Raw genomic sequence first — 52823 nt, forward strand, 5'->3', positions numbered from 1 at the left:
TGGGCATGTCAGAGTAGTCATGATCAATCCTCTTTGAGTGATTTGACAATGGTCTCTAAGGTGTTGTTACGTTCACTGTTCGCACCAGTGGCGGCTGGTGAGCTGTGAAAGTGGTGGTGCTGCGGACGGGCGCAGCCCGGCCGCGTCGTCGCCGTAGGCGAACATAACAGCTGGGGGGCCTCCCCCAGAAAATTTTGAAAAATGACACTTAATTTGGTGCATTCTGTGCGCATCTTCAGCTCTAAATTGTAATGAAAAGTTAAGATAAGTTAAGAGATAAGTTAAGTAATGAAAAGTTAAGTTGTCCGCCCCGATAGCTCAATTGGTTAGCGCGTCACTTCTGGAACGAAGAAGCTTCAAGATCAATAGCGGCGTTGGTTCGACTCTCGGGGTGTGCGCTTGAGCAACGCACGTTAAGGACTGCTCTCCATTCAGCGGCATCTAATGGATGGAATAGTTCCCCGGCAACAAGACTTCAACAATCGGAAACTTCACTCTGTCAATCTCGGTGACCGGGCTTGCGTCAGTGATTCAAAGCCTCTACAACAGTGGCGTATCCTGGTTGGTTGAGCAAGGGAAGCAATAAAACTCGTGGGGGATCAGAGCGTGCCGAAGGCACGTGTTTTCTAGGGGGGTCCGGGGGCATGCCCCCCCCGGAAAATTTTTTGCAAAATTACACTCAAATAATGGATTATAGTGCTTTCTGGAAACACTTTTAGGGTAAAATTTGTATGAAATTTATAAGCAGATAAACAGCTACTGTATTAACTTATTAATGGTAGCTCTTACGCACGAACGGGCTAAAAATACGGCTAAAATTGGAAAACACCAAAAACTCAGCTACAGTTACCTACTGCTGTACGGTAGTAGCTTGAGCCAGAATTCATTTCAGTCAAGTTTAGCCTCGACCTCACATATCCTGTCTTATGCCAAAGTTTATCCAGCCAGGATAGCAGTGTAAAGCCAACGTTTGGCTCAAACTTTTGCTTACTAGGCCGATATTATAACCATAACAGCGCTTTAAATTTTTTCATTTTTAGCCCACGACGCAACATCCAACAGAGCAGAGTTGCCAGCCAGACAATGATAAGGTCTAAAAGCTAAAATAATACAAAAATAGGCCAAAACAAGGAAAATATTAGACAAAAGGGCCAAATGGATGTATTTCTGTTTCTATTCAAAATAATAAAATGTACATACATTTTATGACTTGTAGCGGATTTCAATAAATTGTAGCAAAAATAATTTTGCAAGTATAGCCCGAAAAGTAGCAAGTATAAAAGGACTGTAGCGGATGAGTTTTAATCCGCCACATTACGAGTATTAAACAAGTATAGAACATATATTGAATAATGGTGAACATGGTTTCATCTGGTAGGGTTACAATATTTGAGAAATATTGATTATATTATGCATTTTGAAGAATTAATTTTAAAAAAGCCTAATTTGAGGAATTTAGCCAATCTGGTAACTCTGCGACACGGAAGCGATTGAAAAGTTGCTTCCATGGATTAGTTAAAAGAAACGTAACTCGCGCAAACTTTGCTCTGCTTTTTTTCCTTAGTCTCTCACTTGTTTCTTAGTGTACCAAAAACGAGAGCAAGGGAAGCGATACGAATCTTCGCTTCCGTAAGCTTCCAACTTTTTTAAAATTAAAACCGAGCTGAAATCACACGGTGACATGAGTTAGAAACCGTTCTAATTTGTATTCAGGTAAAGAAATTACGAAACCGTTTCACTGAAAAATATAATTTTCTCTTTTTTCAATTTTGACAGGGGAAGCAATGCTTCCCTTGCTTCCATTGAGGATACGCCCCTGCTCTACAAGTATGCAAAACTGCCAGGATTAAGCTCTGCAAGAAGCTTTCCCAGTCCGAGGATAAAGATTCAATCAATCGATAAAACTTTCGCGGTTTGAACTTTATTATGCAGATGCAAATGTAAAAAATTCAATTTTTGCATTTTGCATATCTATAATTGGCCAAAGCGCTGCTAGGCTGTTAAAAATTATATAGGCTACATACAGCTCTGAAAAAGTTAATGACTGAGATATTTATTAACATATTCCCTGGCTAACTTCCTTTTCTTTTTAACCTTGTAGTATGTTGCGTATACTGTAGCACTATATTAAACAGAACGCCAAAAAAGAAAAAGCAGAACATAATATGAAGAAAAATAGAAAATTATTGTGCAGATCTTCTAATTGTGACAGCACTCATTTTCACAGTGAAATACAGTACAGTGTTGTTTATGTCTTGAAAACGTCTTGTAATTACCTCTGGAGACGTAATGACTAGGACGTAGCGACTCTGCGCGGTGTGCCGAGGGTCAATTTCGTATATAACGGTTGAATATCGCTGGTCCCGACTTGTACGTTACTTATTTAAATGCTTCAGATATATATACATGTTACACATCCATGTGGTGATATAAGAAAAAAAGAAAAGAAAAATACACGTTCAGGGGAGAAAACTACAAACATAACCATAGGTGAAGCAAGAGAATATCGTTGGACGATGACACTTTACCACTACCGTACTATGAGTAGGCTGCATGTCAGTCTTCCTTGTACAACAAATTACAAGCAACATCACAAAACTTCGATTTTTAAATGAACATCAGCATTTAGCAGGGTACAAATCAGGTTATTTTCAAAGTCTGGGCAGCGTTACAAAAAATTAGATACATTTTGTCACAATAAAGCGTCAATCATTAGTACATTACAGCGAACTTGGTGAGTGCTCACACTTTCAAATCCACATAAACCAAATACACCTTTATACAAACAACTTGTAAGCAACTTTAAAGTTTCTTTTCCATTTAACAGAGACATTGGTCCATAGGTGTGCGACTGTGCGTTATAAAGAAGCATGCAATAAGCTCGAAATATAGCTTGTTTTACATCCACACTACAATGTTTGACAAACGAAGGCACATTATTAGCGGCACAATACAAAGCTCTGATTTGTCTTTTTACATTACTATTGTCACACAACATGTACCGGTACCGTAATCAATAAGCACACCAAGATATTTGGTTGACTGCACAAACTCAACGTGTTGACCTTGAAGGGTCACAACAGAATCACATTCTAAGTTCATGCGTTTGTTACTGAAGCAAATGCAATGTGTCTTTGATGCATTAAACATAATATCATGAAATTTGGCATATTTGGAGCAAAGTGACAAAATAGCTTCGAGACCTTTCAAACTCCGGGCAAAACAACACATATCGCTAGCAAACATTAAATTGTTTAAACATGCACGACCGATGCAGCAGCCTATTGATAATGCATTTAGTCGCTTTGTTAAGTCATCTACATAAACAGCAAAAAGATAAGAGCTTAGGATTCCACCCTGTCTGACGCCAACAGAGTAACTGTACATAAATCAGGGAAGGTAGATCCCCAATGCTTTATTCGCATGTGCTGGTTGCGGAACCAGTAACTTACTTACATGCGAGTTCTACTGTACAGTACAAGGTATAGTTTGTGACGGTATCTTTTCTTGCAACATCGAGTCGATATCTTTTCTTGCTTTCAGTTTGTAATAGAGAAGGAAATCCTAATACGCACACTCACTCAGACGCGAAAAGAAATAAGAATGTGAAGAGCTTTTCTGTTGTTGCTGAAAAGAATCTTTCTAATCCAGAACTTTGGAAATATAAATTCCTCCCATAAACTTTTTAAATCCCTCCTTGGTTACGTTTAAGTATCACAGTGGTACTCGCATACTGCATTCATGATTTCGATATCCATCCAGCTTTCAAAGTTTTTGAATTCACTCCAAATCCAGAAAAATTAGTAAGATGACATGCGTGTCAAGTTATTAGCATGTAGGCCTGCTACATCTATGACAAAAATAGAGAAAATGTTAATGCATATTGAAATTGTACATCAGACCAAAAACGAACCAAACTTTTATTAAAATTCACTGCACAAGAAAAATTGTTTCTTTTGTAAGTCCTGTAGGTTTCGTTTATTAGAGCAGCCCTATTGCCTAGTTTACAATTATGAACAGTTTTGTGACCTGCATACATTAATTTAACAAACAATAAGAAATTTACTTGCCACATTTACTGTACAAAAACTGTATGTATGACAATAAAAGCTTAATCTGCTGCTCAGCTTTCGTATCAACTCTAGCTAATTAGGTTGATCAATCTTAAAATTTACAGTTAATCAACAATGGTTTAGCAGCCTAATGATTTTTTGTTAGTGCTGAATGCAGATAGGCTACTGGTAAATATTAAACTGCTACAATATTTGCTTGTTTTTATTTATAAGGAGTCCTTGTAATTACATGGCACCCACCCTGCACCTTCAACTCATCGAGTCGAGGTTTCACCTACTCTGCGGCAAAAATTACAAGCCCTAAACGGTCAGAGTTTCACCAATTTCATCGAAATACAAGTTTGTCTATTTTTTGTAAATAAACAAAATAGCAAGTTCTGTGAGATTTTTCCAAGTAAACTGGTTAGATTTTCAAAACAATCCAATTCAAATCCACTAGCCTATCAAAGTGAAAACTCTTATCTAAATCCAATAATGTGCCAAATTTCCACTGGATTCGACTCCGAAAATCTGCTTTCAGTTTACCCAAGGAACAACTGATTTAAGGCATCTACATGTGTCGATTATTTATTAATCAACACAATAAAATAAATCTCAATACGTTATCTTTGTAATTTGTGCTGTGCTAAACATGCAAATGAAAGTGATCAACTGTGCATGTGAAGACCATGAAAGCTTTCAAGTGAGTGAGAAACATGCTGAGCTCAACTGCTACAATGACTCTTTCATAAACACAAAACATTAAGCTACTTAAAAATAAAATCCATCCGCCTGTTTTTAGAAGTGGCAAACAAATCAATCACTTGTTTATTAAAATCTTTTGTTTCAGATATCAATCGATTTTCAATTGAGAGCATTGCCAGTGCACTTAATCTTTCGTTTGTCATAGAATTACGCAAAAATGTCTTTATTCTTTTCAGCGTTGAAAAGCTTCTTTCACTTTCAGCAGTAGTCATTGGCGTAGTTATCAAAATTTTTACCAGCTTTGTCACTTCACAAAACGTTGCAGTCAAATTAAATGACATAAATGATTGCAATAATCCTGTGAGGCTTTTAAATGATGCTAAATCAGAACGATTGTAAAGAACTTCCAATTCGCTTCTTAACTTATGTTTATCGAGAACTGGATATAAAGATGTTACCTTGTTCAAAACAGCAGCAAGAAACTGCTTTGAAAACAGAGTAAAGTTATTTACATCAAACAGCCTGCTAGCTTCTAAGTGGCCAGTAAATCGAAAACGCTCTTGACACTGGAAAAGAATTACATCACACACCGCTTTAGCCTCAGTGCTTCTTTCAAGATCAGTTCTTGATCTGCGAGATTCATATTCATCAGTGTCTATGTCATCACATATTTCTCTAACTTTCTGAATGTTTGCCTTAAAGGTTGTCACACAGTCAAAAACTTTCACTGAATCAATATTTCTTGTCTGAAGCTGCTTGTAAAGAATTTCAACATGTGGCATAATTTTTGTGAAAAACTTCAACCAAAACATAAATTCTGGATCATTGAGCACCCTTTTCAAACCAATAGCAGCAGAAACTGTTTCAGTTGAACGGCTGGTTGCTAACTGGCTGAAACATTCCATGAGCTCCTCTCTCAACTCATAAACCATATTCACAGTTCGTGTTTTGAAGTTCCACCGTGTAGAAGAAGGTTTAGGTATTCGTCGCTTAGTAGTAATATTTTCTAAAGTCGACATTCTCAAGGAAGATTTTGAAAAAAAACTTGGAATTCCAGCAAGACTAGCAAAAAAAATTCTGACTCTAGCATTTTGCGATGCTGCTTTCTCAACAATGAGATTGAGTTGGTGAGCATAACAGTGAAGAAAATATGCATTGCTGTACACTTCTCTTATTCGAGCTTGAACACCTGTCTTAACTCCGCTAAGTGCAGCTGCACCATCATATGTTTGAGCAACTAATTTATTAGGTTCACTTCCAATTAAAGGTCTCAGTTCATCTAATAAGAGATTGGATAAGGTTGCTGAAGTCAGATCAACAGGGTTGAAAAACCCCCAAAATCTTTCCACTGGTGTGCCTTCTTTCTCATATCTGAATGTAATAACCATTTGGGATTTTTCAGAAATATCTGTTGTTTCATCTGTCATTATAGCCAAAAATTTTGCACATTTTATCTCATATTCTATTTGCTGTTTGCAAACTTGGAAAATTGCATCTAGAATATCATTTTGGATGGTTTTTGAAGTGCCTTTAAATATGTCATTTGATTCAATGTGGGATTTCAGAGCAGAATCAAATTTAGTTACTAAATCAACCAAGCCACGAAACACTCCTGGGTTTAACGAGCTAGCAGTTTCATTGTGACCTCTCAGAGGAAGTTCAAAATTCCCACAAAACTTAATAAGATCAACTAATTTTGATAGAGTTTCTCGATTTTTTGTAACCTTTTCATTGTGTCGAGCAATAACAATCTGAAATCCAGTATTCAACTGAGTGACAATATTCACTTGTCCCAAATAGGAAAGGTCTATGACATTGTTTACGTGTTTTGAGGAACTTTCATGGTTTTTAATGCTTCTTTGCAAATGAGATAAATCTTTTATTCCCATTTGGGTCCATGCTGTTTCGCCACCAAATAACAGACAAGGAAAACAGTATAAAGCATTGGTTTCATTACACCCAGTGAGCCAATCATGCTTGTTATAAATATCAGAGTTAAACTTTCTGGTATACTGTTTTCCATTGCTTGAACCAGCAGCTGCAGCTTCGATTATCAAATCTGGACTGTGTCTTCCTTTGGTTTTAATCTGTACTTTCTCAGCCAATGTTAACTGTGAAAATTTAATGCTTTTTAAATATGCTACAGTATTGTATTCTGCCATCTCAAAAAAAACACATATTCAAATTCAATTAGGCTTACCACACATAGGCCTACAAGTTAAAATGCCCTTCGCTGTACTAGTAGGCCTACCATACTTACTGTTGTTACATACAGTATGTTTGGCGAGAGGCTCATTTTCAGATACATACACAATATCTGTACCGGTTTGTAGATCAATGTATTATTACAGATTTATTTTTTCAGGTTTTTATTAAATTTTATATAAAAGGCAGCTCGCCTCAGTCATAGAGCTGAACAGTTTGGCCACAAAGTTCAAGTGTGTCAAGTAATTGCCCAATCGGCTCACTCGCCCTAGCAGTTTGGGATATGCGCCTATGCCCATTGCCAGACTATCCCCAGTAGGCCATACATAATACATACTTTTAATTTTATACTATTTTTCCAAAAAGCTGTAGGCTACTGTAGCCAAGCCAACCTGTAAATCTCTCTTCCTCGAAGTGTTGGTTTGGTGCTGACTCAAGGTTGCCAGATGATTTAAAATTCCCAGTCAAATTTCTGCTGAAAAGTAGCCCTCACAGGAGATAAAACAAGTCCAAAAGTAGCCCCAAATATGACAAAATTCCGCAAAAAAAAATTGGTTAAAATGGAACGAAACCAAACCAAAAAGACCGTAACTACTTCGGGTCATAACAAGAAAAAACAAATTATTTCCTTTGTTTCGAGCATTTAAAGAGAATGTCCCCACTGATTGATATAACCCCTGTTGATAATTTGTGCCATAAACAGCGTTTTTTAGGCAACTGACCTCAACTGACTGGTTTGTTTTGATGCTAAACCCGCTACGTAATGCCCAATGTGTTGTTATTGTGAATGCTGCTTCGTTTAGCGGTTTATTTGAGCGTCAGCAAAATCTTACATTTTGTCTACTCTGTGTATCTTGACGTTGAACCAACGTAGTTAGAAGTTTGCGCCGGCAAAGGCAGCTTGTATCTTTTTGAGTATGACGCTATCATTGGAATCATTTCTCTTCTCTTTTCGTACTATATATGAAGTCTGTTCTTAGCGAAACTCATAATTTTAATGTTACATTAGTGAACTACAGTACATGAACGTACCAATTCTGTTGAGAATCGATTTAGTAGTTATAAGGATCGCCCGACAAAATTTCGGTGAGTTTATGTTGCTATTTCATTATTGTTTTTTAGTTATTGATCAACAGAGTACATTTCGACAAAATGTTTAATAATTCGGTTCTTCCGACGTAACATCGATTTGTAGATTTGTTTGCCGTTTTGTAGATTCCTTTGATTCTTATATATCGTAGATTGTTTTAATTTGAACGTGTTTATAACGTCATTTTAAGCGTAATTATTTTATGTTAGTAGCCAAGGTCTTTTCGTTTACAGAAAGACCGTGATCAACGATAGAAGATAACGACATGAGGGTCGGACTGTCTTGCTATTTTCACGCGTCCACGATATACTGGGTGGTATCGTTTGTACATTAAAGTTATCATTTATTTTATACTTCTCATCTATGGGTGTGAGTTCACGGGCGGAACTAAGAATTCATTTTCAACACAACAGGTGTCTACCTTTTTACGAATTCTGCATGTCCTTTTTTGTGAGTTTTTCAGCCACTTTTGTAGGGACCTAGCTGTGTCGTGCATCTTGTCCAGTTTTCTTTTCATACTTCTTGGACTCTGAGAAATGAAGTATGTGTGAATTGTGTGATCGTGCTGCTTGACTGGAGTTGTTGGCACAGATGGTTTGTCAAACGTACCAGCCATCGGAATTGGTGTAGTCTCTGATGTGCTTGGCAATTCTGCAGGCATGTCTGGGCTGCTTCTGATGAGTGGAAGCTTGCGCTTTTTCACAGTCTAAAATGATATAAGGAAGAAATGAATAAAAAAAAAACAGTTAATTGTCTGATGTATGCAGAGTAAAGGACAATAACACAAGACAAAACATCAGTATACTCTGCATATAAGATAAAGTATTCTCCACTTTGGGTAAGGTTGCATTAGACTTTTTTTAATCTTACAACTTATTATATCATACAGAGTAAAAAAAATCACCACGCACACAGAAAATGAATGTGTACATAAAAAAAAATAAGAATACAAACTCAGGAATTGAGAAGCATTATATAACAAAGCAAGGTACTGTAATGGGGTTGTGCGATCCACTCGGTGGCGCTACAAACTGGGTCCTAGCAACACGCTCGCAGTGATTGCTTCAAGCTTTAGCACACTTTGCGTAACACGCGTACAGCTGATATGGGTGGGATGGGAGTGCAGTGTTCTGTTGATGTGCAGGTAAGAAGGTGCATATTACAAAGCTTGATACATTTTAGGCTTGATTTAACGTTGCTGTGGCTATAAAAGCAAATAAGTAAACAGGCTTTTCGAACACATTGCATGACAAGGTATCGACTTGTGGTGACAGGCGAGAGGGAGACAGAGCAGTTTTTGTAGCTATAATCCTTTAATAATGTCCTTGAAGTCTATGATTGTGCTGTCTCTTCCTTGTAATAATAAATTGAGATGATTTAACTCCGTAAACATGTCAGTTAAATAAGCAAGATTTTCTTCAAAATTATCAGCATTCATCACATCAATCAATTTTTTTTCAATCATGCCATTTTGTTTTTGGATTTGTTTGGCAGTTTGCTTCTTTTGCATTTCACTATCAATTTTATTCTGCATAAATGCCTTTACTTCTCTTCTTAGCTGAAATAATCGATTCAAAGCATTGCCTTTTGATTCAAAGCATTTGCCTTTTGGTGACATTAAATAAAAACTCTTCTTTAATGTCATCTTTTATTTTGTAATGGACGTAAACTAGCATCTGTGCACAAGATCGAACTCCAGTGGACTCATCCACTGCAATGCTGAACAAGCCAGATTCTTTAATTTCCTTCACAACAGTCTCCGTAACATTTTCTGCCATTTCAAAAATTTGTCTCTGCACTTTTGTTGGATAGTGAAACTTGCATACCCTGCCATCACCTTTTATATAGGCTACCAAGTACTTATGGACTACTTGTATACCATGCCTTAACCATTTATATAGGCTACCAAGTAGCCTACTTGCATGTTTAACTGTATGATGATTGATGAATCAACCATGTTTGATGGGTGTGCGGAGCACACACTCTGAATATACGCCACTGCAATATCCAGGGTTGCCATCGACATGGACCCCAAAATAAGGACAACAGAAAAAATTAAATTTTTATACAAAATAAAACAAACGTTGTTGAACAAATATCAGCATTTATACGAGCCATTATATATCACATGCCATATTGTTTGCCAGAAACAATGTGTTCCAGCAACTCATTGTTCGTAAAAAAATACTTTGTGCATCTCACGACAACTCAGGTCTAGGTTTACTTCTACTGTAGTAGGGATTTGGCTGTCATTCTGCTAAGTTTAATCACTAATTGTTGAAAATAAGACAAAATAAGGACTCAAATCAAAAAGAAGGACATTTCCTAGCAATAAAGACAGTAATATTTTCTAAGATAAAGTTCTTCAAAATAAGGACAAATCTTAGAAATAAGGACGGTATGGCAACTCTGGCAATATCCCTGGAATGGGGTGATTTACCGATTAGGTCCGTGTTGCGCACCGTGTTTCTGGCGTTCAATTAAAAAATGGTTTTCGATTTCGCCATTTACTCGACAAACCTCCTAAGAAACTCGAGTTGCTAAGCGATCTGTTTCCGACGGCCCTCCCTAATGTACACTTAGTTAATTACAAGCACTTTTGCAACTTTATGAGATGTTTTTCTTATTTTTGTATCACTCTGCGTTCCAACCTTCTAAAAACAAACATGTTTTGATAACTACAATGCATATCCGAATCATATTTTAAGTTATTCTTTCGCCCACACGTAACCAAGCGCTGTACAACGCATCGTCTATATTAGGGTGCGGTGAAAAATTAAAATTTTAGAATTTCAACAAAAAGTATGTCTTAAATGATGGCCCTACACCTAAAAACATGTCTGATGGTGTTTTGGAGTTGTTGCACCCCTAACTGTCCGTGCAACCTTGGAAAGGTGTATGCGGGGGGGCCAAAATTATAAAAAATAGCATAACTCATTATCCATGCGTCGTAGAAAGTTATCTTTTGGCTCTATGGAATCAGAAACACCATGTTTCTATTTGTTCCAAGAGAACTTTTAACTCTAAGAGCAATAGAATTTAAGTTACGTGTAAAAATCGAATTTCAGGCCCAAGAGAACGAGAAAAGTTCAGAACAGAAATCAGAGTAAACGAAGAGAACTTTTTCAGCTGGTTGATGCGATTTATTTTGATGGCAGAAAGGATTTAACTCTAACCTTGGTAAAAGAACAAACAGGAAAAACTTCAATGTCTACACAATTGGAAGAACACTACATTGTTGTTGTGGGTGAGCCAGAGGACTTAGTTTATTCGACACACTTTACAACAAGCAATAGTAAAGGAGAAACACTTGCTGAAAATTTGTATAATGTCTTGTCAGGAACTGATCTGGAGCATAAACTGAAAATTATTGGTTCTGATGGAACTGCTGTGAACACTGGCAATATCAATGGCTGTATTGTAAACCTGGAGAGACACCTTCAACGCCCATTGCAATGGGTAATTTGTTTACTTCATTGCAATGAACTGCCATTACGATTTTTTCCTTACTAGATGGTTGCACAAAAAGTCCTGACAGCTTTTCTGGTGCAATTGGAAAAGAAATTGGCGGTTCAGTTTCCGAATGGCTTATTGCAGAGTTTCAGCCACCACCATATTCCACTTTTCCGACTTTACCAAATGACGTTACTGATGATCTAAGTTCAGACCAATTCTACGCTTATAGAATTTGTTGGTGCATCATTTTAGGAGAAGTGGATGAGGATTTGAGATTTATGGAAGTAGAACCTATCGTGCACTCGCGGTGGTTAACTCTTGGATGTAGAAGATCCAAGAACCTTAAAGTTTTGGCTGAATTTTGTTTGAAAGTATATTTTTCTTCTTGGTTTGACATCAAACTGAATAACAAGATTTCTGATGACAGCAAGAATTTCTTCAGAATGTTGACGACGACGAGCGTGTTATCAAATTTTAAAATCAGCAAGTAAAAGATGAGGCCTTGAAAACTCTTCAAAGAAATGCTTATTTTGGCCACCACGAAAACACCTTGCTTGCAATGTTGTGTGAAGAGGATGATGATATTCGAAGATTGGGTGTAAATAAAATACGAGCATTACGAGATGGCTCTACTTCTGGATGACATCGAGAAGAAAAAGATGTGATTGTTGAAGATGTTGATAATTCCAACCAAGCAATTCGAAAATTTGTTTTACCAAAACTTAATGTCAAGGCAAAGTCATATCATGAACTTACTAATTTGGCACTCGAAAGCATCACAGAGCCACCTGCTGTCAAGGACTTAAGTGATGCTGATTTAAACGTGCTGTATGACAAACCTTTGAGTTTAAAGCATCCCTGTCACAATCAAAGAGTAGAGAGACATGTCAAGCTTGTTACTGAAGCTGCTGGAGCAGTAGCTGGTTTTGAAAAACGAGATGGCATGATACGCCAGCGAATCAAATCAAGAAAACTTATGAAAAAGTTTCATACTAAGCATCAATTTACTGTCGACAAACTCTCTTAGAAAATAAATTTGACAACACATCGTATTGTGTTGTCTGATGCACTGCTTATGATTGTGTAATGTATTCCTTATGATTAATGTCCCACACGTTGATTAGTCAAGTGACAACATTTAAAGAGCTTAGCTTAAGTACCGGTAATTAGCCCAAACTACAGAGTTTCTTGTCCCAAAGTTATTTGAGCGCATCATACACAATTTTGCATCATTGTTTTGTAGGCTACAGTACCAGTATACTATAAGCCAGTGCTCCATTATCGAAATTTGAAGTGTAAGCTCAACAGTCAAGCACTGACACATGACAGAAATGAAAATTTTTCTTGTTTAAATTTTGTCATTGGTTTGTCTAAACTTGTTTTCAATTTTGTGACAGTTTTGCCCACAATATGTCTCAAATTTAGATATTTGAGCATAACTTAAATTCTATTGCTCTTAGAGCTAAAAGTTCTCTTGGAACAAATAAAAACATGGTGTTTCTGATTCCATAGAGCCAAAAATTAACTTTCTACGACACATGGATCATGAGTTATGCTATTTTTTATGATTTTGGCCCCCCCGCATACAACTTTTCAAGGTTGCACGGACAGTTAGGGGTGCAACAACTCCAAAACACCATCAGACATGTTTTTAGGTGTAGGGCCACCATTTAAGACATACTTTTTGTTGAAATTCTAAAATTTTAATTTTTCACCGCACCCTAGTCTATATGCTGCGCAAGGCTAGTTCTCGTCTAGAAGGACCCAGTTGTACCGCCGCTAGTGATTTCGTGGTATCCTGTCGCACAACCCCATTTGGGGTGAATAGGGACTGCGGGGTGAATAGGGACAAAACAGATTTTTGTATGTTTTTAAAAAAAATTACTTAAACTTAATATTTCAAAAACAATATTTGCTTTGCACATACATATAAGTTTACAGGTTGTTTAAGGCTGATAACTTTTTTGAATAATATAGTGTAACTGCAAAGAGACCAAATCACTTGGGTAAGTTTTTTTCTTATTTGTTTATTATTATGGTCAAAACTTTGTTTATGGAAATCGGTTTAGTAGAAAATACACTTTTTCTGGGTTTCCACCTTGTTGGGTTGGTTATCGCACATATAATAAAAAAAAAATTGGACCAACTATGTTTACGTTGATTGTGCTTAATTTTTATTTCATTTTTCAAGACAAAAATTTCAACTTTTGTGGGGTGAATAGAGACAATGCCAAGAAATTACAAATCGAAGTTGGGAGCCAAGAGCTACAATAAATATGATGCCAACACCTTGCAAAAAGCTCTTGAAGCTATAGGCCTAGATAGGGGAAAGACTTACAGAAAAGTCACAGAAACGTTCAACATTTCAAAAAGTGTATTGGCAAGACATCACAAAGTCAAGATATGAAGCTCCAAGGAGGTCAGCTGGCTTTAGGAGAAGCATTAGAGGAGCATCTAGTTGGTCGACTCTTGCTATGTGCACAGTGGGGCTACTCCTCATGGTTAAATTTGACACAAGATGCATCATAAAAGCTCAATTTGATAGAAGGGGAATTCAACACACAAAGTTTAAGAATAATATGCCGAGTAATGACTGGGTAGAATCGTTTCTCAAACGGCACAAAGATGTGTTGGCTCTTGAGCTGATGTTTCTACTTACTTTAGACAATTATACGTGGACAAGTAATTATTGGACTGAAGTGGGATGCATTTTTGTAAAAATTTGACTGCATCTTTTAATGTTGATTGATTTTTAATAAAATTTTGATTTTTCAATTTTTTGACGTTTTATTCTAATAAGAAAGCTTTTTGCAATATGCCAAGCACTGGCAGTTTCAAACCCTTGCATTATTTCAAATTCAAAGCATCAAGTGCCAAAGCTTCAGATATGGTGTTCCTATTCATCTCATGCGTAGACCGAAAAGGTTTAAAATTAGAAAAAAAATAAAATGTCCCTATTCACCCCAAACTTTGGGTGCGATCAAAACAGTCCCCTTCAAAATGGTCAGAGCATATGGAGGAATACTGACCAGGTGTCCACTTGTCCCTCTTCATCTTGACGAGCCACTCTTTCAGAAGGGCAGAACCCGCTTTGGGAAATCTGTAAATTGATTAAGAAAAAAATACACTCTTTTAAGTACAAATGTAGGTGGTGGACAAAATAATTCAAGGCAAATCAATCATATTCTGTAATTCCATGGTTTAGGCATGCATGTCAGTGCTTGTTTTTTTTTCTTCTTTTGTTTTTCTCTGTCTCTTTCATTTAACATTAGCTAGCATAACATTGCTTTTGCAACCTTAATTTTAATTTTTCCTTGACCTTAACTGTTTATATAACATAGCTTAGCTTAGCCTGACTTAACTTTGTCTTTAGTCACTGTTCACAACATCAAGCCAACCAACACCACACAACCTGCAAAATCACTGGAATATGACATGTAGAGCGACAATAAACAGACAAAAAACTGCTGTTGTTAATATTAAATTTAAAAGAAAATCATGAAACTGTACAGGCAAAACTTCTAGCTTTTAAATCATTCCATCTAGTTTCAAGATCTCACGTACACGAAAACGAATGAATGGGACCGATATATCGACTATAAACGCCAAAATTTTCGTAGCAGAATTGCCCAAGTCAGATTCGGAGGTAAAAAGCCTGATTTAAGTAGCCTACTTATTTGGTCACTTAAACACATTAAATAATATAGCTTACCTATGAAAAGTTTTCCCTGATCCCTTTTTGAGGTGATTTGTGCAGTTAATAGCTGCACAATAAGGCATTTTGCAAACAATTTGTAGCACGTATATCAACTTGAGAAAGCTCCAGCAGTGAATACCATGTGCTAACAAAGCTGGCGGCTAGCAAGTTGCGACGGTGCCGCATAAAGCGCTCTATGACGCTTCTACTCTCTTAGGATTTCTATCGGCCAGAATGACACCGCGGTCATTCTGGCAGAATACTTTTGCGCGATCCGCCTGAAAAAATGATCCGTAAAATATTGCGCGGTAAACAATGCGATGAAAGCAGCAACACCCGGAAGCTGATAAAATCACTTCTCGTTACCACATCAAAGCAAATGTTATATTTTTTCCATAGGCAAATGAACAGTGCACACAGAAATTTAAATAAAAAACTCGATTTTTCAAAGATAAAGCAAGTGCAATTGCGAAAAGTAAGACATAAAATCGTATATTAAGACTGCTATATGTGATTTGGCAAGAAAATTAAGCATCACAAAAACGTATATAAAAATACTTTTCCGGAATATTCTTCGAAATTTTCTTTTTGAATCGTGTTCAGAATTAAATTTCCTTTACAGGGGTGTCAATCTCGTGATGCGGCAGACGAAAGAAACGCGAACAGAATGATTTAAAAATGGGGTAAATATTTTACGAAGGCTAGTAGGCTAGATGTAAAGCAAGTATACGGGCAGTTGAATTAACAAGTAACCATGAGCATGTAATTAGTATCAATAGCTGATGCTAATAGCGCAAGGCAGCTTACCATAACAAGATTTATTAAACTACTATCAGTACCTATTGTCATTTTACAGTAAACAGAGATTATTTACGATAAACAGTAGCCCTTCTATTGTCAGACGTATTAAAAGCCTTCATATCCCCTTCTCTAGATATCCCTGATTGAATCCAATGCATGTAAAATTTAGGTGGCACGTGTTGCGGATTATAGCTTTATTCGAAGATGTCCCTAGTGGTGTCAATTATGCAAAAATTGTATTATTTTATTTAATGTCGTAAAATATGCTCCATCTTTAAACCGTTCTGCGGAGAGTTTCTCCCAAATGCCCACCTATTGATGCATATCCCTGGAAAGGTAATTTAATACTGAATCCGATGCATGTAAAATTTAAGTGGCACGTGTTGCGGATTATAGTTCTATTCGAAGATGTTTGGAGAGGTGTTTTTTATGCAAAAATCGTATTATTTTTTTGAATATTATAAAGATATTATCCATCTTTGAACCGTTCTGCTGGACGTTCCTCCCAAATGCCCACCTATTGGTGCACATCCCTAGAAAGGTAATTTAATACTGAATCCGATGCATGTAAAATTTAAGTGGCACATGTTGCAGATTAGGCTATAGTTTTATTTAAGATTTTTCGAACGTATGTCAGGTCGCATTTTATGCCTCGCACTTATTCACGGATAACTTTTTTAGGCGAAAAACGGAAAAATTATTTTGCTAGAATGACCACCCTCATTCTGGCAGAATAATTTTGCGCGATCCGCCTAAAAAAATGATCCGTAAAAAATTGCGCGGTAAACAATGCGATGAAAGCAGCAACATTCGGAAGCTGATGAAATCACTTCTCCTTACCACATCAAAGCAAATGTTATATTTTTTTCATAACCAAATGAACAGTGAACACAGAAATTTAAATAAAAAACTCGACTTGTCAAAGATAAAGCAACTGCAATTGCGAAAAGTTAGACATAAAATCGTATCTATTAAGACTGCTAAATGTGATATGGCAAGCAAAGTAAGCATCACAAAAACGACAATCAAAATATTTTCCCGAAATATTTTTCGGAATTTTATTTTTGAATCGTGTTCAGAATTAAATTTCCTTTCCAGGGGTGTCAATTTCGTGGTGGGGCAGACGAAGAAAACGCGAGCACAATGGTTTAAAAATGGGATAAATGTCTTCCGTATTTAAAAATAAATGGAGATTTTGACGTTTTGACACGCCTTCAATTAAGCGTCTATAAAAATATTTTCCCGAAATATTTTTCGGAATTTTATTTTTGAATCGTGTTCAGAATTAAATTTCCTTTTCAGGGGTGGCAATTTTGTGGTGGGGCAGACAAAGGAACCGCGGGCAGAATGATTTAAAAATGGGGTAAATATCTTACGTATTATAAAACTAAATATAGATTTTGACGTTTTGACACGCCTTCAATTAAGCGTCTATAAAAAACATTTTTCCGAAATATTTTTCGAAATTTTATTTTTGAATCGTGTTCAGAGGTAAATTTTCTTTCCAGGGGTGGCAAGCTCGTGGTGGGGCAGACAAAGGAAACGCGAGCAAAATGGTTTAAAAATGTGGTAAATTTCTTACGTATTTAAAAATAAATAGAGATTTTAACGTTTATAGACGCCTTCAATTAAGCGTCTATAAAAATATTTTCCCGAAATATTTTTTGGAATTTTATTTTTGAATCGTGTTCAGAATTAAATTTCCTTTCCAGGGGTATCCATTTCGTGGTGGGGCAGACGAAGGAAACGCAAGAAGAATGGTTTAAAAATGGGGTAAATGTCTTACGTATTTAAAAATAAATGGAGATTTTAACGTTTATAGACGCCTTCAATTAAGCGTCTATAAAAATATTTTCCCAAAATATTTTTCGGAATTGTATTTTTGAATCGTGTTCAGAATTAAGTTTCTTTTCCAGGGGTGGCAATTTCGTGGTGGGACAGACGAAGGAAACACGAGCACAATGGTTTAAAAATGGGGTAAATGTCTTACGTATTTAAAAATAAATAGAGATTTTAACGTTTATAGACGCCTTCAATTAAGCGTCTATAAAAATATTTTCCCGAAATATTTTTCGGAATTTTATTTTTGAATCGTGTTCAGAATTAAATTTCCTTTCCAGGGGTGGCAAGCTCGTGGTGGAGCAGACGAAGGAAACGCGAGCAGAATGGTTTTATTTTAAAAATGGGGTAAATATCTTACGTATTTAAAAATAAATAGAGATTTTAATGTTTATAGACGCCTTCAATTAAACGTCGCGTTTCCTTCGTCTGCTTACCATGAAATTGACACCCCTGGAAAGGAAATTTAATTCTGAACACGATTCAAAAATAAAATTCTGAAAAATATTTCGGAAAAGTATTTTTATTGTCGTTTTTGTGATGCTTACTTTTCTTGCCATATCACATATAGCAGTCTTAATAGATACGATTTTATGTCTAACTTTTCGCAATTGCAGTTGCTTTATCTTTGACAAGTCGAGTTTTTTATTTAAATTTCTATGTTCACTGCTCATTTGGCTATGGAAAAAATATAACATTTGCTTTGATGTGGTAAGGAGAAGTGATTTTATCAGCTTCCGAATGTTGCTGCTTTCATCGCATTGTTTACCGCGCAATTTTTTACGGATCATTTTGGTTTGGTTTGGTTTGGTTTTGAAGCTTTATCCTCGGACTGACAAAGCCTTGATAGGTTATTCCTGGTACTTGTTCGCATACTTGTAGAGGCACTTGACGCAGGGCCGGTTACCGAGATTGGCAGAGTGAAGTTTTCCGATTGTTGAAGTCTTGTTGCCGAGAAATTATTCCATTCACTAGGTGCCGCTGAATGGAGAGCAGTCCTGAAATGCGTTGCTCAAGCGCACACCCCGAGAGTCGAACCAGCGCCGTGTGATCTTGAGCCCGGCGCGTAACCACTGCGCAAAATTATTTTGCCAAAATGACGGTGGTGCCAGAATGAGGGTGGTCAGAATGACGGTGGTGAAAAAAATGCTCAAATAAAATCAATAGTCCGCCCCATTAGCTCAGTGCCTCAGTGATTACACACCCGGCTCAAGATCACGCAGCGCAAGTTCGACTCTCGGGGTGTGCGCTTGAGCAACGCATTTCAGGACTGCTCTCCATTCAGCGGAACCTAATGAATGGAATAATTCCCTGGCAACAACAATCGGAAACTTCACTCTGCCAATCTGGGTAACCGGCCATGTGTCAAGAGCCTCTACAAGCAGTGCAGGATTAAGGTGGATGCTATTGATGCTGCAGCATTAGGCCCATTCCTGAAATAGGCCCAGACGAAAACAGACGTGAATTTTCCGGACGCTGAACAGTTTTCCTTTGCTTAATTAACCCACAAATAATTCTTATTATGAAATTTGTAGTCCGACTTTCGCACGCCTAGGCACAGTGTAACGCCTAGGCACGTAAGATAAAGCAAGATTTTGGCATAGACTACTTATTTAAGATGAAAAATTATAACACTTTTCGAGCTGTTTCAGGGCCCTTCATTACTTCAGCCGCAGATAAGATGCACGGCTTTATTAACTCTTCCCCAATCGTGTATGCTTTTTTTGGTTTTAACTATTCGTAGAGAAACTAGATAGGATTCATGAAGAAAGGATTTTTCGGTAGTCGTCATCTTTTCATTTGCTTTTTTTAATCGTTCATATCAGAGAATATTCGTCCAAAATATTCAAGTGGCTTGCCTTCAAGATTGTTGTGCTTTGAATGAAAGTGACGAACAACTTTAGAAGGTTTCATAACGTCATTTGGCAGAATTTGGGAGCACACCAAACATTAGGGCCGTGACGATTGTTCACTACCCGGAACTATTGTAAAACCAAGCTCCAAGTATTTTTATTGTATTGCCTGACAAATTCCCCTTTTCGTTTCTTACTTCCCTCTGTGACACTCAACTTATCTGCATATGCCCTTTTCGTAGTTTACATTTGCACCTACTGATACTTGGTTCATTTCCATTTTGAGAATTATTTGTTTCAAAAGTCTTAGTTTTTTCCTTCTTGTTAAAATACACTTGTTGGTTCGTTGATTCCATATTAATCCTTCTGTAGTTTAACAGGACAAGCTATTGCAGCATCTGAAAAGTGAATATGCGCACCCAGAAATCGGTGAGTGTGAACGAGTCAGCAGAGCTTACCATGTACAAGCTTTTGTCGTCGTTGAACCTTTCTCAAACATTTCCAAACGTCGAGATTGCTTTGCGCATCTATCTGTGCTTGATGGTGTCTAATGCCTCCGGCGAGCGGAGCTTCTCAAAACTGGGAATAGTCAAAGGAGAGCTGCGGTCCTCGATGAGGGAGGAAAGGCTAAACATGCTGGCGCTTATGAGCATTGAACATGAGGTGCTGAGCAGCCTTGACTGCACTGACATGATCGAAGATTTCGCGCTTGCTAAGGCTCGAAAAACAGTAGTATAAATAAGCAGCACTAGCGCAGCATTGACAATATGCCAACGTTAAGTTGATCTGGATTAGCCTTTTCTTCATTAACTCCGCTTTTCAGGCAATATTGGTATTGAATTGTGTTGGTGTTACATAGCCTGATGTTACTCTCGAGTTTTTACGATAACACGTCGTTATTATTGTTCATGTTCATTAAAATTTGGCTGACTGCGTCGAAAGCAATAAAGGCTCTTTGGTCGGTCTGATTACGCGTGTACGGTGGAGTCAGAGTGTCGAATGCATACGTACCAATGCCAAAAAAAAATAGGCCTGTTTTTGCGCTGCAGCATCAGGCCCAGTTTCGTCTTAATCCGGCCCTGTCTACAAGTATGCGAAACTACAAGGAATAACCAATCAAGGCTTTGTCAGTCCGAGGATAAAGATTCAAAACCAACCAGCCAATAAAAGTTTTTGTATCTGCTAGTGCTACCGTATGTGTTTAAAAAGTTAGCAATAAACTCCATGGCGTAGCTAGGGAATGTGCCGCCCGGGCGAATTCAGATTTTGCCGCCCCTCCAAGAAAATGCATGTGAAAATGAAATGCGTTTTTTTATCATTATAATCAAAATCAAAAATCGTAGTCTGAAAATGCCACCCGGGGCGGTCCGCCCCTATAGCTACGCCACTGAATAAACTATGTAATGGTACCGTTACCATCCTTATTAAGTGCATATTGCCAAGTCATGAATAAAATTTATTTTTACAGGTTTTTAGTCAAAGGTTAGTAAATTTGTAATGATTGGTGAGGTCTCTCATTAATCATGCTTATTAAAGTCAAAACTTTGACTGGCAAAGAAATTGAGATTGATATTGAAGCGAATGACAAAGTAGAACGTATAAAAGAAAGAGTTGAAGAAAAAGAAGGAATTCCACCACCGCAGCAACGATTGATATTTGGTGGAAAGCAGATGAACGACGATAAAACAGCTTCAGATTATAAGATTGTTGGTGGATCTGTGTTACACTTGGTTTTAGCTCTACGTGGAGGCTGTTTCTAATACTCCTGTCAAGCCAACAAACAAAAACTAATAATTTCTTGAAATCTCATAATCAATTTTGCAATATGACCATATATCTGCTGCATATTTATGACCGAAATGGAAGTTCTCTTTATGAGAAAGAATGGTGCAGGCGAAAGGCTTCTAACTTACCAAAAGAACAAGAAAGAAAATTAATGTTTGGAATGCTGCATTCAATGAAGTCATTTGTATCAAAGATGTCACCGAGAGATAGGTAAGCAACTAAGCATGTCACATTAAATCTGTTTGTTAGAAATGTTTGAAAACAGTTCAACTGTCTGTTTGACATGTCTATGCACTATGCAGGCCTCGAAATTCACGGCGGACACGGTGATCATGTCCGCCGTCACAGCATGTGATGTCCGCAGGAAGTACCATCTAGATCGGTCATATTTGTCCACCGAGAAATAACACAGGAACTAATGACACAAATCGTCATTGTATAGCATGAACACTGAACAGTTGTTGCAAGAATATAATTAACCGCATCTAAAAAATGTGAATATTATAATGTATCCCTTAGCTTCCATTCAAGCAGGAAAACTTTCGATTTTTATGTTGCTTCAACGATTGATGACATTGAATCAGCGTAACAAAGGTGAATTCTTCGCTAAGAATCGATGGGAGTACCGGTACTTCTACACTAATTACGCACAACTTAGTTCAAGTGTTACGTCACAATGTCTGGCTTTGATCTCCGAGTAATATTGATAAGGCAAGGTTGGTTACAAAATTAGGTTCTACGAGTAGGCTATTACAGCAAGATGCAGCAAAATTTGTTAAGTTTTGGTATTACCGTAAGAAAAGGCCAGAGAAAATTCACTTTCGCTAACATGATACGCAAAAGTAAACCTGAAGAAAAAAGCCTAGTGAAACTTTGCTCATCAGGAAAAAGTAGCGTTGGTGTAAAAGTTTTCCGGCTTGTGCCCAGAGCATTGTGACGCAAGAAGCCACACGACCTCGTTCGGTGGAAGTTAATCAGTTATGCAGCGTATTAAGCAGCTACGCGGCGCTTGGTCTGATGAAAGCCTTTCGAATTGACTTCTCTGAAAATTTAAAAAGCCTTTTAAACCGTAGCTATAGTTATCAAATGGCAAAGAATTATCAAGATAAAGTGATTAAGCATAAGGATTGATGCTAAAACTGGTGTGTCCGCCGTGAAACTTAATTTGTCCACCGAGATAGCTGCTTAGACCGGACACGTTTGTCCGCCGTCGACAAAAACGAATTTCGAGGCCTGCTATGATTGTCAATATATACACATTAAAATTCGTAGCTGGTATACCAGGCTTTGCCCTGGTAAAAATACCTTGACGACTTTGCTTTACGGTTCATACACTTCACCCTATATGTCTTGGTTGATTTCAATCTTTGACATGTACGAATGTCATAGTATTTATAACCAGGGCGGAGACTTGTACACTAGCTCCAAAATTCTTCACTTGTGAAAAGTTAGCCATGTTTACCAATTAAAAAAAAGGAAACTGTGGTTATTTTTAGAGTTGAATGCAAGTGAATCATAAGTTGCTTGTCTTAGTCAAAATATTTCATAAGGTTACAACTTCTGTACATGCATGAGCTGCCTGTTTACTGTCTGCCCAATAACCAAGTCCATTTATTGACAAACTTGGTGAACAAAAAAGCAGCGATCAAGTAAAACAAAGTTTGATTCTCAAAGTTTGCGCTTGGGCAATGCACTTCAAGGACAGATCTCCATTCAACGAAACTTAGTGAATGAAGTAATTCACAGGCAACAACATTTCAACATCACTCTGTTAATCTTGGTAATTGTGCCTGCATCAGTGGATCAAAGCCTTTAAAAGAAACATGCAAAACTGCCAGGATTGAGCTTCCAAAGAGGTTTTCTCACTCCAAAGATATAAGGTATAACACAACCAAATCAATTTGATTTTTAAAACAGAAATGTTTTTGTGTAGTTGTCTACTGACTACAACTTTGTGCTGTTACTTTAGTTATGTTGACAAAAATAGACAAGTTTTATTTCAGTCAAGAAGGGTTTCTGAGTTACGCAACCAGCAGATATAAACTCCACTTCTATGAGTCTCCTACTGGTTTAAAGTTCATTTTGATGACAGATATTCATGTTGGAAATATCAAGGAAATTCTGAAAAAGATTTACAGCTCAGTAAGCCATGTAATATCAAGTTTTTAACATTGGTGCATGTACTATTGTACTGTAGAATTTTTGTATATTAATTACGTTTATACCAGGAGTGGGAAGACATGTTCAATAAAAGAGTCACTTGTAAAAAACAGCAAACACCTGCGAGCTGCACAATATGCAGTAAAATAGCAAAACAATGCAAGCTTTACATGAAATAACTTAACAAAAATAAAAAACAACAAACACAATATTAAGTTATTGTTTGATTTGCTAATCTCTGAAAATTTGGACGATGTGTTGTCAAAGCAGTACTTTAACTCAGTGGTTAAGTGCCCAACGCAAGATCAAACGGCGCTGGTTAGGCTCTCGGGGTGTGCGTTTGAGCAACACATTTCAGGTCAGGTCATTTTCAGCTCTCCATTCAGCAGCATCCACTGGATGGAATAATTCCTCGGCAACAACTATTGGAGATGTTTCTCTGTCAAATCGGTAATCGTGTGTCAGTGGTTTAAAGCCTCTACAAGTATGCGAAACTGCCAGAAATAACATAATATCAAAGGCTTTGTCAGTTTGAGGAAAAAGATTCAAAAACCAAACCAATTGTCCCAAGTGTTCATTTGTTACAATTGCAGGATGTTTTGATTTCACAAACTTCATTTCAGAAAATGAACATTCACAACCCTAACTCCAGCTAAATATTTGGGCAGTTGTCGAGCATCTGCTGAATTGATGTTTAAATCGCGGATCAAGACATTTTTTAGCGGCCGACCTGTCGCTAGATAACTGACAACGGCCGACCTGTCGCAAGGGTCATCTCACTGCTAGGGACTTGCTGTAATGCAAAAGTTATTCAAAATCTACAGTTGAAACAAAAACAGTTTGAAGTAAATATTTGAAAAGGCAAGCAAGATGCGCTTGGGCGATATGTATGACTATATATATATTTTTTTAAGCCTTTTTAACGTGCCTTGTCACTTTTTGTACAAGAATCTCATCAGAATGTAACATTTTTAAAAATCTTCGATCGTCATCATTCAAATTTGGTTTTGTCCCATCTACTGGGGGTGGCCGATTCTTTTCTTGCAGCAATTGCCTTCACCCCTGTTCTTCAATCTTCATCTTGTTTTGTCCATTGCATCTTTTTCGTTCAGTCCGATTTTGTCTGTCTCACTCTTCATCTGTTGTTTTTGGACGTCCCCATTTCCTCTTCCCAACTCCCTTTCCTTATATTTTCTTTCCTTATTCAATAGTCTCCCTCATCTGTAGCATATCCATCAGCCCTTTAATATTTTTCTTCCTCCTCGTTTTTACCCCACATATTGCTCTTACTGTTCTCAAAATTGCAAGTTCACTCTTTCTTAGCACCCATGTCTCGCTGCAGTATAAATTCACAGGCCCCACACAACTACGATAGATTTTCCCTTTTATTTTTAACGAAAATGTCTTTCCGAATAACATTTTCCCACATTCTCCAAACTTTGCCCGAACCAGCTTTGCCCTTCTTTGCTACTTCGCGCCCATTTATTTGGTCACCCAAATAACAGAAATTTAATACTATTTCAATTCCATGAGAAGAACTCTCTGCAATCCACAACTAAATCTTTTCCTTGATCGCATTTCCCACAAACAAAACACTTTGCCATTCTTGCTGTAGCTCTCCTCGTATTGTACATATGTTTAACTGGTTTTAGTTTGATTGATTGATTGAATCTTTATCCTCGGACTTGGAAAGCTTCTTGCAGAGCTTAATCCTGGCGGTTTCGCAATTCGCATACTTGTAGAATGTAGAAAGCCTCTAGGCTTTGAATCACTAACGCAGCCCGGTCACCGAGATTGACAGAGTGAAGTTTCCGACTGTTGAAGTGTTGTTGTCGAGAAATTATTCCATCCATTAGATGCCGCTGAATGGAGAGCAGTCCTTAACTTGCGTTGCTCGAGCGCACACCCCGAGAGTCGAACCAGCGTCGCTTAATCTTGAAGCATCTTCGTTCCAGAAGTCACGCGATAACCAACTGAGATATCGGGGCTAGTTTCAATGTTTATTGTGTTTCAGGTTTATGTTGCTTACGTCGTCAGAAACCCTCTTTGCAGCATGGAAGAGCCAATTACCTGCTCCCTATTTGAGAACAAGCTGCAAGCATTCATGACTGGACTATCGTTTTTCGAAGACACCAACTGATTTCATGTAGTTGTACGCTTTGCTATTGACAGTATCTTGGCCGGGGTTTTGGCGTCTTGGCAATGATGACTAGAAATTTTGAACTTGTATTTTGATACTGCGCTCCTTGCTCCCCTTAGCTACCCCACTGGCCATTTAACAAACCAACTTTTGCAATGCATCTATTCTGTGTATGCGATAGACAAAGCCAAATATGCTTATAAGGCATTACAACAGTTAAAATTTCACCTCTAGGCCTATTGACGTTTGAAGTGTAGCAGCAGTTTGCTTCACGCCTGAAAAAGATACGGACGATAACAATCTGTGCATCACATTTTGAATGTCATTTCTCAGTTGAATATCTTCTAAATTTCTGTGCTTGAAATCAGGCATAGCCTACGCATGGCGTTGAAGTATTACAAAACTTTATTTTGGCGATTTTCATCCTCCAGTTGTACTGATATGTGAAATGTAGAACAGTAAATAAATTCGACGTACCGTAATAGCGGCTGCATAATAGCGCAATAATGCGTAATAGCGTAATACAGTAGTCTGGTTTGGTTTACCTCTGATGTATTCCTGAAAAACGATACGCTCAAAGACAAATTGTCATTGTATACAGTATAAAATTAATAACCGGAGCTGTTTTCAGCATTGTTTGCTGTTATCAAGATGGTTTTTAGGCTGTTGGCACATCTTAAAACCAACCAAAAAGCGGTATAAGTTGATAGCTCAGTTAGTTAAGCGTCCTACTTTGGACAAGCTGGTTTTCGGAATGTGCACTTGAGCAACGCATTTTAAGAACCCCTTTCAATTCAGCGGGACCCAATGAATACAATTTGGTAGAGAGGTTACTTTTCTAAACCATAAACAGACATAACTAAGCAACAACAATACATTTAACTTAAAGCAGGATCAGAAAATGACAACATCGTGATTAAAAGTCTATGCGTCACCTCCCGCCTGTCATATTCGTAACAACTCGATTGATCTTCTCCTCACTGATCCTTTCGCGATGGCAATAAAATAGGCTACACACAAATCTGGGAGGCAATCGGAAGCCATTGTTGAGAGTAGCCAGGTCTTGACCCTCTTCATGCATGAAAAAGACCTTTCAGCCTCAACTGTTGTTGCTGGCAAGGCCGGGATGACTTGGATTGCATTGTGCACTCTTGGATAATATTTAGCACTCCGAAGAAGTTCTTGTAAACGTTACTGGTTGACTGGAGAAGTCAGAGAAGACCTCCGGAGAATTACTTCGCTGTCAAGGTTATCCAAAAAATACAAATGCTCAATCTCATCTGTCTTGATTGGTTTGTTTGGTGGAAGGATGGATAGCAACGCAAAAAAGTGAAGGGTCGTCACTGAATCGATCCCGAAGAGAGCTACTCAATCCGTCGATGTATGGGACATACACAGAACGCTGAAAATACTGGGAAACCGATTTAGCACAGACAGCACCGTAAACTTGTACCTCCACTATTCTGGGCATTGTCAGCTCTTGTAGCTACTTCGAGTAGGCCCACTTCGCATGCTTCTTTGTATAGCCTATATGTTCAGCAAAATGTTCAGGCCGTTGCGGTCATGGTAGAGAACGCTCTGTAGTGAAGTGATCAGGCTCTTCACGCAAAGCCGGAAAGTGACTTAAAAATACTTCATTTGTTTTTACAAAATATACTGCTGTCTTTCTGTTATGTCTAAAACAACTTCTGGGGGGTGTTAATTGCTAGATGTCTTGGAAAACGATATAATTTTGTCAAGGATATTTTGTACAAATTTTATTTTATTTTCAACAAAAGGCTCAATTTCGGAATTTAAACTTTGCAAATTTGTGAGGGGCTATGGCCCCTTTCGCCCCCTCTGGCTACGTCTATGGCTGCGTAATGTTTCATGTATCATTTTGTGTCAGCAAGTTAAGAAGTTTCTCCAATGTTTAGATTAGACCGTGTTTTGCTATGATACTGTATGATTATTTAGTATTTCTTTTGTAGGCTTGAAAAGGGCTATATGAATAGCCGAAAGCGTCCGCCTTTTGTTTTTATAATGTTAACTTAAAGGTGCACTGCAACGAAAATATATAGCCTAGCTTTTGTATTCATAGATCTTTATGAAAAAAAGCGATTTGTAACAAAAATTTTTTGGGGTTTGTCATTACCTCAAAAATTTAAAAAAAGAGATATTGATTTAAACTTTAAATCAATATCCCTTTAAAGGATTCTGATTGGTCAAAATCTTTGATGACGTAGTTGGTTGTTCAGGCAGAATTCAGAACCACTATTTCGTATACAAATAAAGTATAAACAAGTGGGCTACATATAGCCTACAGAGAAAAATTTTATACTCGAGATTTACGCGTTGAAATATTTTTTGTATGCCCCCCGGTTGTAGTAACGGAAAAATCGTGAAAGAGGTACACGTTCATCGTTTAGGTTACCTCTGAATAATCAAGACAAGCTTAAGAAATGGATCTCTGCGATGAAACTCAAAAACCCACCAGTCAACAAGCACTGTCGTGTGTGCAACGACCATTTCTGCCCAGCGATTACCAACGTGATCTACGAGCAGAGCTACAGGCCACCACAACCAAATATTTGCTCATCCCTGAAGCCGTCTCTTCTGTCTGATTTTCAAGTTATGTGAAAGCCACTGTGCCAGTAAAACTTGATCGACTTGAGTCCTATGGGTTCACATCTCTGAGTGAGAGTGGGCTTTCGGATCGAATAACATAGCGGGAAATGAACAAAGTTTTAGAACAGGTCAGTAAAACATTATTTCTCTTTGCTACTTGTCTTGACTGCACGAGGAGGCATTGCCAATCTAAGCTACTACAAGTCAAACGAGAGAAGAAGTAAAACATTGGCAGGGTAGGCAACTTTAAACACATAGTTTTGTATAAACCGGGGGTAGGCCTACTCGTACCCCTTAGGGGTACAAGATTAAACATCAAGAGGTACGAAGATCCCTGGGCCACAGATCAGCTTTTCCAACATATTTCACAGTACCCTACAGTTTTATTTTGGAATTGTAAACGATTATGCCAATACGGTTTTTGCTTTGAAAAAAACAATTATTCACAAATAATTGTTGTTAGCCTACTTAGTAGGCTAAGAAGCCTCATTATCTCATAACAATATGTTTTTTTACTTGCTGCTGCTGAAAATGAAAACGGAAATCTTGCCAATTTTCCTTGTCTTGAGCAAATTGCAAATAACTCTTTGTTGCAAAATGTCAAAAATTGAATTATTTCCAATTTAAAGATGTTCGTTGATTCTTTCGATGGTTACTTTTTTGCTGGTGAATTGAATTATTTTCAGCATTGGATTATAAATCCATTTCTTTACAAAAATGTCGAATGAGGATAATGTGAAGCAGAACATCATCGAAACGAAAAGCTGCCAAAAATTGAAACTGCTAAGTTATTTGACATAACAAAGTTATAGAAGATTTTTGATGTGTTGCTATGAAGCACTTCCCAAGTTTTGCTATGGAAGCCATGACAATGTTAATTCTCTTTACAACTGATTACTGTGAAAGTGGCTTTTCGACCATGATGTAGGCTATATCAAGAATCAGTACAGAAATCGTCTGCAACTGGAAGATGATTTACGTGTTGCCTTGAGTAAAATCGAATCATCGTTTTGAGCAAATTTTATCAATGAAGCAGCAACAAATATTTCAATGAGAAGTGACAAACAAAATAACTGACATTTAATTTATTTTAGGAATTTTTGCATTTTTATGTGAAATATCGGTTTAACGTTTAATTGAGCTATAAAAGCAATTTAATTTAGCAATATATAGCCTACTGGTACCTGAAAAATTTAATTAGAATTTTTGGGGGTACGAAGCACGCTCTGACCTGACAAAGGGGTACGAACAACAAAAAAGGTTGGGAAACCCTGGATAAACCATTTGGTTCAAGCCAATTATTTTCTTGCATTTTTTGCAGCTTTACCAGGCAGTGGATCAACAACTGATATCTTCGCCAATCCCAGATCCTGAACCAACTACCCCTGCAGAACCTAACCTTTCCACTCCTGTAGAAGTTTCAGAAACTGAGCAAGTAGTCACCAAGTTATTGTCTACCTGCAGTACAGGCACACAGACAGACCCTCTTCCCTCTCCACCACCACTTTGCTCTGCTCCATGTTGTCAGGCACCAAGGATCAGCACACCCAGAAAACTAGACACACAGGTTCCCATTACAGCGAGGAAGTCTCGGACCACGTTAAACCTGGATTGTTCATTTTTTGGTGTTATGTCATAAGAAGTCGATGAGACGTATGAGTTATCTGACTGCAGCAGCAGTGAAGGCCTATATGAGACAGATGAAGAAGAGATTTTCTGTTCAACAGAGACTATCAAACTGTTAGTTTTTGAAATTAAATTAAATATAGGCTATTGTTTAAAGAGTGCCACCCATCTTTTCATGCTGCTCGCCAGTGGATAACATTGTCAGAACGTATACAGGGTCCTTGATCACAGTGACGGCTACATGCAATGAGCACCATGTCTAGCCTACACATGGCTCTTGTGCAACGCTTCTAATGTAAATGTATGAAGCTGCCAACTGAGAGAACAACCAACTACGTCATAAGGCACATAGCGCCATCCGGTGGCTGATTTTCTTTTTGTTATATTTACCAAACAAAAAGGTTTATCAAAAAAAATGTTCGAAAAAGATAATAGCCTACTTTAACACCAAAAAATCACCAAAGAAAATTTGATTTTTCATTTCAGGTCGTGTTGTTGTTTAGTTAATGTTTGTTTATGACCCTAGTTCACAGGCAACAACAAGTGTGAATTTCATTCTGTGACTCTGCAAGCAACATCAGTGCGATGTCCTCTGCCTACAGCAGTGGTTCCTAACCTGGAGTCCGCGGACCCCTTGGGGGTCCGTGATTATCTTGATGTATTTTGGAAAAAAAAAGAACAAAAAGCGATCTTTTTACTTTCATTCCTCACTTTAAATGCAAATGTGTCAACCACAGCCCGCGAAAATAAACTGTACCGGTATGCATTAAAATACATCTATGCTGCTGCCTACAGTGTGTACAACTGTACATTGACCTTAAACTACATCTACCACAACGCATGTCGATTGCAGTCAAATCAGGATTGGCTCGTCTATCACAATCATAGTAGAAAGCATGCGGTGCATCCAAAGTTTACCTCATAGTGGCGGGAACGACACCACTGCTTGCAGTTGGAGACTTTGGGTCACCTTAATATTCAAATAATGCTGATATTTCTTGAACAAATCATTCATTTTCTTATTTGAGCAACTGTTTAACCTGATATTTGCCGCAAGAGTCATAGCAGCAATGCAATATGACACAGTAGGCTACAGTAGTTGAGTAGCATAAATATTTACAATAGTCAATAGTATGATAATTCAAGCAAAATTTAGGTAGGGGTCCGCAGAATTAATAATTTGTCTAAAGGGGTCCGTGACAACAAAAAGGTTGGGAACCACTGGCCTACAGGCAGAGGTGGGCAGTAACTAGTTACAAAAGTAACTAGTTACTTTTTGAGTAACTGTAACGGTAACTTCGTTACTATTTTCCAAAAGTAACGAAACGCGGTAACTAGTTCCTATTTTAGCACTTTTTCAACAGTTACAAGTTACTTTTGTATTGAAATTTCAGTTTTTAATTGCCGTTTAATTCTCTGCACGTGGTTGTGTCTTGCTTAGTGCGTGTTTGCTGAGTTTTGCGCAATAATGCACTTTTCTCGCAGATATATCGGCGCTGCACTGCGCATGCGCGGTTCTACTTTTGTTTTGTTGTCTGTTGGAGAAGGGTTGCCATATTGGCGAATTTATCGCCAAAGTCCAGAAATCTGGCAATTTTTTAAGACGTTTAGCTTCATATTTATGATTTGGCTTTTTTTTTGGCGATTTTTGATAACTGATTTGGCTAAATTAGGCTAATTGTTTTTGGCGATTAATCAATATGTAGGCTACCAAAGACAGGCAAGACACAACAATACAACAGGTTTGAGCATTATAATAATATATTTTACATATTTACAAATGAGTTTAACAGTCAAACGTTTTCGATTTAACATAAGCCCTCATCAGGAACCTGAAAGTATTTATAAAAATGCAGTAAATTTCAACTTCTTGAAGGTAACTACAGTAGAATTCGCCTATAGTGACTTTGGCTATAGTGACACTTCGCCTATAGTGCCACCTGTTGCAAAGTCCCGTTTGCAAACCATATGTTTTGCATAGAAATGACTTCGCCTATAGTGACTTCGTGTATAAGAACACTTTGCTTACAGTGACACCACATTTCTGTCCCTTGGGCTCAAGAATTTTCGTATAAGGACACTTTACGGTGTATTTCCAGTTTAAGTTGGAATCATATTTTGTCCTTATCGGCATTCGCCAGTTCCCAGCCAGCAAATCCATCTTTTTACATTGATTTAACGTATGCAGAAGTTGAACCATAAAGGATTGATTTGCTGACTGGGTTTGAATTAAACCAACATGGGATGCGCATGCGCAGATACTGCACAAGTGACGTTATCAACGACGTCATCATTCGTCTATAGTGACACTTCGTTTATAGTGACACTTTTTCCGCGGTCCCTTCAGGTGTCACTATAGGCGAATTCTACTGTATAACTAACTGACTATTAGCATCAAGAAACACGCAGCGATTAAAAGCAATTTGTTGATGCTTATAGTCAGTTTGTTAGTTACCTTCAAGAAGTTGAAATTTATTGCATTTAGTGTAACGCTTGCAATGCCTCTAAAAAGATTGTCTGACATTTAAACCAGCAACAGCATTGCTGTTTGCTTGCCGTTGGTAGACGTTCTTGTGGAAGCTATACAAACCAGATTTGGTCATTGGTTCGAGGACAGCGACTTTCAGCTTGCGAGTGCATTCCACCCACAATTTAGACTTATCTGTGTTTAATGCCTGATCATTAAGCGACACTGCTGAATTGAAGACCAAAATAAAACAGAACATGCTTCAAGCAATTGAAGAAGCAAACTGCTCTGCTGAAGAGGGGAGTAGCAGCGACACTGAAGTGGATGGTGGTAGCCTAGGTAAAGCCACGGAAGACTTTTTGCACCACACGCAAAAACCAAGAAAAGAAAGCAATGCGCGTTGAATCTGTTACAGGAGTATTTGGAAGCGGACCCTGAGGACAAGTTAAGCGGATCCAGATTCACAATTGGACCGATAAAAAAACTGTTTTAAAAACATAACACTCCCATTCCGTCAAGTGATGCAGTAGAAATACTGTTTTCATTGCAGCACTTGTTCATCACCAGACTTTATTCGTTCATCCCCGACGCCGACACACACTCCATCGACCTGACACTACCAATTAAGACAGGCATGGGTGCGCCTCAATCGTCTCCGTATGGGCGTCGGGCTTTTCCGCTCAACCATGCACCAATGGGAAATGGCCTCTTCCTCCTCCTGTGAATGTGGTGCCGAGGAACAGACCGCAGACCACATCATTGATTGATTGATTAAATCTTTATCCTCGGACTGGGAAAGCTTCTTGCAGAACTTAATCCTGGCAGTTTTGCATACTTGTAGACTAAAGACTTTAAATCACTGACGCAGGCCCGGTCACCGAGATTGACAGAGTGAAGTTTCCGATTGTTGAAGTCTTGTTGCGGGGAAATTATTCCATCTATTAGATGCCGCTAGATGAAGAGCAGTCCTTAACGTACGTTGCTCAAGCGCATGACCTGAGAGTCAAACTAGTGCCGCTTGATCTTGAAGCTTCTTCGTTCCAAAAGTGACGCGCTAACCAATTGAACTATCGGGGCGTGCATCATCAATGACTGTAACATCTTCAAGCCACCTAACGGAGTGGAAGGTCTGCGTGTCATGAATGATGAAACCAAAGACTGGCTGCTCTCTAGTAGCCTTCCAGTGTAGTCCGAAAACATCGTGAATCTGGGGCGGTAAAAGGATAGACTCTCGGCCCCAGAGGCTCACACGACGACGACGATTGGGCAAGGACATTTTAAAGCCCAAAAGGGCAGGCCTGAGTGACCAGCACTTTGAAATGCTCGTATTTCTTAAAGGAAATAAACATATAAGCCAGTGATTATTTTTTTTTTAAATAAAACCTTGTTGGTTTTGTAGGCCTACTTGTGCTATTATGTTAGCATGGATGGCTCTAACACTATATATCAAACATTGCGGTTAAACTGGACTTGCACGCAGAGCTGGCCAGGTGCAGAATTTTATGTTCAGATTTGTGAGTAACTGAAAGTAACTAGGCTAGTAACTGTAACTAGTAACGGTAACTAGCTACTTTTTAAAATCGGTAACTCAGTTACTATTTTGGCCAAGTAACTGTAACTACTTTTGAAAGTAACTTTGCCCACCTATGCCTACAGGGAACCCACCGAAGTGCTACACACTAAAAGCCAAGAATACCCGGAATGGACCTCGTTAACGAAATCCCCCATAGGAAACATGGCAGTGCTATTTACGTTAGATCTGGATCACGCATTAACTCAGTTTCGTCCGATGATAGCAATAACACTGAATGCTTGACTCTCCACCTCGATAGAATAGACGTAACATCTGTCTATAAGCCCCCAAATGAACCCTTCGTACCAAAAGATCTGATGGTGCAAAATGGCAGTAGGCTACGCCTGGCTTGTTTATTGGTGATTTTAACAGCCACAGCTCGAGCTGGGGCTATAGAAACATCACTAAGGATGGAGAAGCTGTTGAAAAATGGGCTGACGATAATAACTTGCACCTCACACATGACCCAAGCTTCCCCCTTCCTTTAACAGCGGAAGACGGAAACGAGGCTCTAACCCGGACCTTATCTTTGCAAGTGACTCCATCCCTATGGGCTGTGTGAAGCACATATTAGATCCAATCCCACATACTCAACATCGCCCAATCCGCCTTCGAATCAAGGCAGTAGTTACTCCAAAGGATGTCCCATATCAACGACGATACATTTGCTGTAATAAGTAAGTATAGCCTAGCCTATAAACTTCCGTTTGTATCCTTTTTTTGCTTCTTTACTTGTGAAAACAATGCTTCTCTCAATAGGCTATAGCAGGGGTGGGCAAACTTTTTGTACTGAGGGCCACATTTGAAAAAATGTTGCAGTCGGGGGGCCGCACACTCTCATTACAAAGTAGGAAAATTTACCCTGGTAAATAAACGCATATTCATATTAAACACAACTTTTGTATTTCACACTCAGTTACGTTTAAAGCTATGCAATCATCATCACAAAAGTTAATGAGACTTGTGCAAGTGTTCACAGTTTTTCACAATCTTTTGGTTTGGTTGTGTCTTTTTAAATTGTACTCCTTAAAAACAGCCACGGACTCACGGCACAACAAGCAAACTGCTTTATTCCCAATTTCGATAAAATAGTATTTAACAGTCCATTCCTTATTAAAAACACGACTTTCGTCTTCAATCTTTCGCTTCTCAGCACTCATTATTTTAACAGAGTAAAAATATAAATCTTTTGTTTTTTAACAAAAATCCTGTCGAAGTAGAAAACATTAAACTGTGCGTCTAAAATAACAATGAAAAGCTATTTGGAGGAAAGTAGAAGTAGCCTACTGGTAGGCCTACGGTAGCTGCTACCGTATTTGTAACTTATTTTATGATCAAACAATTGAATCAAACAATGCGTGAGAGCATGTTGCAATACATGCGTGACTGACGTGTGTGTGTTTGATTAGTAGTTTCTGCAAGTGCCGGCGGGCCGCATAAAATGGTCTCACGGGCCGCATGCGGCCCGCGGGCCGTAGTTCGCCCACCCCTGGGCTATAGCCTATTTGCATTGAAAACACGTCTTGATGCGTTTAGCTCATAGAAAAGAAAACCAAGGCAGGCAAAGAAAACTCCACAAAAAATCCTACCACGGACAAAGCTATTTCAAGCGTAAGGCACCAGGCCTTGCACGACGCACAAAATAGTTACAACCTAACGATACAAAACAATGACAAAAGTAAAAAAAAAACTTGATTGATTTTGTAATTATATTAAAGCGACGTTATAAATCGGGACTTAAAAAGATCAAGGACTTGCTTCTGCCTGAAAAAAAGTCTCCACAATTGACTTTTTTCTGTAGGCTACCAACGTTTCACGCGATGGCACCAACACACCAAAAAGCTCATCCTCGGAGTCGTGATTGTTGTTGGTGTCACTTTTGTAGGTTAACTTGCCTTGCTGTTTCTTGCAATAATCGAAAGATTTCTGCTTTCATTTTTTCATGCATTGTTACCATGGAATATATCTCAAAAACAAGTCGTTTTTTTCACTAATTGGAAAGTAGCGGGAGTACGACTAAAAGAAACGTAGCACCCCTGCCTATAGCACCTCTATGCTAGTCCTGCTACTCAGGGCCGTAGCCAGACCGAAGAGCAAGGGGGGGGCCAACATTTTGTTAGGGGGGGCCGAAAAAAATTAAATGATTTTGGCATTTTAACCTCTTAAATACCGGTAGCCTATCCACAAAAATTGTAATATATCAGATTGGTGTGAAGACCAACAAAGGCAATAGCGTAGCTAGGAATTTTGAAAGGGGGGGGTTGACAACCCAGCGGCGGGGGTTCTGGGGGGCCACCCCCAGAAATTTTTGAAAAATTACTTTGAATTTGGTGCATTCTGAGAGCATTTTCAACAAAAATGTGGGTATGAATATTCCTGTAAAATGGTGCTGTCCGGTGGCATAGCTAATGGATAAGATCATATTTTCTTCGGCATTTTTCGGAAATAAAGCTAAGTCTCTATGTTTTCTTGTTGCTAATTCCTGGCTGAGATGTTTGGTATTGGCAAAACTCGCTCTTTTAATGCAGTTTTGTGTAAAATTAGGCAATTTTTTTTAGACTGAAAGCATCACTCTCAATATCATGACGTCACACGCGTGCCAAGGGGGGGCTGTAACCCCCCCTCTTTGGCTACGCCACTGAACACTGGTCTCTTATTTTATCCGCTAGTTAAATCACGGCAACCTTATTACATTGACCAATATAACACAGCAATTGTCTTGGTTGTAACATGCTCCGTCTAGTGGGAGCGTCAACCCTTGTTAACACTGAGAATCCACACTCACAAACGGCAGGGCTAGATCTAAATGTAGCAATATCTGTTGCAAGGTTGAACACTTCACAGATCAGAAAACTAGAAACAAAATTTATTTACACTGATTGGATTGAAGAGAAAAAATAAACACTGCTTAAAAGATTACGGGTTTATATTTTGTATGCGTTGTCTTCAAAAACCACTTGCTTTACCACTGCACATTTTGCGATTTATCACTGCACAAATTTGGTTTATCACTGAACAAATTGGTTATCACTGACACTGACCCTTAGAATTAGGTATGGTACCGAGAATAGCGACAGCTGATATCAAATAGCCTAATTTGTACCGGATTGTAGGCCTGCTGGAAAGCCATTCCCTCTTTGTTAGATTATCATTCTTTCCAAAAACATTTTCATTTTGCACAGTTTCTGACAAATTTTCTACCAACCTAACACGTGTTGGCCTTGGTTGAATTGAACATGTTGAGGTTGCCAAAGGAGGGGGTAGGGGGGGGGGCGAAATTGTTTAATCATCTTAGCTGTTAACTAAACAAAACAATTGTAGTTAATTGGTTGGAGCTCTGCAACGGGAAAAATGGGCAAAATCATTATAATTGTAGCTGTTGCTCGAGAATGTTGGGATTTTGCCAGGAGGGGCAACATTTTTTTCAGGGGGGGCGAGGCCCCCCTGGCCCTCGGCTGGCTACGGGCCTGCTGCTACTTCTACAAAAAGTAGCGGCGCCTGTAAAAATAACGCGCTACTGCCCACCTCTGGGTACTGGTAGCCTGGTAGCCTACTGACTACTGTTCAGGATCGACCTAGCTAGGGGTTCCCAACCTTTTTTGCTGCTCGTACCCCTTAGTCAGGTCAGAGCATTCTTCGTACCTCCCCAAAAAAAAATTCTGATTAACTTTTCAGATATAGGCTGCATTGCTAAATTAAATTGCTTTTATAGCTCAATTAAACGTGAAATCGGTATTTCACACAAAATGCAAAAATAAATTAAATGTCAGTTATTTTGTTTGTCACTTCTCAGTGAGATATTTGTTGCTGCTTCATTGATAAAGTTCACTCAAACGATGGTTCGATTTTACTCAAGGCAACACGTAAATCATCGTCCAGTTGCAATTGACTTTTGTACTTATTCTTGATATACATCATGGCCGAAAAGCCACTTTCACAGGTAATAACTTGTTGAGCAGAGAATTAACACTGTCATGGCTTAGGCCTACCCCTACACAGCAAGACTTGGAAAGGCTTTCATAGCAACACATCAAAAATCCTCTAACTTCGATTTGTCAAATAGCAGTTTCAATTTTTGGCAGCTTTTCATTTCGATCTTCTTCTTCTTCTTCGTTTGAACCTTCTTCGCCACTCCAAGGGTCGAGGGGCTCTGCCTTTTACCACCCTTGGGCAGTGGCGGCGACGCGGTCTAGATGTTTGGGCAGGTGTAGAGCAGCCATTCAATTGATTTGTCATCCAGTTCACGCAGACCACGCACACCATTTGGCGCATGGTAGATGGCGCAATTACAAATGGTGTGGTCTACGGTTTGTTCCTCCTTGCCACACTCACAAATCGCGGATGGAGCCATCCCCCATTTGTGCATGTTGGAGCGGAATAGTCCGACGCCAGTACGCAGGCGGTTGAGCCGCACCCAGGCCTTCCTTGGCAAATGCATTCCGGTTGGGTGGTTGCTGGTGTCGGAGATAAAACTTTGGAGTCTTCATTTCGATGATGTTTTTCTTCAAATTATTATCATCCGACATTTTGTTAAATCAAAAAGAAATGGCTGTATAATCCAAGATCCAATGCTGGAAATAATTCAATTCAACACCAGAAAAGTAACCATCGAAAGAATCAACCAGCATCTTTAAATGGAAAATAACTTTATTCTTGACATTTTGCAGCAAAGAGTTATTTGCAATTTTATCAAAGAGAAGGAAAATTAGCAAGGTTTACATTCTCAATTCTTCGAGACCACAGGGCAGTTTTAGCTTGAAAGCTTGAATTTTTTCACAAGCTGTAACCACATTTATCTGTTGACCTTGGGCTTGAAGCGACAGGTTTAGCTTGTTTAGGAGATGCATTACATCACAAATATAAGCCACGCTTTGAACGAATTCATCACTTTCAAATGAGGCAGCCAGATTACAATTTCAATGTTGTAAATATAACTTGATTGTTTCTCGAAGTTCAAAAAATCGTGACATCATTCGACCTCGAGATAGCCACCTTACTTCAGTGTGGTAGCCTAACCTACAGCAGAATGTTGTGTTGATTTCCGATTTCGGCACAAAAAGATTGAAAAATTCTGTGACTCGTGTCACTGTGAAATCTGTTTGAAAAGCTGCTCTGTGGCCCAAGGATCTTCGTACCCCTTGATGTTCAATCTCATACCCCCAAGGGGTACGAGTACTCCAGGTTGGGAACCCCTGGACCTAGCAATGAGGAGGCTAGTTTATGTTTGTGATGCATTTACTGATACACATCTGGCAACACTTGTTTAATGACACCTGTTTCTTGATCACCATCCGGCAGCACAGCTTCAGAAATGGGTGCTCTTCCACAAGACGCTAGTGATGCAAGCCGCGCCGCGTCGTGCCGCGTACGCGGCCGCTTTTGACTTTTTCGCGCGTGCCGCGCCGCGCCGCGTGGAAGGTTGAAATGACAAAGCCGCGCCGCGCCGCTTGCCGCGTAAACTTTGAAGAAATTAAACTTTTGTAAACGTAAACTTTCAAGAAATTAAACTTTCGTAAACGTAAACTTTCAAAGAAAATCAGTTATCAAACTTCAAATTAAAATTGGAAACACGGATCAGTTTTTTTTCCTTCGGAAACCCTAAGCTGGAAAGCTATGCAAGCATGAAGCAAATGCAAATTGCAAATGGCTTGCAGTTTGCAGGGTTTTGGGGCTGGCTTGTCAGGGCAGCTGTCCTGACAAGCCAGGCTGATAGCGCATTAATAGCCTAGCTGATAAGCGCAGCTCCCAGTTACCAGGCTATAAGCTTAGCGCAACTACCGCATTAGTTACTATAACAGTTAGCCCAGTGAGTTCACGCTATAAGTTTTACTCTTGTGTGTGTACCGTACCGTAGTTCATATAGCCACTGACATTAAAATTGCATTATTGCTTGCAAAAAGTGTTCAAAAGTTCTGATACTGGATCCAGGAACATTCTATTTGTCTTAGTTTGTATTATGTCTTAGAACTTAGATGCATTGCTGATAAGAGAATATGATTTGGTTAGCCTAGCCAATTAGTGCACAACTATTAGGCTACTGGTAGGTTACCAGTTACTGTATATGCCATGGGTGCTTTTTGCTATAATTGACTTTCTAAAAAATAACGCGTTAAAATATTTTGTAAAAATTTTGTAATTTGCGGTGTGCGGTGCGGTGCAGTGTCAAAGTTCCAGATAATTTGCGGTGTGCAGTGCGGTGCGCGGATAGATGAGTCAGTTGCGGTGCGGTGTGCGGATAAAAATTTTCAGTTTGCTGCATCTCTACAAGACGCCCTGTTGGTCAACCAGACAAAATGATGACGTCACACACATTGGAATGGACTATTATGAAGGAAGAAGTGCGGGGTGGAATTGCAATGAAACACACCAGAAGGAAATCGTCTCCCATTTATTCATTTCTTGCTCAATTTCAACAGATTTGCTTTCGTTGAAAAGCACAAGCATAGATCTAACCAACTAAATTAATACCAAATCCCAAAATTCAACTAGCTCCATCTGGTGGCCACCTAAACTTGACCACATGCAAACCATCCCTAAAACTTCATTTTAAATGATAAACAATCTAAATTAAATCCAATTAAAAGAACATGTTACTGTTTATTGAAGTGCTAACTTTCATTTTTATATCTTATTCAATATGCGCGCAATCGTTGTTCGAAGACAGCCCCCCAACGAAGCTTTTGCCCAATGCATTTCAATGGCGAATCGATCGTCTTCCAGTTCACGCCCTGCGTGATCACGATTCTTCTTCTTGCGTTTGAGATCACGATAATTAATTGTCTCCCATTTATTTATTTCTTGCTCAATTTCAACAGATTTGCTATCGTTGAAAAGCACAAGCATACATCTAACCAACTAAGTTATTACCAAGTCCCAAAATACTACTAGCTCCATCTAGTGGCCACCTAAACTTGACCAAATTCAAACCATTATCAAAAGTTTATTTGCAATGATAAAAACATTAAACGACAGCCAATTAAAAGACCATGTTACTGTTTATTGAAGGGCTAACTTTCATTTTTATACCTTATTCAATATATGACCAATCGTTGTTCGAAGACAGCCCCCCAACGAAGCTTTTGCCCAATGCATTTCAATGGCGAATCGATCGTCTTCCAGTTCACGCCCTGCATGTTCACGATAATTAATTGTTTCCCATTCATTCATTTCTTGCTCAATTTCAACAGATTTGCTATCGTTGAAAAGCACAAGCATAGATCTAACCAACTAAATTAATACCAAGTCCCAAAATTCAACTAGCTTTATCTGGTGGCCACCTAAACTTGACCACATGCAAACCATCCCTAAAACTTCATTTTAAATGATAAACAATCTAAATTAAATCCAATTAAAAGAACATGTTACTGTTTATTGAAGTGCTAACTTTCATTTTTATATCTTATTCAATATGCGCGCAATCGTTGTTCGAAGACAGCCCCCCAACGAAGCTTTTGCCCAATGCATTTCAATGGCGAATCGATCGTCTCCCAGTTCACGCCCTGCATGTTCACGATAATTAATTGTCTCCCATTTATTCATTTCTTGCTCAATTTCAACAGATTTGCTATCGTTGAAAAGTACAAGCATAGATCTAACCAACTAAGTTATTACCAAGTCCCAAAATACTACTAGCTCCATCTGGTGGCCACTTAAACTTGACTAAATTCAAACCATTATCAAAAGTTTATTTGCAATGATAAAAACATTAAACGACAACCAATTAAAAGAACATGTTACTGTTTATTGAAGTGCTAACTTTCATTTTTATATCTTATTCAATATGCGCGCAATCGTTGTTCGAAGACAGCCCCCCAACGAAGCTTTTGCACAATGCATTTCAATGGCGAATCGATCGTCTTCCAGTTCACGCCCTGCCTGATCACGATTCTTCTTCTTGCGTTTGAGATCACGATAATTAATTGTCTCCCATTTATTCATTTCTTGCTCAATTTCAACAGATTTGCTATCGTTGAAAAGCACAAGCATAGATCTAACCAACAAAGTTATTACCAAGTCCCAAAATACTACTAGCTCCATCTGGTGGCCACCTAAACTTGACCAAATTCAAACCATTATCAAAAGTTTATTTGCAAAGATAAAAACATTAAACGACAACCAATTAAAAGAACATGTTACTGTTTATTGAAGTGCTAACTTTCATTTTTATATCTTATTTAATATGCGCGCAGTCGTTGTTCGAAGACAGCCCCCCAACGAAGCTTTTGCCCAATGCATTTCAATGGCGAATCGATCGTCTTCCAGTTCACGCCCTGCCTGATCACGATTCTTCTTCTTGCGTTTGAGATCACGATAATTAATTGTCTCCCATTTATTCATTTCTTGCTCAATTTCAACAGATTTGCTATCGTTGAAAAGCACAAGCATAGATCTAACCAACAAAGTTATTACCAAGTCCCAAAATACTACTACCTCCATCTGGTGGCCACTTAAACTTGACCAAATTCAAACCATTATCAAAAGTTTATTTGCAGTGATAAACACATTAAACGACAACCAATTAAAAGAACATGTTACTGTTTATTGAAGTGCTAACTTTCATTTTTATATCTTATTCAATATGCGCGCAATCGTTGTTCGAAGACAGCCCCCCAACGAAGCTTTTGCCCAATGCATTTCAATGGCGAATCGATCGTTTTCCAGTTCACGCCCTGCGTGATCACGACAATTAATTGTCTCCCATTTATTCATTTCTTGCTCAATTTCAACAGATTTGCTATCGTTGAAAAGCACAAGCATAGATCTAACCAACAAAGTTATTACCAAGTCCCAAAATACTACTAGCTCCATCTGGTGGCCACCTAAACTTGACCAAATTCAAACCATTATCAAAAGTTTATTTGCAATGATAAAAACATTAAACGACAACCAATTAAAAGAACATGTTACTGTTTATTGAAGGGCTAACTTTCATTTTTATACATTATTTAATATATGAGCAATCGTTGTTCGAAGACAGCCCCCCAACGAAGCTTTTGCCCAATGCATTTCAATGGCGAATCGATCGTCTTCCAGTTCACGCCCTGCGTGATCACGACAATTAATTGTCTCCCATTTATTCATTTCTTGCTCAATTTCAAAAGATTTGCTATCGTTGAAAAGCACAAGCATAGATCTAATCGACTAAATTAATACCAAGTCCCAAAATACTACTAGCTCCATCTGGTGGCCACCTAAACTTGACCAAATTCAAACCATTATCAAAAGTTTATTTGCAATGATAAAAACATTAAACGACAACCAATTAAAAGAACATGTTACTGTTTATTGAAGTGCTAACTTTCATTTTTATATCTTATTCAATATGCGCGCAATCGTTGTTCGAAGACAGCCCCCCAACGAAGCTTTTGCCCAATGCATTTCAATGGCGAATCGATCGTCTTCCAGTTTACGCCCTGCCTGATCACGATTCTTCTTCTTGCGTTTGAGATCACGATAATTAATTGTTTCCCATTTATTCATTTCTTGTTCAATTTCAACAGATTTGCGATCGTTGAAAAGCACAAGCATAGATCTAACCAACTAAGTTAATACCAAGTCCCAAAATACTACTAGCTCCATCTGGTGGCCACCTAAACTTGACCAAATTCAAACCATTATCAAAAGTTTATTTGCAATGATAAAAACATTAAACGACAACCAATTAAATGATTGCTTGCACAGTCCCATTGCTCATTTAACCACCAGTTTGTGTTTAGCTTGTCTGAAGACATATCACAGTACAATGTGTACTTTTCTGTTGTGATAGCATCAGACCCAACCATATGGCTTAAACTGTCATGCCAGGTCCCACTTGATACAACTTATTCATAGTGTAGAAACTGTTGACAACAGTTAACCCATTAAAGTTACTTTGGGATAAGAAAAAACAATCAACTGACCTCGCCACTAAACTGCACAGCTCCTTTTCAAAAAGCACGATGGCTCATGTCAAAAGAATTATGCATCCACTAAAAATAAATTTACCAATTTAACATGTTTTTGTTATTTCTATTTGGAAACCGTTGCAGCAAGCATTTTACGCTGAAATTTATTTAAAGTTGCTTTCGTATTTTTTTAGATCTTGGATATCGCCACCAAACGGTCAACCATCACCATCATTATGTTTCGGCCACAGGGGTTCATACGAACCACATTGAAAACCTGTGGCTGAATTGTAGACGGAAATTTAAAAGAATGGGTGGCACCACAAGGCACATGATACCTGGGTATCTTGATGAATTTATGTGGCGACATCAGTTTCCACGGGGACGACATTTTCTCGAAGTTCTCCGAGCCATAAGAGAGTCCTACCCCTTACTGTAGCCGCCACATCGTCCATTTGCCAAAAAAACAGCCCTTTTCAGGGCTACCTAATGATAAAAAACAGTTGCTGCCAGGGGCGCCGGAACGATTTTTGACTGGGGGGGCAAGATTACGAAAAAAGGGCACTTTTGTTTACTAAAAGGCCAATTTTTTTTCAAGTTTTAAGATAAGACATAGCGATAATGACCATATCAGCTCACTATGTATTGAGTAATGCTAGCCTACAAGTGTCCGGTATACAAAGAAGAGCATCATGCTATTTTATAATGATGTAGCCTACTGTCAAGCCTTAAAGCAGCCTGCGGCCATGGCCGCTACGTAGTGCTTGAATGAACCGCGGGTGCTACCTCCTCAATCGGCCAAGTTTGGCCGCTGGTCTCTCCTAGCCAATTATTTAATTTCGCAATACAATGATCGTGGATTAACTGTCGAAAACATGCAGTATCAAAGAGTGACGCAAAGTTAGATCAGCGCGTCATAATCGCCACTGTTGCATTGTGTGGGGAATATTTGTTATTGATGGAATATCCATCTGCGATCGCCAGCGCTGTAAGTCTTGTTTGTAATTCCCGACGTTTATTTTAACAAAGTCTTAATCCGAATTGCTAATTTACATCGGCTGGCAATATTGTCGTTTTTATGTCGATTCGATGTTGTCGGACATTGAACCGTTGTTAAAAAGGAGAACAAAGTTAGTTGACATCAATGGGAAAACATTTTTTGATCATATTTTGCAAAAATTGTGCTTCTTTTAGTAATGTAGGCCTACATCATTGAAATAGCTAAAACCTCAATTGCTAAGGCAACAGGATCAGATGTCAGTAGATTTAACAGAAAAAATATTTCGCACTTGCTAGTGCATCGTCAGTTCTGATAAAGGGCAGTTAAAGCCTACAAGTAATGTTTTAATCATTGAACTACTTATTTTATTACCTTGCCGTCATCGTCAACACATGTCGAACGTTGTTTTTCGTTGCTAAAAAGAATTCTAGGGGAGTAGCGAACTTTTATAAAATCAGCCACATTGGAGACACTCGTGCGAGTGTCGTTTGAATAGTACTGGATTACAATCCCGATAAAGCAGTTATTGCGTGGTGCAGCGATTCTATTTTAGGACGTCGCCCAGGCCCACACTTCAACAACGCTAAGTGATCATTTTAGCATTGTTGCAAGTTTAATTCTATTTACTTGTGCTATCGTTATTTTTATTTTGTATTTTGGCCTCCAAGCACGCAGATTTGGCCGCCCAGAAGGAGCTCCCGTTAGGCCACGATGGCTGTCGAAAAAAAAACGAGTTTTAAGGCCTGTACTGTGTTGCAAAATTTTGTGCCGTAAATATTATTTTGAGGCAAAAATGAAAGATTATAATTAGGTTAAAAGCGAATAGCAAAAATTGTTATATTGCAAAATGTGCAGTAGCTAACATGACTTTAAAAGGGCACCATTGCCCCCCCCCGTCCCCCCGCTTCCGGCGCCCCTGGTTGCTGCCCACATACTTTGTGATATTTATTCTATAACAAACAAACTAGGCTAACAAAAGTGCAATGTTAGATGAAACAAAATAATTTTTTTAACTTACGTTTGTAACGTGATTTTTGTGTGTCAACGTTTAAGGTTTGGGCCTATGAATCATTTTGTTTACACACACGCAGGGCCTCCGAGAGAAGTCAGCACTGGTCGGGAAACAATACGAAAAATGGGCCCCATAATATTTTTTAGCAAATATAGAACTAATTTGTATCTTGCGTTGCATGTTCGTGTTAAGCTGAAATTAACCTACTTTCTTCAGCATGAAAAGAACTTCGCTCAATGTAAAAATCATCAATAATCACTGGATTACACTTGCAGCAAAATGTCATTGAGGCAAACTATTTTGTCTAGAAAGCTTTGTAAACACACAATAGGCCTACAGGCAACGAAAATAGTTCAACCAAGCATTTAATTCAGGAGTGTCCAAACTTTTTCCCACGCGAGCCAGATTTGATAATAGGCTAAGTGTTCGCGGGCCAACAGCCACAATCATTTTTCTGAAAACTGCAAGTTGAATTTATATGATTTTTGTGTGTCTGCAGGTCAAAAATAACACATTGTACAACAACAGGCGCAGGCCATACAAAAACGTCTCGTGGGCCGGAGTTGGCCCGCGGGCCGGACTTTGGACATCCCTGATTTAATTAAACCCTTTCTGGACTTTTTGCAATGCAAAGTTACAGATCACAGCATCAAATGATGAAATTTTGAGACGTCTGAATTGATGCACAACATGTATAGTTAGGCTTTTCAATCGGTTTTGAGTCGTAGGCCTACTGGAGCGCAAACAATTCTTTACAAATTTCAGTAATTGCTAAAACCACGTTCTCAAAGCGCAACCGTTGGAGGTAGCTACCGGAACACAAAAAAAATCATAACAAACTATTTGGAAAAACCTTTCGAAATATGGTGCGGTTCGTTATGGTTTGTAGCTGAAGTTTGCTGTGTGGCTATCTGTCAAAAGTACCAACTCATCCAAAATGTCTTGAAAAATGTCATTGTTGTACGGTAGCCTACAAATGGTTTAAATTTGTCCCACATGCCCGCAACTGCACAACAGATATACGATGAAATTTTCAAGGAACTTCAAACTCATCGACGATATGTTTGAGTTTGTTGATATTTGTCAATTCCAACAACTATCGAATTCCCTTTGCAATGTACGGTAGAATACAATTACATTTCCTTCGAATGATTCAGCTAGTTAAGTGGAGTTATAAAAGCGTTCTGTCCTCAGGAAAAGAAAACCATTTTTTTTAAATTTATAATTGCCACTCCAACTTTAGCTTGCGAGTAGTAGCCTACTCTTCTCAGCTTTCTCTTACTTAGATTGCATCTTCCTTTAATTTCATTAAATTCATCAGTGAATCTTGTTTAGGACCGTAATCCACATAATGCAAAGCAGTCACAAATTTAAAACTGCTAGTAGTAGGCTACCGTACTTTAGCATTGACTCAGCTTCCGATCAAGCTCTTGTTGGTTCCAACGTGACGCATTTAAGAAACGTCTTTAGAGCTTCAATTGCAAAAGGGTAATGTAAAGCATTGGGTTTGACTGCACCACGCCTTGATTACCCTCTCGAAGTCAATGTTCTTTGCAAGATGATAGGACAGCTTTCTTTAGATTTTTCAGAATTTCTCCTCTGACTGGGCTATAACTTTAAAGATGCCACAAGCTTACAGATAATCAATTACTTCAAAAATGATAAGACATTTGAACAAAGCTTTCTGTAGGCAACATTATGAATTCCAACCAGATTTAGCCTAAGCAACAACATCCATAAACAAAAAATTCAAATAAAGAAAAGTCACTACCTTCCAAAATCACATCATGAGAAGCATGACCACCAAAAGGCTACTTGACCACACGAAAACAGAAGATCTTTGAACTATGACAAAATTACATCCAATTGCAGCAATAATAAAATCAAAAGTTTTAAAACTGTTCGGCCACACTAAAAGATCACAATTCGGAATCAGCAAAGTTTGCACAGAAGAAAAAGTAGAAGAAAAAGGAAAACGTGACAGACAACCAAAACGATGGCAAGACAACATCCAATCATGGATGTTGTCCAATGTCCACTCTTGGAAGCAAATAATTCATGTTGATGCGCAATCTGCTGCAAGCGGAGATGATGATCCATAAACAAAAAATATACAGGATTTACTTTCTTTAATCGTGCTTGGACTGATACCTTTAACTTTCCCAGATAACTTATGTTGAATACAACTTCTTATGCCTGGCCAACGCAGATTTTGAAGTTAAGGTTCAGTTGTCAAGCAAAAATAGTTCCCGCTTAGCTAAAAACAGCACCAGTTTTCAAGTTGAAACCGGGTTGAAACTATCAATACAATCGAAACCGTTCAGTGATACAGAAATCATTTCAGCTTCAGATTTTACATCTTGAAGCTGTTCAACATCGCCTACCTTAACACGAAAATGATTTGTTCTTGATGAGAAGCATCAAGAGTGACATTTACAATGATTGAAAAATACTTGGAACTACGCGCTTCATTTAAGAATTTGTTGATTATTTAGTTGGTACATTTTTACTTTAGTACAGTACTAAAAATGGGCCCCCCTCAAAAGTGCAAAACCAAAAAACTACTCGTTTTTCCTTTACAATGTTTTGCTAGGGGGGAATCTGGCCCGACTTCCCTCCATCTCTCGGAGCCACTGCACACACGGATGCCTTTAGGAAAAAGACTTCGTGTGGTATTGAAAGAACACGAGAATGCAAGCCCAAGTCATTTCATTACGGTTTCGTTACTTACCTTTGATCCATATTTAAGCCTAGGTTTATTAGGCTTAGCCTAAGTGCTGTGAAAAAATTTCTTGGCTAAGCATTGAACAAAACATAAGTATCCGCACCCACTGTCTCGCTGGTTGTTGTTGCTTTTTATTATTTGCAGAGGTTTCTCCAACCAAATAGGAACAATTTTCTGGCTCCTGCACTTAGAGCTCACATCACTTGCTTCCTCAACCGAGCTTTTCCAGTTGATGTCGACTGCGGGCCGAGTGACAACAATTCTTCCACGACCTCCCAAAGGATCAAAGTTCTACACCGCTCTAGAGCACACATCGCTTTCCTATTGATCAGTGTTTGTTACATTACTTGATTCGGACAAGCTATTACACCACCAATTAGGCTATTTGTGTGCCTGATCCTAATCCTTTCTATAACTTTAGCATTTTTTCTATATAAATGGGAGACAATTAATTATCGCGATCACGCAATGTGAATCCAGAAAGACGATCGATTCGTCATTTGTTTTTTTTTGTGCGTATGCTGTTATTGAAGCGCGGGAACGTTTCAATTATTATTTTTCTCTTGTAAGCTTATTTTAAATGGCAAAATCGTAATTTCCGTAGGGTGGCAATTGACTAGTAGACCGTATGGTCGTCTCGTTGTCTCCCTGTCGGTATGGGAACCTGTGTAATTTTTGTACTGTGTATATTGCATATTTCAAACATGTACCTATGTTCCTGTTACTGACAAATAAAACATTGATTGATTGATTGATTGATCATTGAAATGCATTGTGCAAAAGCTTCGTTGGGGGGCTGTCTTCGAACAACGATTGCTCATATATTAAACAAGGTATAAAAATGAAAGTTAGCACTTCAATAACCAGTAACATGTTCTTTTAATTGGTTGTCGTTTAATGTTTTTATCATTGCAAATAAACTTTTGATAATGGTTTGAATTTGGTCAAGTTTAGGTGGCCACCAGATGGAGCTAGTAGTATTTTGGGACTTGGTATTAATTTAGTCGGTTAGATCTATGCTTGTGCTTTTCAACGATAGCAAATCTGTTGAAATTAAGCAAGAAATGAATAAATGGGAGACAATTAATTGTCGTGATCACGCAGGGCGTGAACTGGAAGACGATCGACTCGCCATTGAAATGCATTGGGCAAAAGCTTCGTTGGGGGGCTGTCTTCGAGCAACGATTGCTCATATATTAAATAAAGTATAAAAATGAAAGTTAGCCCTTCAATAAACAGTAACATGTTCTTTTAATTGGTTGTCGTTTAATGTTTTTATCATTGCAAATAAACTTTTGATAATGGTTTGAATTTGGTCAAGTTTAGGTAGCCACCAGATGGAGCTAGTAGTATTTTGGGACTTGGTAATAACTTAGTTGGTTAGATCTATGCTTGTGCTTTTCAACGATAGCAAATCTGTTGAAATTGAGCAAGAAATGAATAAATGGGAGACAATTAATTATCGTGAACGTGCAGGGCGTGAACTGGAAGACGATCGATTCGTTATTGAAATGCATTGTGCAAAAGCTTCGTTGGGGGGCTGTCTTCGAACAACGATTGCTCATATATTAAATGAGGTATAAAAATGAAAGTTAGCACTTCAATAAACAGTAACATGTTCTTTTAATTGGTTGTCGTTTAATGTTTTTATCATTGCAAATAAACTTTTGATAATGGTTTGAATTTGGTCAAGTTTAAGTGGCCACCAGATGGAGCTAGTAGTATTTTGGGACTTGGTGTTAACTTAGTTGGTTACATCTATGCTTGTGCTTTTCAACAATAGCAAATCTGTTGAAATTGAGCAATAAATAAATAAATGGGAGACGATTAATTATCGTGATCTCAAACGCAAGAAGAAGAATCGTAATCAAGCAGGGCGTGAACTGGAAGACGATCGATTCGCCATTGAAATGCATTGTGCAAAAGCTTCGTTGGGGGGCTGTCTTCGAACAACGATTGCGCGCATATTGAATAAGATATAAAAATGAAAGTTAGCACTTCAATAAACAGTAACATGTTCTTTTAATTGGTTGTCGTTTACTGTTTTTATCATTGCAAATAAACTTTTGATAATGGTTTGAATTTGGTCAAGTTTAGGTGGCCACCAGATGGAGCTAGTAGTATTTTGGGACTTGGTATTAATTTAGTCGGTTAGATCTATGCTTGTGCTTTTCAACGATAGCAAATCTGTTGAAATTATACAAGAAATGAATAAATGGGAGACAATTAATTGTCGTGATCACGCAGGGCGTGAACTGGAAGACGATCGACTCGCCATTGAAATGCATTGGGCAAAAGCTTCGTTGGGGGGCTGTCTTCGAGCAACGATTGCTCATATATTAAATAAAGTATAAAAATGAAAGTTAGCCCTTCAATAAACAGTAACATGTTCTTTTAATTGGTTGTCGTTTAATGTTTTTATCATTGCAAATAAACTTTTGATAATGGTTTGAATTTGGTCAAGTTTAGGTGGCCACCAGATGGAGCTAGTAGTATTTTGGGACTTGGTAATAACTTTGTTGGTTAGATCTATGCTTGTGCTTTTCAACAATAGCAAATCTGTTGAAATTGAGCAAGAAATGAATAAATGGGAGACAATTAATTATCGTGATCTCAAACGCAAGAAGAAGAATCGTGATCAGGCAGGGCGTGAACTGGAAGACGATCGATTCGCCATTGAAATGCATTGGGCAAAAGCTTCGTTGGGGGGCTGTCTTCGAACAACGATTGCGCGCTTATTGAATAAGATATAAAAATGAAAGTTAGCACTTCAATAAACAGTAACATGTTCTTTTAATTGGTTGTCGTTTAATGTTTTTATCACTGCAAATAAACTTTTGATAATGGTTTGAATTTGGTCAAGTTTAGGTGGCCACTAGATGGAGCTAGTAGTATTTTGGGACTTGGTAATAACTTAGTTGGTTAGATCTATGCTTGTGCTTTTCAACAATAGCAAATCTGTTGAAATTGAGCAAGAAATGAATAAATGGGAGACAATTAATTATCGTGATCTCAAACGCAAGAAGAAGAATCGTGATCAGGCAGGGCGTGAACTGGAAGACGATCGATTCGCCATTGAAATGCATTGGGCAAAAGCTTCGTTGGGGGGCTGTCTTCGAACAACGACTGCGCGCATATTGAATAAGATATAAAAATGAAAGTTAGCACTTCAATAAACAGTAACATGTTCTTTTAATTGGTTGTCGTTTAATGTTTTTATCACTGCAAATAAACTTTTGATAATGGTTTGAATTTAGTCAAATTTAAGTGGCCACCAGATAAAGCTAGTAGTATTTTGGGACTTGGTAATAACTTAGTTGGTTAGATCTATGCTTGTGCTTTTTAACGATAGCAAATCTGTTGAAATTGAGCAAGAAATGAATAAATGAGAGACAATTAATTATCGTGATCTCAAACGCAAGAAGAAGAATCGTGATCAGGCAGGGCGTGAACTGGAAGACGATCCATTCGCCATTGAAATGCATTGGGCAAAAGCTTCGTTGGGGGGCTGTCTTCGAACAACGATTGCTCATATATTAAATAAGGTATAAAAATGAAAGTTAGCACTTCAATAAACAGTAACATGTTCTTTTAATTGGTTGTCGTTTAATGTGTTTATCACTGCAAATAAACTTTTGATAATGGTTTGAATTTGGTCAAGTTTAAGTGGCCACCAGATGGAGGTAGTAGTATTTTGCGACTTGGTAATAACTTTGTTGGTTAGATCTATGCTTGTGCTTTTTAACGATAGCAAATCTGTTGAAATTGAGCAAGAAATGAATAAATGGGAGACAATTAATTATCGTGATCTCAAACGCAAGAAGAAGAATCGTGATCAGGCAGGGCGTGAACTGGAAGACGATCGATTCGCCATTGAAATGCATTGGGCAAAAGCTTCGTTGGGGGCTGTCTTCGAACAACGATTGCGCGCATATTGAATAAGATATAAAAATGAAAGTTAGCACTTCAATAAACAGTAACATGTTCATTTAATTGGTTGTCGTTTACTGTTTTTATCATTGCAAATAAACTTTTGATAATGGTTTGAATTTGGTCAAGTTTAGATGGCCACCAGATGAAGCTAGTAGTATTTTGGGACTTGGTATTAATTTAGTTGGTTAGATCTATGCTTGTGCTTTTCAACGA

At 38.3% G+C, this 52823-nt stretch overlaps 2 protein-coding genes across 4 annotated transcripts; one reads left to right on the top strand and one right to left on the bottom strand.

The window, feature by feature from the left end:
- Nucleotides 1-2111: 2111 nt before the first annotated feature.
- Nucleotides 2112-15424, bottom strand: LOC145766982 (peroxynitrite isomerase THAP4-like). 3 transcript variants are annotated; one of them, XM_082578705.1, is made up of 4 exons: nt 15221-15232; nt 14538-14608; nt 8474-8758; nt 2112-3850 (listed from the first exon to the last, which is right to left on the bottom strand). In XM_082578705.1, the coding sequence occupies exons 3-4, from the start codon at nt 8711-8713 to the stop codon at nt 3845-3847; spliced, it is 246 nt and encodes an 81-aa protein (XP_082434831.1). In that variant the 5' UTR covers nt 8714-8758; nt 14538-14608; nt 15221-15232; the 3' UTR covers nt 2112-3844. The 3 variants fall into 3 exon arrangements, with proteins under 3 accessions (XP_082434831.1, XP_082434832.1, XP_082434830.1); XM_082578706.1 differs by lacking the exon at nt 2112-3850 and having other exon boundaries at nt 8390-8581; nt 8662-8758; nt 15221-15424; XM_082578704.1 differs by lacking the exon at nt 2112-3850 and having other exon boundaries at nt 8390-8758; nt 15221-15424.
- A 5954-nt stretch (nt 15425-21378) lies between these two features.
- On the top strand, nt 21379-26413 carry LOC145766169 (trafficking protein particle complex subunit 1-like). The gene is made up of 3 exons (XM_082577823.1): nt 21379-21693; nt 23487-23625; nt 25658-26413. The coding sequence occupies exons 1-3, from the start codon at nt 21524-21526 to the stop codon at nt 25781-25783; spliced, it is 435 nt and encodes a 144-aa protein (XP_082433949.1). The 5' UTR covers nt 21379-21523; the 3' UTR covers nt 25784-26413.
- Nucleotides 26414-52823: the final 26410 nt, after the last annotated feature.

This window comes from Aplidium turbinatum, chromosome 3, assembly GCF_918807975.1.
Source record: "Aplidium turbinatum chromosome 3, kaAplTurb1.1, whole genome shotgun sequence".
NCBI lineage: Eukaryota > Metazoa > Chordata > Ascidiacea > Aplousobranchia > Polyclinidae > Aplidium > Aplidium turbinatum.

Excerpts from the sequence above, each read along its gene's own strand:
- LOC145766982 (XM_082578705.1), bottom strand. The coding sequence starts at position 8,713 with ATGCCTGCAGAATTGCCAAGCACATCAGAGACTACACCAATTCCGATG.
- LOC145766169 (XM_082577823.1), top strand. The coding sequence starts at position 21,524 with ATGACCATATATCTGCTGCATATTTATGACCGAAATGGAAGTTCTCTT. Across the intron at positions 21,694-23,486 it reads AAGATGTCACCGAGAGATAG|TCAAGAAGGGTTTCTGAGTT; the intron begins GTAAGCAACTAA and ends GTTTTATTTCAG. Across the intron at positions 23,626-25,657 it reads TGAAAAAGATTTACAGCTCA|GTTTATGTTGCTTACGTCGT; the intron begins GTAAGCCATGTA and ends ATTGTGTTTCAG.